The following is a 72,089-nucleotide window of genomic DNA, read 5'->3' on the forward strand; positions in this document are numbered from 1 at the left end:
TGACATGGAATACAGCCAATCATGATCGGCTACGTTATAGCCTCAGCTCACAAAGTCATCATTCACCCTGGCTAATATACTGTACTAACCCTGCACACCAAAATAAAAAAGTGATTGCTTGCCATGAATTACTAATCTAGTTCAAATTTTTCCATGGTTTGTAAATAAGCCCCTGGAGGTCCTTCTCAACCCAAGGACACTTGCAAGATTGCCCTTATTTTAATCCACTAATTTAATTGATACAACAACATTGAGCAGAAATTACAGTAACACACATCCCTTTCTGATCTGTATCTGAATATTTTATGGGCTCATAATAATTTTGTATCTTTTGAGGAAACGGGGAGTCAAATTACAGTTTGAAAATTAGAGCCAACTCGCTCAGTTGCTTGTTCAAGTCACAATACTTGCTTTCCATATTCTCTAGGGAGACTCTTTGTGCTAAAATATCCGCTTATGCGGCACCAGCCATTGCTAAATTGTTTCTCCTATGGTGGACAGTGGACTCCTGTAAGAGATGCATGCCAAGGAGATAGGATGCTGCCCACCTAGGAGAATGGAAGACACCTTCTGGAAAAAAAGAAGCAGTCCCATGAAAGTTAACTTCCACTAAACACCAATGTTCTTATTTAAAGGGGTTGTTTCCTTTAAATTAAATGTTACTATGATGTAGAGAGTGATATTCTCAGACAATTTGCAATTGGTGTTTATTTGTATTTGAGGCATTTAGCTTTTTGTACAGCAGCTCTCCAGTTTGTTATTTCAGCAATCTGGTTGCTGGGGTTCAAAATACCCTAGCAACAATGATCCCTTGAAGGTGTGCACTCATGCACATGCACACAACATTTGAGGCCAGTACACATAACATGCTTTATCTTCCCACCATTTATTGCTCTAAGGACACAGCACTAAATAAAGGTGAGGCAAAGAAGAAAGCCAAACAAACAGAAAGTAACCCTTCCACTTTAAGTGCAGGATGTATATTATGTGAGCAGTCACTTCCTACTTGATGTTTCTAATAACGATCACAAGCTTGTGGGTGTGTGGAACTGGAAGTAGCAGCCCGGGAATCAGCTGAGCCTGATCTAGACACAGACTGCAGGCCGACCTTGGGCACAGACACCAGGCTGGGGTAAGGTGCAACTGCTGCAAGTGATTGTTGGGGCCAGTGGGACTGTCTGGGGAAAACAGAAGATACAAATCAGTTATCCAGACAGATAAACAGCATTGTGTGCAAACCAGGAAGTGCACAGTCTTTATCTCTGAGGGGAGCTGCAAAGTTGTGAGGAAGCCAGTGTGTACACTACTGTATGTTTTAAGTTACTATCTCCTCAGGCCACACACTCATTTCCACTTTGTTACAACTGAAATGTGGCAATGGGGTTAACGAAAATTAAACAAAAACAAGTGGCATACGTTGTTTTGCAAATGCCCCACCCTTTTTCTGTTAGTGATTCTCTGACACAGCCTAGGGACCTATAGCCAGCAGCTACGCGACAGACTTGCACCCCAGCTGGATAAGCTATAATAGTGTGCCTTGGAGTACAGATACTCATTGGACCGTGATATATATCAGGCAAAATATCTGTGTGGTGTCCATTCTGCACTAAAGTATACACAGCATGATTTTCAGTTTACTTACAGGTGCAAATTGCCACATGTACAATTATAACTCCTAGTGAATAACCAGTCATGTCCTTTCAGTATACAAGCTGCACCAGACTGATGAAAGGCACTTGCTAATTTTGAACTTGCTATGGATTTATGCGCTGGTGACAATTTACCCAGCAGTCCGTAAATAAACCTGTTGTTTTCATAATATTTTGTATTGGGTTAAGGGCCCTCCAGTCATTGAAGGATCATATATGTGCCTACTGATATGAACCTTAAGTGCTCGTGTTTTGTGTAAAGGAAGTGTCTTGCTTAATAATATGGTTCATAACAGACAAGAACAAACGCTGATGAGACAGCAAATTACCTGTGGTCTTAACTAGGCATTGGTGAAGGGAATGCTTTCATTGATTTATGAGTTAAACAGCCGCCTTGGCTGATGAAACAAAAATAGATTTGCTTTTTTTTGTGCTTAGTGGTTTGGGAATTTCTTTGCTTGGTTAGTATAATAAAGACCTTGTAACGCTTCGGTGTTGTTGTACCACAACTTCCAGGAGAGTCTGGCTGCTAGCAGGTGCTGGGAAGCTCATTAAAGAAAAACTATACCCCCAAAATGAATACTTGAGCAACAGATAGTTTATATCAAATGAAGTGGCATATTAAAGAATCTTGTCATACCGAAGTAAATATTGCCCTTTTACATCTCTTGCCTTGAACCACCATTTCGTGACTCTATCTGTGCTGCCTCAGAGATCACCTGACCAGAAATACTACAACACTAACTGTAACAGGAAGAAATGTGGAAGCAAAAGACAGAACTCTGTCTGTTAATGTGACCTAACATGTATGGTTTGTTTGGTATGTTTGTGTGCACAGTGAATCATACGATCCCAGGGGGTGGTCCTAATTTTTTAAAATGGCAATTTTCTATTTATGATTACTCAATGGCACTTACTACTAAAAAATTATATTATTATATAAATGGTTTATTTACATGAAGCAGGGTTTTACACATGACCTGTTTTAAGCAATATATCTTTATAGAGACCTGCATTGTTTGAGTTTTCCTTTAATAGCTGGGAGGTTATTCATCGTGTATAATGCCATACATGCAGCTTGGTTTTATTATATGTTGTACAGGTATGAGGGCCTGTTATCCAGAATGTTCGGTGCCTGTGGTTTTCCAGATGGCAGGTCTTTCTGTAATTTGGATTTTTATACCTTACATCTCCTAGAAAATAATGAAAACATTAAATAAATCCAATAGGCTGGTTTTGCTTCCAATAAGGATTAATTATATCTTAGTTTGGATCAAGTACAAGATACTGTTTTATTATTACAGAGAAAAAGGATATCATTTGGATTATTTGGATAAAATGGAGTCCATGGGAGATGGCCTTTCCGTAATTCGTAGCTTTCTGGATTTGATTTGGTTTAGGGATCTGTGGAATGTAAATGTGCACATCCATGTAATTCTGCAATGTACTCTGCATCTACTGCTTTACCCCCTTCAGTTAAGGAGGACACAATATGCCACAGATTTCTTCAACCATAATGAAGTCCAATTGTAAATTGCACCATTGTCTACATCACTACATTATAATTCATTTACAGGAGAGCTAATTTTTTCAATTTCAGGCAGATCTGCTCAATGTCATGGGATCACAAGGATTCTGGGAACTACGGGTTGCCATGCACCAGTATCTGCTCTGTTGGGATACAAACTGTAATTATTCAGCGCAGACACATGATTTCAGCACCTGTGCATTCCTGAAATCAGTGGAAAAAGAAAATGGCATCCTTGCACATGACATGAATTACACCAATAATGATGGTTATTGAGCACACTGAGATGTGAATGGAGCCTCAGACACAGAGCATAATGCTATATTGTATACAGAAGCCAGTAATAAAAGAGTAATAACTGTTTTTTAAAGGCTTCACCTAATAACCAGGCATGTCAACACACCTATTTTTATTAGAAGTCACCCTGATTTAAGCCCCTGCAATAAAAGGTCTGTCACTCACTGTGAGTAATTTGTTCCCAAAACCTTATTAACCCACTATGTTAAAATGCACAGAATTGTCACCCAAACAGGAAGCATGGCAAGGGGCAGGGGTGGAATGGGGGTAGGACTGAGATGGGGGTAGGACTGAGATGGGGGTAGGACTGAGATGGAATAAGTGGGGCTAGGGCATGACAGGCCTGGCTAAGATGCACATGGATCCCTTAAAAACCTGGTTGCCATCTCTGTACTGTGAAAAAATTCTGAGGCCCAGGAGGAGTTACGGTGACAATCACAGCTTTCATGCCACTCTTAATCTGCAGGTGTGGGCCCTTATAGGTGTGGAGTCAGGGTGCCAGTGGTTCTTAACAATCAACAATATTAGGATCAGTACAGTACATACACTGAATGATGAGCCAATACTTTCAATTACCGTTGTTAGGTCTTTGTGTTGTATATGTTGGGAGGCTATGCAGCACTTGTCTCAAATCTCAGTTACCATTTAATATATTATATAAATTGATAGTTTTGATGCCTAGTTATATATGCCAACAGATGTTAGAATAGGGAAGATCCTAAGTGAGCAAGCACTAGGTGCACGAGTTAGTGAGGGTGTGTAGCAAGGGCAGTTGTGGCCCAGACGAGGAGGAAGAGGAATTTGTTTCCAATGGAAACTCTGTTAGTTAGGGAACCAGTGGAAGTGTAAGGCTAGGTAGGAAAGACACCAGGGCGTCAGGCCAGGATTTGGTTAAAAAGGCCTAACCTGGCGTGGAGGGGTATCACCCTGAAGGTATCAGACCACTATTGGAGAGTGAGGATATGGGTGTAGCATATATTGGTCGTTAGGTGGGAGCCAAATTCCTAAAGAACAGGGAAGAAGTGTGCCTACAAGGAAAAACTGGTTTTATGGAAGTGTTGTACATTTGCTGTTTTTGAAGAAAATAATGTGAGGATTGTGTGCCTAAATGGAAAGACTTTGGTGTGTTTGAGAAATGAAGCCGCTGTTAAAACTTGTTACAGTTCCTGTGTGGCATATACAACTGTGTGGTCCTCTGCTGGTATTGAAGAGGTCGTTGCCGATGAACACTATTCCCTTTAAAAATGCTAGGCCCTCATTCAAGCTTACAACTTTCTACCTTACCAGAGAATGGTAAGGAAAAGAGTTGCTCAAATCCATTGGTCAGGGATCCAAATACAATGCATTGGTTTTCCACTGAATAGTCTGGCCTCTTTAATACTTGTAGGATAATACAAAATATCCAGTTTAAGAAGTCAGGTTATAAAAACAAACTCATTTACATACACAAGGGGAATGGACATAAAGCAAAAACAGACAAAAATTGTTATTCTATATATATACCTATATACCTATATACCTACAAATCAGTGTTTTCCCCTGCTTGAATTGCAGGGTATTTGCAGACACACACTAAGTAGGGTGCAATGCAACTTAAATGCAATTTATCAAGATGGATACAGATTAGAATTTGCTTTGGTAAATCATATGGTACCAGTTGAATTACTTAATTTCCATTTTTGGTAATGGTTATGCCAATGGAAATGGTGATGCAAGGCAATTGCAATCAAGGCATCAGATAAAGCCAGGGTATTTTGCATCATAAGCCTTGTTCAGCAAAGTAGAAACAATCACTCTTTTGGTATAAGTATAGAGGTATGCATATAAAAGAACCTTTGTGAATCACATTTGGATGAATGCAAATTTGTGCTAAATTTTTTGCGTTATTATATAAGTTTTTAAATTGTAGAACACCCGCTTCTCTGTTATTTGTTTATATGATGGATTGTAATGTCACAGCAAGAACATCCTCATAAACATGATTGATCACATTCTAATTTGGATGCTAATTGAAATCCATTTTGGTAAGTTGAGTTTATATTTGGTTTTTCATCTGGGAATAGAGATATAAATTTCTGTTGCACCAAAAAGGGCATTATATATTTGTGCTTGCATTTGCAAATGAACACTAGGTAGCAACATATAAAGATATATTTACAATTTACTAGTAGTTCATTTGTAGTTGTATTCATAGCTCCATTTACCTTTCCAGATATATAATATGGCGTCTGGTCAAGCAGAAGAGTTCCGACCCGTGGAACTGGGAGGGCAGGAGCTCCCTAAATCAGATGACTCGAAGAACACTGCAAGCCAGAAGGAGCAAGCGCCGGCACCTCCTAATAATACTGAGCCACATCAATTGAATGACTACCTTATGAGAAAGTATTTTGTGGCCAGGGTAAAAATAATATTTGTTATAAAACAATACCTAATATTGTGTAAAGTAGTAATTAGGAGTTCTCAACCCTCTGTGTAGGTTTCAGGTGCTAGACTGGAATACCCTTGCCTGCTCTTTGGGTCTGCTACATCCAGAGAAAGAAATCCAGTAGCACTCTGATAATGATGCAACATCTTCAGTGATTTTATTAGCCCATATACAAACAAACAAACAAAGGGCAAAGTTTCGGGCCCCACTGGACCCTTTATAAAGATCTGTCGTGAAATAGTTCTTCTACAATTTGATTTTATATCATGTTAGCAAGTATCTGATGAGATATGAGCTCAGAGATGCCAATCTCTACATTGACCACTGCTACTTTTTAACTATTGCCCACCAATGCCATGTATAAACTTGTCAAGTTAGTCTAAGTCTAATGGCCAAGTTGCTAGAACTTATCTGTCAATGTGATCCAGAAACTCTGTCACCATGAAGTAGCCTACTATATTATGACAGGGTACCCAATAATGGAAACCTCATTGCTTTACAAACAAAACACTTGTACTTAAAAGAAAAAATAGCTACCTATTCTGCTTTGCATAAGGAACTGTGATCAAATAATGCCCATAGATACAAGGTGTATATTAATTGCTTCCAGAAGATGTTGAACGATAATCTTCAGCAGCCCCCCCCCCCAAAAAACCCTATACTGCTTGTAGTTATGCCCTTGTTAAATCAGTAAAAGCAATTCCTTAACACAAATGTATGTTTTCCTCTCAGCCAGGAGCATTTGAGCAGGCCAACGAAGACTTGACAAATCAGATTTTTACAAAGGAAAATGAAACTGTGAACAGTGCCTGGCTTTTGGCAGAGTAAGTATGGCTTTCTGAATTCTTCTTTTATTTATGTATCTACAGGTTAAATGGATGGAAGTCTGCCGGTATAGAAATTAGCTATAGACCTCTGTTAGCTTCTGCTTTGATATCTATGGACTCAGGCCCGGATTTGTGGCAAGGCCACATAGGCCCGGGCCTAGGGCGTCACATTTTTGGGGGCGGCATGCCGCATGCTCTGTGTGGAGCCTGTGCTCCCCAGTGCTCCGACGCTGGCGCTCGCCCAGCGAATACGGCGCTGTATGGACTCATGTTACATGGTGAAGTTACCGATTACATTTTCAACAGTGTATCTGCTGTAACTGTTTCGGCTCAATGATTGTCAGTGCCAGCACTCTGTTGGCACTCAAAATTGTTTTCTATTTGTTTCTAGTCAACCATATCCCCAGTAGATAGCTCTTAAAGGAATACAAATAAAAACACCATAGATGACACTTTCTGTAAAGATACATTTTGTAAAACCCCCGGATAGATGTGACTCATATAGGCCTATATCCCTCCTTAATTGTGACATAAAGATATTTGCTAAGATCATAGCTAATAGACTCAAACTGGTCGCACCTGCACTCATACATCCGGACCAGACAGGCTTTATGCCCTCAAAAGCCACTGATATCAATGTGAGACGCCTTTTCACTAACCTGGCGGTCCACCATGATAATGTGGGTAATAGAATTGTAGTGTCCCTCGACACGGCAAAGGCCTTTGACACGGTGCAGTGGCAGTACTTGTGGGAGGTATTGGCACGTTATAAGTTAGGCCCGGATCTCCGGAAATGGATTCAGACATTATATGCGCACCCAAGAGCTAAGATTCTGGTCAATGGGCAACTATCGGAAAATATATCTTTGGGAAGGGGCACTCGACAGGGATGCCCTCTCTCGCCATTGCTTTTTGCCCTAGCCATAGAACCCCTGGCCATCAAAATACGGGCTAATGAAGGAATACAGGGCTTACATATAGGAAACCTGTGTGAAAAAATATCACTTTATGCGGATGATATGCTGCTATATTTGGCTAACTCTGGTGCAGCCCTACAGAATCTCCTGACGACTGTCTCTGAGTTTGGCCAATTCTCAGGTCTGAAAATCAATCTCGATAAGTCGGTGGTGTTTCCTATAGATCCCCTTCCTCACGACTCTCCGAACCCCTTACTCCAGCTCAGGGTAGCAGACTCGTTTAAATACTTGGGTATAGTGATCCATAAAGATCTTAATAGATTTGAGCAACTCAACCTGGATCCAGTAGTACAGGCTCTGACTAGCAAAGTCTCTGTGTGGCAAGACCTTCCTCTCTCTCTACCAGGCAAAATTAATATGTTCAAAATGGTTTTCCTACCTAAATTTCTATATGTTTTCCATAATTCTCCCATAAACCCTCGAGCCCAATGGTTCGCCAGAATAGACAAAATAATTAGAAGCTTTCTTTGGGCAGGAGAACACCCTCGATTGAGCTTTAGGGTGCTACAGGTACCAGTTACTGGAGGAGGCCTAGCACTGCCTAATCTCAAACTTTATTTCCTTGCGGCCCAATTGGTATATGCCCACTGGTGGTTTGTCCCTGATTTGAGCAACTCGGCAGTGGTCCTAGAAGCCGCAGTAATTGGTTCCCTTGAGGCCCTTGCCAAACTCCCTTACAGGGGTGTCTTCCCCCTATCACGTTACCACTACTTCTATGCGCACGGTGGTACAGGTATTTCAGAAGTCTCAAACACTAGCCAGGGGAACCTCTACAGCCTGGTCTCCCTATACAGTGTTTTCCCTATACACCATTGTGGGGTAATACCCACCTACCTAATTTTCACTCACTCCCTGACATTGCACGATGGGCACAGCTGGGGATAAAAACGCTTGGTGATATAACCTCTGGGGGTGAATGTAAAACATATGCTTCACTACAACGGGAAGTACACCCTCACCCAGATATGCTGTTTCGCTATTTGCAATTAAGACATGCTTTTAATGTACAATTTCCAGTGAGACCTGTAAGTTTAGAGATGACAACCTTAAAGACATATTTGCATAGAGTGGACCTAACAAAACCCCTATCCTGGTTGTATACTATCCTATCTACCGCTGGTCCCTCCCCCCTTGAGAGGATTAAGGGCAAATGGCAAAGTGATATTCCTGACTTAGATGACGAAAAATGGAAGGACGCTCTCAAGTTAGTCACTGAGCTATCTATATCTATGAGGGACAGGTTTATACAAATAAAATTCCTGAATAGAGTCTATTTAACTCCCTACCGATTGGCTAAAATTTATGAAAATGTTTCAGACCTATGTCCCAAGTGCAGAGAGGAACCGGGTACCTTGTTTCATGTATTCTGGACCTGTACGGTAATCAAGGGATTTTGGAGTGTTGTACTTCAATTCTTGAATGAAAAACTCGCATTACCAAGTATTCGTTCACCGGAAAATTGTTTATTGGGGATAACGGGTGACCTCCAGTTACGCTCCTACTCTAGACTTTGTTACCTACAGCTCTTATATTTTGCCAAGAAAGCCATATTAATGCATTGGAAGTCACTTAACCCTCCTACACTGCAATATTGGCAAAAGTTGATAAATGATTCTCTCTCAAATCAGAAACTGACCTATCTGTCAAGGGGCTGCCCTGAAAAATTTGATGCTGTCTGGGGTACCTGGTTGAAAGTACAAACAGGTTAACTACAAGTATTCTAATATAATGTATATGCCAGTCTGTACCTTACCTCCCCTCCCCCTTCCTTCACAACTTTCTTTTCTAATATCTATTTCTTCTCTCTCTACCTCTACTATTCATATTGTGTATGTTGAATGTTTGAAAATTTTAAAATAAAAACTTTTAAAAAAAAAGATACATTTTGTAAAAAAATGGAGCAGGTGGCACAGAACAGTTTGTCGAGGGATTCACAATATAACTAGAATGGTTTCTCTTTCTTCTCTTATGAAGACCCCAGCTAGATTTTATTCCATGCAAAATACCAGTCATTTGGTGACCACTGTAAGACAAGAGCACACCCAAACTTTACTGTATATTAAAATGGTCAGTTCTAGAATCTTTCATTTCAGCAGGTAAATTTAGTTATGAGAGAATTTATTGTTTTGCACACAAGCAGTAGTGCAGGGGCTTGTGTTTACTATTGACATGTACATGCAAACAGTTAATCAGGTCTTTATTCATGGTTTTGTCCAAGGGTTCCTACTGGTACAACTGCAATGCCATTCAGTTGATTGTTTTTTCCACTTGTCTGGAACAAAGGAGTTAACTGATGCCCCTCTCTGGGTACAATACCCATGGCAGTATAATAAAACACTGAACATAGATGAAATGCAACATCCAGGTATTGCAGTCGTTAACGCCTGTGTGTAAGAGCCCTTAAACGAACAGTTCAGTGTAAAAATAAAAACTGTATAAATAGGCTGTGCAAAATAAATAATGTTTCTAATATAGTTAGTTAGCCAAAAATGTAATGTATAAAGGCTGGAGTGCCTGAATGTAAACAGAACACAACTTCTTGCTTTGCAGCTCTCTAACTCTGAGTAAGTCAGCGACTTGAAGGGTGCCACATGGGATGTAACTGTTCAGTGAGTTTACATCCTAAGCCTGGAGCTCAGATTCAAAAGCAACAGTTATGTAGGCCCTCCCTCAAGTCACTGATTAGTTACTGGCTGGTAACCAATCAGTGGAAAGCAAGAGAGGAAGTAGTGTTCTGGCTATTTTGTTAGACATCCATTCACTCCAGCCTTTATACGTTACAGTTCTGGCTAACTAACTATATTAGAAATATTTTTTATTTTGCACAGCCTATCTATATACCCAGTTTTTATTTTTATACTAAACAATTCCTTTATTAAATATATATTGTACATGATTATACTGTAGCTACTGAAGTTCCATATTTGGTGCAAGGTATTTTACACCTTAGGTCGTATCCCCATGTGCATGCTGGAAGCAGTATTTTCTGAATCCTTACTCCAGTGTACAATGAATTACTTAAATGAAAGTACAGTGTGCATTATTTACGCCTTTACAGAGTACATTTATGCATCCAGCCCCCTCAGTTAAATGAGTTTGAGAACTGAATACTGTGTAAGAATCTCTGCAGAAGGCAGAAGGTACTCACCCTTGTGTTTTTAAAATTTTTGCCAAGTGATGAGTCCTATGCATTCTACTTTGTCTTTAATTGATCTTACGTGATATAGTGCAAAGCTGGATGTAGAAAAGAAAAACAGGCCTTGATCTGTTTTTAGCATTCAACTTAACCTTAATTTTTTTTCCCAGGAGGCATGAAATCAACAAATGCAATGCTGTTTAGTACAATACATGTAGCAGCACAAATGTATTATAAAGTGCTTGTGGATACATACCCTGAATAGCAAGCTTGCTCTGATAGGAACTGGAGATGTGCGGGCAAGCTGCCCATTATAATTGCTGTTAAAGCTCATATTGGCATTAGATCTTTCAAGCATATGATAAAGGAATGCAGAGTTGTCCAGTGAGATCTCTTCCAAAGGTTCATTGCATTAATCATCCAGAAAATAGAAAAGAGACTTTGTTTGCCAACTGGGATGGTGAGTTAGCAATACAACAAGAAAAGGAACTGCTACAGTTTTTTTCCATTGCATTTTAACAACAATTTGGTGTTGCATCTTCATATTTTACAAAGTTTGTTTTTTAGTGCTACAAAAATAGTTTTCTTGCAATAAATAGAGGTCTTAAATATACACATCTTAAATATGGCTTGAGCATTATGCTGGATTACAGACTGGGTTCTTTGATTCAGCAGTATCTTTGTCTTCAGACAGGTTGTGTGAGATGCCTCCTGGAAACTGTTTGTGCAAACATTTTCTCTACCAGGTGTGATGCTTTAACAAGAATAGCACTGAGAAAGTGATATTGCAATCTCCTTGGGCGTAAAAGTAACCAGAACTATGTTTGGATCTCAGAATTCCGAAGTCTCTAAATTCAACCCACAGAGCAAAAAATCAAATATTTTTACTCTTGTAAATCTGTTGCCCTCTGCTGGCCAACTTTTCTTCTTTTTAGGTTTAATTATTGGAAATCATTCATTTATATAGGCTACAAGTCAGTGAAATACAGCAAACCCTCAATTTTGCATACCCTGATTATACGTTTTTCTGCATATACACTGTTTTTTGTGGTCCCACTAATTATAATGCATTTCAATGGCTTTGATTTTATATTATGATTTCCTGATGCTACCAAAAATTACTGCTCTCTGTATGTTATTATTAGTGAAATTTAAGAAGTTTAAAATACTAACCAGATGCTGAATTGCCATGGTTCTGTCTGTAAATCAACAATTTTAATTAGTCTGCCCATCATACAGTCATGCATAAATAACTTATTACTCTAGGTTGTGCATGCGACTATCAGAGAGGTCTTGCATATGCCCCCCATACTGTAACATTAATGCTAAAATGCGTAACCCTTGTCATTAACACAGTGAATATAGTATTTCAAAGTAAAGCAGACTCTTTTGCTCATATCCTTGTATCCAAGTACATGAAGAAGAAGTTGCTTTAACACATTTCCCTGAGTTTTCACACTTATTTTTTTCCTGGTTCCCGAGAAAAGAAAATGCGACTTTTACTATATATGTGTTAGATGGCTGAAAAGCATGGTTGAAATATGAGTTTTTGAGTTCAGTATATCTCCAGCAAGGGCTGGCTTTGGGTTGTTTTGACATGTGCAGTCACAGAGGGTGCCATAGGGAAGGTATGTCCTTCCTATACTGGTACTATCCTGAAAAATACTTGAAAGATAAACTAGACTAACAATTTCACAGTTTTTGCACTCTGATTTGGTCACTAGTGTGAAGGGTCCGTGATCTTTCATTAGTGAACCTACAATTAGTATCACACAAAGGGCCACCATCAGAGGGCCCCATACTAGTAGACCCTCTCCCTTAAGGGGACCTCAATTAGTATTTCACTGGTCATCTGTCCCCCCCCGGGTGGTGTGCCTAACAAGTAAAATGGGGCCCCCAATAAAATATACAACACCACTAATCCACCCAGGTCAAACTCGGGCCACTGTCATAAGCCCACCACTGTTGTGTCCTGTGAATCACTCATTTCCATCTCTTGAGTCCAGTACCCCCCTAATGGAAGCCATGATCTGCAAATAATACTGCTTTATACTTAAATGTAGGTGCATATGAGGAGAGTACAACCAGAAAGTGAGCCTTGCAAATTGCTATTGCCTCAAGGAAACCCTGACCCAGCACTTTATGCTGCATCTTAACTAGGATTACATCCTGGTAGGCTATAGCCACTTTAAAAACAAGACACGGAAAACACACAATTTACAAAGAAGAGTTTGTGGACGTGTTGAAGTAAACGATCATTTGGTTATTACAAAGCTGTCTATTTTCCAGGAATGCTATTTTGACCTCTTGTATGATGACCAAACAATATTCACATATATCATGTGAACGTCCATCTTTCATTCTGTTAAACAAAAAAAAAGTCACCCTTTATCTGCTGAGTACACATTACCTACCCCTTGATAAATATTAGCTTGTTTGCTTGCCCCATTTGATGAATGAAATCTGAAAAAGTAAATATTTTTATAGCAAAGGCAGCAGAAAATACTATATAAAAATATTATAAAGGATGGGAAGTTATAAAAGTTTATGAAGCAGGGGTCCATAATGTCCATATCTAAAACTTCATCATCTGTAAAGTGGGTTACATCTAGTATTGTGTTGTATCTTATGTTAACTCTTTGACTACCTATTGAAACCTCAGAACAACCAAAACAACTGAAAGGTCCAAAGTACACAACCTGCAGCTGTGCCAAAAACAGATAAGTGAACCCAAAGTATACAGGTTTCCCAATCATGTTGCTGTTTACATGGAGCAAAGTATATGAGCTCTGTGTATATTTATGTTATTTATTGCCTGACTTGTCCTTATCCTTTTATTTATATTGTAATTTTATGCATTGTACAACGCAGCGGCTCCTTAACAGCACTTTACAAAAAGTTATATATATATTGTTGGTCTTGATTAATGGTCTTGAAAAAGGTCCTAGAGTCGGACCGAAACGTCGGCCTGTTTTTTAATTATTTAAATAAAATTATGCTTTTAAACTAAACTACCGATAGGTTCCCAGTGTGCACTCATTTACTTTGGAAGATATATATATATATATATATATATATATATATATATATATATATATATATATATATATATATATATATATATATATATATATATATATATACACATACAATAGTGTCAACTAGTTCTATAAGCAGTATGAAGGCAATCAAGGCTTGAGTGCATCATTGTTGTTTTAGCACCACTACGGTTGATCCATTTAAACAATGTAATGTGCATTTGGGGGCTTCCTGGCTATGATGTAGACAGCCTTAGTCCATTTATAATAATTGTTAAAAGTAGACCTGTTATTGTGTGCTGAAGGGAGATGAGTTCTACTTCATCTATCTAGCTTATTTTGCTATCTATCTAGCTATTTAGCTATGTATATCTGTATTTTTAATCTGTCTCTTTAATATTTACTTGGTGTCCTTTTTGCATCCAGAGTTATTCAGCTGAGATTTATACAGAATTCAGCCCTTCTGGTTTCTTTTTGCCCCCACTAGGATTTTATAATAGAACAATTAATCCAAATGTATTTATTGGAGCACACAAGAAATTAGTTGCTGCCCCTATAGTTTGCTGTTATCCAACATGTTAGATTTATTCATGTGCAAGCATGTGTGACCATGCATATGCATGCAGGAAGAAATGCACTTCTGGAACAAGTGCACAGCATGGTGGGACTTAAGTTGTGAAGATCTGAATTATGGAAATATGCAGGTCCTAAGCATTCTGGATAACAGGACGCTTACCTGTATAAAAGGGTTTAAGCCACTGGGTTGTTTGTGCCTTCATATACCCGAGACTCTGAGATAAATACAATTGAATACTTTACTGATCTTACGTGGCATAAAAAAGCCTAAATAAGTTGCTTGTAGACAGACAGGATTCTCTGCTCATTTTGTAGTCTTTTATTTTTAGTTCTTCAATTCAGTAAATTTCTATGCTTACTTATTCATACTTATTTTCATGTTCTATTTGGTTGTCAGAATGTTTTAGAGATGGAGGCAGCACATTCACAGAAACCTGTGAGGATTTACAGTTTTGCTCATAATCCAGATGGGATATATTTTTTAACAAGATTTCAGAATGTATAATCACGTAATGTCGAATTAAAAGACCGGTGTCATATTATGTGCTCTCAGTTTGGTATTGTGCTGCCATCTTCAGAGCAACTTAGAAAGCACAAGAAGAAGTTTTTGTTGGCGAGTGAAGATATGAAATTATGTCGTCAGTTGAAAGACGCTATTCCAACAACATTTCCTGTTCTTTATTTTGGAACCATAAAGGGCTTTATTTATGACTAATGTATGATGTATAGTATATCTAAAATAATAACTATTATTTCTAAGCATTTTCAGATCATTTCAGCGTTGCTCACTAATGTTTTCATTCTCTGCAGAGTTGATCACTGGAACAATGAGAAGGAGCGGCTTGTTCTCATCACTGATAAAAGTCTTTTCATTTGTAAATACGACTTTATCATGCTGTGCTGCCAGCAGATTCAGAAGGTTCCTCTCAATTACATTGACAAAATATGCCTTGGACCGTTCACATTCCCTCAGAGATCTCTCGACAAGTAAGTAAGGAGCTTTCAAGGTGGAACATAACTTAAACGATGACCAAGTAAGGCTACAGTAACACCCTTGCATTTGATTTTGTTTAGTGCAAAACATAATGTACAAATAACTATCTATTGAAATTCTTTGTGTGCAGAATTTCAGTGAAGAATGACTCCTACAGGTGAAAAAAGGGTGGCTCAGTACTAGGTTAGAAAAGTGGGGGTTCTAAAGAATACAGTTGTCTTTGCACATCAGTAGTCTTTTTTTTTTTTTTTTTTTTCCAAGTTTATTTCTGTTTTTTTAGACTAGTGGGAGTCTCTTGACTAGCTGATCACATTGCCCTGGCCTTGTCTCACCAATTGTTACCAAAGACCGAGACTGACAGCAGGTTGAATGAAGAGCAAATTGTGTAAGCACAATTCAGGAATTTGGCGCATCCAAATTCCTGAATTCCTGTTTGTTATACTTATTGCACTATATGAAAAGAAATTATGCATGTAAGCAATGCACTAATAATATTACCTACCTACATACACATCAGTACTATTCCAGAACATGTACATCATGCAATAAGTAGCTGGAAAGACAGAACACTGAACCCCATGCATAGATCTGTCTGACCAACAAGATCACTGGCCAATTTTAATCACAAAACTAAAAACAAATTTACACCAAAAAAAAAAATGAACTGGTGTTTTGGAGAGAACGTTATCCTGCATTCTCTGAAATGATGGTCAAAGAGTTAACTGAAACACACAAAGCTCCTTTAACAAGACCCAAAAAAAAACAATTTCAATCTTTACAGATATGTCTATATATGTGGAACCTGAGAGAAACAAATGACACTATTATTGTTTTCATGTCATTTTACTGGTGTGGAAGATAAGCAGAAGTCTGCAGTTGTAGGTTGAAGAAGATGTAAACCCCAAAATTGTGCCAAATGAAAGAACTTTCCAGTATACATCCATTAAACATGTTTATGGCTTGTAAAGTATGTTAAATGTAATTACTGTTGAAATAAGTCTTTCTTGTGATTCTCTGCACTGATTCTGATTGACACATTGTAGCAGAAATCAACCCATAGCATTCACAGCGTTAAGAGAACTGAAGAGCTGCCTTCTGATATATTGTTTCAAGAATCAAAGGGACAGGCAAACACATTTTATTAATAGGAGTTTTAGTTTTTTTTCATTAAGCAAAAATCTATTTGTGGGTTTATATCACCTTCCAAGGGCTAATTAGAGTCGTTTGTTTCTATATTTTTTTTTACAGTTCACAAGAATTATTCAGTAGTAAAAACAGTGAAGAGCTATTTGAATACAATCAGGCTTAATTTGAGGCAGCCCTGTAAAATATAATTTTCAGCTATTTAAACAGCAAAAGTCAGAATGGCAAAAGTGTGATTTTTGAAGGCACCACATTTCAATAACATTATCCCTGGAGGTATTCCCAAATGACCTGTGTGGACAGTTATACAGACATTTTGTCTTCAGTTCAAGCAAACAATGATCAAAGCCATACCAGAATGTTGCTCGTTGTTGTGCGGAAATCTCTCCATATTTAAGGTGAAAAAATAATTAATGAACTCAAAAACAATCTCAGAACAAAATCCAGAGAACTGCAGTTATTTCTTAATTCGGATAAAGTCATTCTTCCACGATTCAGCAATATGTTTTCCATGCAATAAATTAGATATGTAGGAAAGTGGCATAGTGGGAGCCATTGCTCAGTAAAATGCTGGATGGTTGTCTAAAGGTTGCCTAAAGGGACGAGAAGTCTCTCAAGACTTAAGAAAATGTCTCTTGGGCTGAAAAATACTAATATACTCATGGGACCTATTATCCAGAATGCTCAGGACTTGGGGTTTTCCACATAAGGGGTCTTTCCATAATTTAACCTTAAGTCTATTAAAAATTATTTAAACATTAAATTAACTCAATAGGTGTTGTTTTACTTCCAATAAGGAATAATTACTAAATATTTTAGTTGGGATAAAGTACAAGAAATTTAGAAATTTATATTTGATTAAACTGGAGTCTGTCAGTGGCCTTCCTGTAATTCAGAACTTTCTGTATGAGGTTTCTGGATAACAGACTCCCATACCTGTAATAATTCAAAATACTGATTCTTCCCTATTGCTGGGAACAGCCCTTAGATTACTTGGGATTTGGGAGTCAATGGAAATCTGAATTTAGCCCACAGAAAGTAAGTTATTCAGCCCTAAAAACTGACATCACCAACTTGTATATAAAAAGTTTCCTGAGGTGATCCCCCAAACATATTTAATTTAGCAATAATCCATAATATGAAGACATATTGCAGTTAATAGGTCCTTTACTGGAATTTATATTATATATTTTAGCTCATAATTCTTTTAGTATACTAAATCCCTGCAATGTACTTTTCTCTAGACTAGAAAATTGAGTGACAGCTTGTTCCAAGACCCTTCTGCATACTAAACATCATCTGTGCCTGGGATTTTACAGTTTCTGGTTTCATATTTGCAGGCTTACTTGAGAAATAGTCCTTCTCTGTTAATTCAGGGCACTTTTTATTCTACCGTGATGCCCATATTATTCAGGTGCCTTGTAAGTATGTATACTGCAGGTACATGATCTATTATCCAGAATGCTTGGGACCAAAGGATTTCATGAAGCTTAGTTAGGATCAAGTACAAGGTAATGTTTTATTATTACAGTGAAAAGGGAATAATTGTTACAAATGAGAAATATTTGCTTATAATGGACTCTATGAGAAATGGCCTTCCCATAAATACCACATTTCTTTGATATCATTGAAAATTTCTAAAGGTTTTTTTTTTTTTTTTATAGCTTTTGAAGAAAATGGGAGTGTTACACAAAATAATATGTATAGAAAAGTTCATCTTGCAGCACCTGCACTGTATATAGCCATTAATAAGGGTTTGTTTCAGTTATTGGAAAAGAGTAGAAACTGGAGAACTACTTTGAAATTGAGGCTAAATGAAACAATTATAGAAATAGCAAAGAAATGAAGGATGGAATTAACATAGGATAGATGAAGATAAATAATAACACATGATAGTGGATGTTCCCGGAAGCAACACCGGAAAAAATAACTCCAACAAAGTCTAGTTGAATCATTCTGTTCCTACATCTCCTAACAGTGGTGTAGCTAGACTTTGCCAGGCCCTCCCCTGCCAAAAAAAACCTTTTGGAGGGGTCTGGGGAAGACCCTGTGGTTTGAGCCCCCCTGGGGCCTCTGCGACCATTGGGTCTGCTGCTTCTATAGCTACAAGCCTTGTTCCTAGCTCATTATTATCCAAAGAACTGGAGCCCATGCTGCTCTTTGGGCCCCAGGGATCTATAAAGAGCAAAAATGTTATTTTCATCCTTAGGGTCAGTGCTGTTTTTATGCCAGACAGTACTTTTTTATTTTTTTTGCAGGTTGATGGACATATTGATATACTGTATAAAGTAAAAAACTTAATTTCTTCTGAATTATGGAGAACCATATCATGCTTCCAATTAGCGCTCAAGTTGAAGGCTGATTCTGTTAATGCCTTTAAAGGAATTGTTCAGGGTAAAAATAAAAACTGGGTAAATAGATAGTATGTGCAAAATAAAAAATGTTTCTAATATAGTTGGTTAACCAAAAATGTAATGTATAAAGGCTGGAGTAACTGGATCTCTCACATAATAGCGCAGAACACTACTTTTCGGCTCTCTTAGTTTCCACGGGTTGGTTACCAGGCAGTAACCAATAAGTGACTTGATGGGGGGGCACATTGATCATAACTGTTGCTTTTGAATCTGAGCTGAATGTTGAGGATCAATTGCAAACTCACTGAACAGTTATGTCCCACGTGGCCCCCCCTTCAAGTCATTGACTAACTCAGAGAGAGAGCTGAAAAGCAGGAAGTAGTGTTCTGGCTATTATATTAGACTTCCAGTCAATCCAGCCTTTATACATTACATTTTTGGCTAACTAACTATATTTGACACATTTTATATTTTGCACATACAATCTATTTACCCAGTTTTTACACTGAACTGTTCCTTTAAGAGAGGCTTGGATGATTTCTTGGATAGACATGCTATTGTGATCGTAAATTCTATAGTTAGTATAGCTATGTTTATATATAATTTATGTGAGGGTATAGAGGGGTGTGTGTATGGATGCTGGGTTTCACTTGGAGGGGTTGAACTTGATAGACTTTGTCTAGTGCATATCCTCACATTTACCAGTGTAATTTGCTCCTCTGTTCTCCAATTTATAAAATTCTCAGAGTGGAGAACTCTTGCATGGAGCTAGTTCTTCACAATTTAGTATCAGCAATAACTACTTACAGTTCAAGAGCAAACAAGCTTTTGTTGCCAACAAAATCCTGTTGTCTTGGCATAGATGCCCATCCTCCCTGGGTTGTAGAAAAAGGACTAAAAGAAATCATAGGTAAAGTAAATGTTCCTTCTTAATTTAAAAGCGTGACACTCCATCCAGGTTGTTTTGTATGAAAAATAGAGAATGGAACACTTCGGTATCCTTAAAACTGGATTTTTTTTTTCTTTTGCCAGCAGAGGTCTCTGCAGCATCAATAATATGACATTTCTCACACAAAGATTTCTGTGCTAGAGAATAGGAATAGCTTGAATGTGCCAGTACAGTGCTTTTTATAAGATCTAATATTATAAATCTACATTTAATTCCAGACTTACTGAACCTAAATTTATTATGGGCTTCTCATTGTTAAAGTAAGCTATTACTTGTCTTTGTTATGATGCAGATTTATATACTTTCCAAATGACTCACCTGGAGGTCTTAGTAATACTGAACATTTCTAAAGGAATTCTTTGTACTTTTATGAGAATCAAGGACAGTTTAGAGAATAACACCAGTGGTGTCTGTAGTACTTATGCCTCTGTAAAGATGGCCACACAGAACTATTTGATGAAGATTTTTGTTTGCTACTGTTCTTTATGTAAGGCAGCTTCATGCTATACATAGGTATATCATTTGCCATAACCTGAACTATATTCCGATTTATTCTTATTCAGTAAGCATGCAGTTTATCCCCCAGGGGTTCTTTGTCTCTGTACTCCCACTGCAGTAATAAGACTGCTTATGGACACATTGGATAGGCAATATCTACCTAGTTCTACCCCCTGCTTACTCTCGAAGGCTGTGCAAACCAAGAATTCCTCTTTTTAGCTATAGGGCCACAGGCTGCCCATCTGTGATGTGAACCTTAATATATTTGACCAATAATCCATTATTGTGCCATGTAAAAATGTACAAATATTACATGAGACCAGTTGTAAATGAAGATAATCCTAATATTTTACTTACAGATTGGGATTCTTTGTTACAAACAATGCACAAACAGTGAGGCTTACCTAAAGAACAGTAAATCAAGGTAGCGTCAATGTGTAGCATACCCTGTCTTATGTTCTTTGAATGAGACAAAATGGTCTCCCTTCCCAACAATCCAGTCTGATTGGGTTTGTTCAAAAACTAATTGGGCAGGGAGGAGAGTTAAGTTGGCCAAAGACTGCATTGGTCTATGTATGTGGTCTGCATCTAATGGCATTTCACTGACCCCCCTGTTTGCAGTTCAAGTAATTTTGTGAGTGGAAGAACTAGGTAAAGAATGTATTGCCAGCTTTAATTATTCTGCTCCAAGAAGATAAATAGAATGATAATTCATGTAATAATGGGCCTATTGAACCTATTTGTTACTTTCTGTCACACCCTCTCTAATTCATATTCCATTATGTCAGACAGCTATAAAACAAAACAATAATTCAGAAACCCTAAAAAAATTAGACCAGATGCACAGTCTACTTAATACTAAACATGATATTGTTGTCCCAACACTACACATGAACTGCAGTTGCATGTTACAGGGCAGGGAACATTTAGTCTCTTATGGTGGCCTGGGAGCTGCCAGTTTTAAAGTCAGCAAATTAAATGCTTTTATCCCTGAGCTAGGGCGGGAGAAAATGATTCAGTGTGGGGAAGCAGTAATTTCAAATTGAATATGCATTTGGTTTTTCATTTTCAAGCCAATAACTCCAGGCTACTAGTCACTTGGGTTCCCCCCCATTATATTTTGTTTTTGTTATCTTTTTACTTTGCAGTTGGCATTGTGGTTATCTAGTAATTATCTCTTGTTGTTATACTATGCAATTGGCTTTGTGCAAAAACTCCTCCCTGAGGAACATAATTATGATGAAACAAGTGAATGGGTACACACGTGTACATCAGTTACAGACACCCTAACATGCCACTGCACGTTCCACATTCCTTTAACTGAGAAAAACTCACTTTGCTGTACAAATCTAGGACAAGGCAAGGAAGTGACACCACAACCATGAAGCAATTACACTGATGGGATGAAGAATTCAATGTATTACTTCTTCTTTAAAGAAGGAATGTTCACCCTCAATATTAACTATCTAATGGGGGCAGACTGGATATTCCTACATTAAAATAAAAACATTTTAGGATGGTCTGTACAGAGAGAGATGGTGTGTGTGCCTTGGTTTCATGGTTAGTGGCCTTAACATGTTCAGTGCTTCTTTTCCAGTGGAAGGCAATGAACATGATCAGCCAAGTTAGTGAATTCAATTAAATAAAACAGCAGTTAATTGCTCTAGAGTAAGCAGAGATAAAACATTTCTGGGGGATGATGTCACTTTGCATTCTCTGTTACCCTAAAAAGGGAGACTAAAACCACGCTGCAATTTACATTGTGGCAAATATTATTTTTCTAGAATGGGGATCACCATTCTTATCAATTCAGTAAGAAGGACTGATATTTTGACCTGCTACTATGCTGATGGAACCAGAATAATAAGTAAACACCCACGGACCAGGGTGCAAAATTTGCAACTGCCATGTGGTTGCCACCTTTTGGTTGACATGGCATTAGGCACTGCCATCAGGGGGCCAACCAGATGATGCTGAGGGATGGGGAAACAACATCAAGGGGTGAAGTGATGGTGTTTAGGGGCAGACCTATTTTGTAAGGCGGCAGGGCAATGACATATGGGATTGAAGCATTTCAGGGTTCTTATTGTCTCTTTGCTTTGTCTCTTTGACAGAGAGTTTTGAACTAAACAGACAATGTGAACAAACAAACTGTCTGGTTCACGTAGCAACTCTAAACTGCTAACCTCTTACTGATATTGCACTCTGCAGTTGCTGGGCCCCGTGGGGGGCTCTGATGTCGCCATATCCCCTGCTTCACAGTAGGTATACCTCTTGGTAGAACTGGTATTCTAAACCCAGAACAAAGATCATTTATGCAATTTGTTCCAGGAAGATATGGAATATAATCCCTACTGAACAGTTGGGGAAGCTGTTACATACATTCCGCAAAGGACTATTATTCCTGTAAAAGTTGGCTCTACAAGTAACATAGTAAGTTAGATTGAGAAAAGACACACATCCCTCATGGTCAAACTGTTACACTTATATATAATCCTAACTGCAAGTATACCCAAAGTAAGGCAAAAAAAACCTTCTGAAGCCTCTCCTTATTGCCTCAGAGGGGAAAACATTCCTTCATGACTCCAAGATGGAAATCAGACCAGTCCCTGTATTCCATAACCCTGTATTCCTTCACTTGCTGCATTCCACAACTTCACGGTTCTCACTGTATGAAACCTTTTCCAAATATTTTCATGGAACCTCCTTTCTTCTAATCAGAATGGGTTCCCCGTGTCAAGCTGGAAGGACCTACTGGTAAATAAAGCATGAGAGAGATTATTATATGATCCCCTTATGTATTTTTATACATAGTTATCATATCACCCCTTAAAGTGATACTGACACTAAAAAACTACTTTTTAAAATATGAATGTACATTAAAAGTTACCTATAGATCACATTGATCATTTTTTGCTGAGAGGTTTGTTTTTGAAAGCAAATGTTAGTTGACGTTTCTTAACCTGATTGTTTTGCCAAACTGACTATCCTCTCTCAGCCTGTCCGTTAAAGTTTCTAATGCTAACAGACTCCTGCTGCACAAATATGGCAGCCCCCTGATACAGGAACATAGGACATCAGACAGGTAATGTAAAAGCATTGAGCAAATACTTAATGGTAAAGTTATAAGTAGCTTTCAAAGGCAATATTAAGATAGATGTAAAAAAAAAAGAGTTTAATTTCTGGTGCCAGTATCTCCTTAAGTGCCTCTTCTCCAGCATAAACAAGCTGAACTTGCTCAGTGTTTCCTCATATCTGAGACTTTCAATACCCTTAACCATCTTAGTTGCCCTTCTCTGGACCATTTACAACCACCCTCTGTACCCAATCCTGTAGCTAGTTTCCAATATATATGCAACTGACTTAATTAAGGCCAACAACCCTTAGTTTAGAAACAGTAATTTTTTTTCACCAATGTATTATGCAGTTAACTGATAAAAGAATAGGATAATGATAAATATTGTGATGAGTGTCACAAAATTGTTTTATATGTATTCTGTATTATACCCTTACTAAAACTGGGCTGATGTGCAGTAAACCATGGTAAATATGTGCTGTACAATGGAGGAAGCCTGACAGACTGGATAAGACCTGGGTTGGGAGCATATTTTCATAGGGCTGCTGTACCCAAGAAGCGGCTAAAGCATTATACTAATACTAAGGCAACAGTTCCTGGGGTAGTGGTTAAACTTTTTATGCTTAGACCCACTTATGGTTCAACCCTGGTCAAAAAGACCCCTTTACCATATTTACAAGTTTACAGATATAGCAAATAGTATTGAAAAAGTCAGTCATTTGATCAGTCACTGCAATCTCAGTGACAGAATATTCACTTCAGAAGTTTGATTGGTCATCTAGCTGTGCAGTAAGGATTATCTAGGTCAACAAAGGTTTTAATTTGCCTCATATGTCACCTTAACTAGTTTTTAGGCTGGGACCCCATCTCATGCACTGGGTCAGCCTCACAGTTTGGAAACCTTAGTCTAGAACAGGGGTCCCAACTTTTTTTACCCATGAGCCACATTCAAATGTAAAAAGAGTTGGGAAGCAACACAAGCATGAAAAAAGTCCCTGGGGGTGCCAAATAAGAGCTGTGCTTGGCGATTTGTTGCCTCTATGTGGACAGACAGTGCACAAGAGGCTATATTTGGAAGTACACCTGTTTTTTATGCAACCAAAACTTACTTCCAAGCCACTAATTAAAAAATAAGCACTTGCTGTGAGGCCACTGGGAGCAACATGTTGCCCACTGGCTGGGGATCACTGGTCTAGAGCATAAGGCTTTGTGTGCAAAAGTGTTAAGATTGTGTTACATAACCATGTCTTAAGAGCTACAACTTAGCGGTACCTGTTGGATTTCACCATGACCCATCTTGGTTCCTTGGTTGACATTTTGAGAATAACTAATTTATACAGGGCATATAGGAGCTACCTGAATGACATTCTGTCTACTTTGACAAACCTGTCTGGAACAACAATGGGGCCATTCATTTTTAGTTTATAAATAAATGACCTATTAGGGTTGTGCTCATAGAAATGCCTTAGGAAAGTTGGAGGGAAAACTAAAGTGTTCCAAAAAAATAAACAAGCAAACAAAAAAACAAAACACGCCACAAGGTGGTAAATAGTCATAAAATAATACCTTTGTGCTTGTGGTGTGAAAAGCATTGTTATAATCATAATAATATCATTACTAAGAACAAGGACCTTCTCAAGTGTATGATTATTAAGCTTTAATTAGAAGTGAAATCTAGGCAAGTAGCTGCCTGTTTAATTGATTTAACTATGATCAATACTAGAAGCTTTGTAATAGAGAGAAAATATATTTCCTAAGTGCGAGTAGGCAGTACTAAGTGTTACTGAGATCTGACTTCACAAACAGTAGGATGTCAACAAAGAGACAAATGCAGCACTGTCAGGTGTTGCTATGCTGCCACATACAATGTCCTTTAAGCCCTCCCTAAATCTATAATATGTAAAAGTGCTTAATACTGGGTAATATTTGGGATGGATTTGTAGTATCTCTCTCAACAAAGAAGTAAAGGGTAAATTGTCCCACTGTGAAAAGTGCCAACTATAGCTCAGTTTGCTATACTGCACCCCACAGTACATAAAGATTGCTGGACCATGCTCCCTTACTGGCTTTGGAAGTGACAAGGAAGCTTGTGGCCAGTAACCCAGAAAGAAACAACTGACTAGACAAGGATATGAATGCACGTTTATCCCAAAATACCTTCTTAGAAGCTAGGGGAAATAAAGTAAAATAAAAATAAAACACCCAGTTGTTCAAATATCCATTTGAACAATGTATTCAAAAAAATATTTAGTTTTACTTTGGTGTCATGATGGATCCCATACAGTTTGATACTGTATTCTTTGAACGCTAATAAACCTATCATGATTACCACTATATTGCTGCATGGATTTCACTTATTGGTCACTGAAGTAGCATCTGGTTTTAACCTTGATTAGTACTGAGAACCTGGGAGCACCAATGTATTATGGAAGCTCAAATTGCCATCAGTTTAAAAAGTTCAGCACACATAGAATAAATGCAAAAATATATGTACTGTACGGTAACTTGTTTTTACATTGTTGTTGTCCAAGTGTGGTACCACAATACCATTAGCACATAATATTGATTTTTTGCACTTTGTCTTTATCTTCTTTGAATGATAATGCCTAGAATGCAGCCTCTTACACCTCACTTTGTATGCAGTGCATGCAGAAGTAGCGAATGGGCATGCCGATCATTAAATACATGCGCACTAGGAAGCGCAATGGATGCAAGGTTCTGAATAGCCCTGCACTTTGTCCCTGTGAATGACAAGTGGGAAGTACAGGAATCTTTTGTGCTCAACAGCCCTAATCTCTGAGCATTACCCTGCAAAATATTTTGCCAGCACATTTAAAGAAAAACTATAACCCCAGAAGTAAAATGGCAATTTTCTATTTATGATTACCCAATGGTACATACTACTAAAAACAAATATCATTATGAAAATGGTTTATTTAGATGAAGCAGGGTTTTACATATGAGCTGTTTTATGTGGTATATTTTTATAGAGACCAACATTGTTTGTGGGTATAGTTTATTTTTAATGGGGCAGCCGTTTCACATTATTGTTACTAATATCGTTTAGTGCTTACTCTACAGCAGTGGTCCCCAACCTTTTTTTTTACTGGTGAGCCACATTCAAATGTAAAAAGAGTAGGAGAGCAATACAATAATGAAAACAGTCCTTGGGGTGTCAAATAAGGGTCCTGATTGGCTATTTGGCAGCCCCTATGTGAACGGGCAGCATACAGAATGCTCTATTTGGCGGTACACATGTTTTTTATGCAGTAAAAACTTGCCTCCAAACCAGGAATTCAAAAATAAGCACCTGCTTTGAGGCCACTGGGAGCAACATCCAAAGGGTTGGAGAGCAACATGTTGCTTGTGAGCTACTGGTTGGGAATCACTGCTCTACAGTATGCAGCTAGCTCCTAACAAGTGTTAACCATTTAGATAGGGCCACGTTGGGTGATCTTACCACGCATAGAAGCAAGTGGAACATTACGGTAAGTGTGGTGCTGCCACTTTTAATTTGCTAGACTGTTTGTTTTTTAAGGGACAAATAGTAATGCCCTAATCTGCTAGTATTATGGGAAGCTTTAATAGAATGGTATTGTTAGCAAGCCATAAATTTGGTGACAATCATGTCAACTTGATTGTGACACGAGCAAATATTGAAATTACCTCAACTATTTTTGCAGTATTCTCATTGTATCTAGATGAAACTGCTGCCTTTGCCTATGTCTGGGTGGAAACTGTTTTCCTTGCTTATTTTCCTTTTTTGCAACCTGATGTCTTTTCATCTTACATTAATGTTTGTTTGATGTTTGTATTTGTAGCATTAAGATCATATTATTATGAAGCCAATGTTTTCTTTTTGCAATTCACAATTTATTCTTGTGGAACAGCCACGCTTGCTTTGCTAGGATTTATTTTTCATGGTCTGGGTGAATTTAATATGAATACAATGGTGGTTTTGTATGGGCAGAGCATCTAACATGTCTTCATATTACAAATATTATTTTGTGGTCTGATGCTTTTATTTAGGTTCTCCTCTACACCTCATTAGAGAGGTAGTTTTGCAACTATAATATCATCCAACATTAGTGTGCTAACCTTGTTTGGGGTCATAGGCAGAAGGATAAATTGGTGAATATGAGCTTTATTACAAAATAAATTAAAATCTTAAATCAAATCAAAAGCCTTACCCTTTTTGTAAAGGCTATTAGCCCACACATTGGATAGCAAACAGTGTACATCAAATTATATATATTCATTATACAGAATCCCCTGTTTCTGGATACATGTGATTACATACAGTGCATGAAATACTTAAATTAATCTAATTTAATTGGGAGTAGAGTGCACAAAGTCAATTTCACATTTGCCATTTCTTTGATCCCCAACACAACACATCTTTAGTACATGATGGATGGTAGGAAGTCAAGTGAGGGGAAATTGATAATTAATTTCACTATAATAGTAATGCCTTTAAAGTTATATACAGGAGCTCTCCATCCTGGATATTGCCATTGTTTGAGTGTCAGTGATATTGCACATGCTCAGTATGGTCTGACTTCTATTGAGAAGCTAATATTTCCAACAAAGGGGTTGTCACAAATAAAGTATTAGCAGTTACTTTTGTCCTTGAACTGATATAGAAGATTTTTGTAGCCTAATTCTTTAGTGGACTCCATTTTTCTGTTAAAAAATAAAGGTAACAAGGAATTTTTAAAACCCATCTCCAAATTTGCTATAAATTATATGAATTTGTTATACTCATATTTAGAAGCTGATGTAGACTTGCCTTGGAAGGGTTAATAGGCACGTGTAGTGCACATGTTTTCTATGACCAACAGTTGATACAAGATAATTAAAAGGATTAGGCAGGTTATGTTATCCATAGAATCCTATATGCTGGATATGTTCACTTTACCAGTTTTTTTTTTTTTCCAAATTTTTAAAACTGTACCATGTCAAAAGCAGAAGAAAAGTCTGTGTGGCAGATTGAAAAAAATCAACTTATTTTTATTTATAAGAAAATTTCCTTTAACTGACAAATTAGTATCTGTTGCAAGACAAGCGTAAAACATGAACACATCTGTATAGTTCAATTCTTTGGTCAGTAAACCAAGCCCAGAAATGCTGTTTGTGTATTACACGGTAGCTAAGAGGGTTGTGAATATGAGCACCAGCCTTCCACATGATATCATATTCCAAATGCCACTATTGGGATTTTAAGCAACAGATTCTTTAGAGTTCCTAATAACCAGGCCTTTGTGGCTTACTTCCAAGAATGTCCCATGTTTCATTAGGGTGCGGTAGTACCACTAATGCCCTGTGTGGTCTGATGACAGGATTCATCTAGTACTGGATTGCTGAGTATTTATTTGCATTCCTCGCAGAGCAGCAGAAAAAAACATAACATTTCAGCCTATCACAATCCAATTGTCAGTGTTAATTTGGTACATATACTTTTAAATACAGCAGTTATGTGATCTGTTAATATACTACATAAACTCTAATACTACATGTCCCAATGGTATGCAGATCTTAATACATAGCTATGCTGCAACTTGTAACGGTCAACATAAATTTTTTTTTTTTTTTTAAATGGGGTGTGAAATCACTTGCCAGCATTACCAGTTCTAATTCTTTAGTATTAAATAATATAGACACTTTAAAATGTCCGCATATATTGTGTAAAGAATATGTGGCATCTTCAGTGCAGAAATTCACTGCATTCTTCCCTTGTTTACACCATAACTGCAAAGTCAGGCTGCATTACTCTATCAGCTAGGCTAATAATGCTTGTAGTGGTTTGGCAGAGGATAAGATGAAATAGCAGAGGTCTGGAAATGTGTGTTGTTTGCTTCAGATTGCATCTGAAGTGAGGCTGCTTGCTGCAAGCATGGCAGGTATTCTAGGTATGTGGATACCTGAGTGAGTGAAGCAGCTATTCCTGGATGCTGAATCACCATTTTTTTAATGAAACAGGATATGTACAATATATAAAGATAAAATCATACAAGATATCATTGAGCTCTAAAAACATTACAAAAAAGATGTCTGTGATAACAGAGCCCCAATTTAGCAGTGTAAAAATATATAACTTACTAAAGTGTAAATATCCATAAAATTGTAAGGGGCAGACTTATAAAAGGTCGAAGTAAAAATTCGAATTTAAAAAAATTCAAAAATTTCAAGCTAAATTTTGTGTACTTAGACTAGGGAATAGTCTAAATTCGATACGAATTTGAAAAAAATAAAAAATTTGAATATTGAAATTTATCATGTACTGTCTGTGGTGTTCATGCAAATGGCCTGTAGATGTCACTGTGCTCATACTGTGCATATTTCCTGATAGCTTAAAAGTGAAAGCTTACTGTTGTATAATGGCTGCATGACTCTGCTAATAAAAGCACTGTTATACTCTACTCATCCTCGGCTACCAAAACATAACAAATGGCAACTAGGATGGCTCTTCTACCTCTGTGGCAGCCTGCACCTTTTCTTCCAAACCCTGGTGAGCCTACAATACCTTTTACTGCTTGGATTCGTATGTTTGAAAATAACATTATTGCTGCTGACCAAGGGGAGATTTCTTCTGCTAGAAAGCGTGCTTTACCTATTTTTTTTTCATGTGGGGTCCTAGCCACCAATATTTTTTAATGGGGGGCCCTGGCCACAAATGTTTTTTTATGGGGGGCCCTGACCATCAATATCTTTTTATTTTTTATTAACATGTGGGAACCCTAGCCACCAATATTATTTTTGTTTTTTTACTGTGTGGTGGGGGGCGGACCTGTGGGGTGGGGAGGACAGACCTGTAGGTGGGGCTTGTGGTGGGTGCAGCCCAGGGGGCCTAGGAAATTTTGTCGTATGGGGCCCTGCGATTTCTGATGGCGGTCCTGACAGCGTATATTCTATACATTACCATTACCTGATGATACTTATGAAACTGCTCTTACTGCTATAAAGAACTTTTTCATGCCAAGAGTAAATGTGGTTGCTGAAGGATATAAATTCCGCCAACGTGGACAACGCAATCGCGAATCCACAGAACAATTTCTAGCAGTTTTGAGAGAGCTGGTTGTTACCTGAGAGTTTGGGAATCTAACAGATGAAATGCTAAGAGATCAAATAGTGGAAAAAACAAACTCACCTCGCATTAGAGAGAGACTGCTCCTAGAGCAGGATTTATCCCTTGCAAAGGCTATTACAGTTTCTAGCAGTAGCAGAGGCTAAGACTCTCAGTCAGGGAACTGCTGGGAATGTACAGATAGTGAATTCAACACTGTGGCCTAATAATGCACAGTCACAGGCAAAATACAGTACTATGGAATGGGATTCACCTACACTGCAAAACTGTGCAGCAAATACAAATAGAAAATATTGCTTTCGCTGTGGTTCAACACAACACACTGCAAATCATGTTACATGTCTTGCAAAGGCTAAACGGTGCTGCAAATGCACAAAAGTAGGACATTTTGCTAAGATCTGCCGTAGTTCTGCTAAAGATGTTCATGAAGTCACTACTACAAATGTCACAGTATTAAGTGTGGATAAAGCTGGTACATTTATTCCAGACAAGTTTATATGCACTGTGTCAGTACTGTGTTTGCTGACAAGGGACACTCCATTAACCTCATGCTTGAGGTCAGCTGTTTCTATACTACCAAAGGATATTTTCTTGAAATACTTTGCAAAAGATCCGCTTGCTGTACCTGCCCTGAAACTGTTCAGTTACTTAAAGGATCCAATTCCTGTGCTATGTTGCTTGCCAATGACTGTACAATTTGAATCAAATACTGCAAAGTGTGACTTTTACATTGTGAATAAGGGTACTGCTATACTTGGAAGGGATCTCTTTGCAGCATTAAACCTAGAATTAGTCGATGGTCTCATTACTACAGCACCAGTGCCTGCCACACAGCCAGTGTCTAAAATTTCATTACAAAGCAACACTTCACTGGGTTGTGCAAAGAACTTTGTACACAAAGTTTAAGTTAAGACCAGATGTAAAACCAGTATGCCAGAAATTATAAGGGAGACTGTCTCACAGGAACTAAAGAAACTGGTAGAGCAAGATGTGATTGAAAAATCTGAATTCTCTGAATGGGTTTCATCAATTGTTGTAACAATGAAGAAAACTGGAGGTATTTGATTGTGTGTTGATCTTCGTGAACCTAATAAAGCAGTTGTTATATCATCCCTTGCCACATAGAGGAAATATTTTCAGAACTCTGAAGAGCAAAATTCTTTTTTCTCTGCATCTTCAGATTGCCTATCATCAAGTATTACTGCATGAGGAAAGCAGAGACCTCACTGCATTTATCACCCATGATAGTTTGTTTGGGTTCAAGCGTGTACCTTATGGACTATCTTCAGCACAGAGTTGTTTTCAAAGATTGATGTCTTCTATACTCCATGGCATACCTGTTGTAGAATGCTACTTGGATGATATAATTGTCTACGCTCCAACTATGGATCTTCATGACAAGTACCTGGAAAGGTTCTGAAATGCAGAACTGGAACTGAACCTTTCCAAATGCCACTTCAGACAAACTCAGCTGTCATTTCTGGGTCATATAATTTCACAAGATGGATTACTGCCTGACCCTGACCATGTCAACGCTGTTACACAAGCACCTACTCCATCTGATTTCCAGACCTTACAAGCTTTCTTAGGTCTTACTTCATGGTATTCTAAGTTTATTCCCAACTTTGCTTCAGTTGTGGAGCCACTTAGAGCACTACTACAGTACGTGGAACTTTAAGTCTGGTGTGGTCAGAGTCTGCTCAACAAAGCTTTGAAATAGTGAAACCGCTAATTGTTAACAGTCCAGTGCTAGCTTTATTTGATCCTGCACTACGACTATGGCGTTGGTGCAGTTCTCACACAGATCCATGCTGATCATACAGAGAAAACTGTTGCATTTGCATCCAGAATACTTACAGAGACTGAGCGTAAGTATTCAACTGTTGAAAAAGAAGCTCTAGCATGTGTTTGGGCAACAGAAAAATGGAGAACCTACTTATGGGATAGAGAATTTACCTTATGCACTGTTCATAGCCCTTTAAGTACACTGCTTAGAACAAAGGGACTAGGAAGAGCTGGAATGCGTATAGCTACGTGGTCAGCAAGGCTACTGAATTTCAACTACAAAATGCAATACAAACCAGGTTTGAAAAATGTTACTGCTGATTGTTTGTCATGTTTACCTTTACCTGCAGCTTCTGATACACTGGATGAGGACATAAAAGTTGTAGCACTGACTGATTTACTATCGTCTACATTTACAGCTGCTGATTTTTAGCAAGCTTGCCTCACATGTCCAATTCAAGTAAAACTACGGGACATCTTACAAAGCAAATGACCAAATGCTGAGAAGAAACTCGGTCCTGATCTTCAAATTTATACAGGATTAGACATGAACTGTCCTTAGTAGATGGCTATGTTGTTCGTGGAGCTCACTGCTTACTAGTACCAGAGACCTTGCGAGAAAAGCTCATACAACTTGCACATGAGCGTCATCAAGGAATTGTACGTACAAAACAAAGACTACAAGAACTATACTGGTGGCCAGCAATGGATGCTGATGTGGTAACTGCCATTCATTCTTGTGTTACTTGTCAGAATCATGACAAAACAGCTATCACACATACACCACCACTTCAATCAGTACCATTTCCTGATTCAGCATGGGAAAAACTTGCTATTGATATTGTCGGTCCTGCTGAATTATTACATGGCATGACAGATGCGCACTAAGTTACATTTTGCAGACATCAAACTTTCACAAAATACTGTGCCAAAAAAATCATATACTGCTGACATTGTGAAACGTTGTCAAGCCAAATGCAAAGCTTATACTGACAGAAAACGTGGTGCCAGAGAAGTACACTTTCAGCCTGGATCTTTAGTCAGGATTAAGAAGCCAGGAATACTGAAACAATGACAATCTAAATTTACTACACCACTTGAAGTGAGACACCAGCAAGGACCATACACATATGAAATGTCTGATGGACGCATATGGAATGCAAGTCATCCTGCTTCTGTTAGATATAACTTTGGATAAGCTCCATTTGATGAAGAACATTTTCCTACTCCTGATGTCAACTGCAATAGGCCTGAAGAAAGTGAACCTATAAGGCGTACTGAGAGAATCTGAAAACTACCTGCATGGACGAAGGACTTTGTGATGTGAAGAATGTATAATATTGTTTTAAAATGCATACTGTTTAATTGTTGCTCTTATTATAATTGTCCAAATGCTTTACTACCATAGGGGGAATATGTGGTCATGCAAATGGCCTGTAGATGTCACTGTGCTCATACTTATACTGTGCATACTTCCTGGTAGCTTAAAAGTGGAAGTGAAAGCTTACTGTTGTATAATGGCTGCATGACTCTGCTAATAAAAGCACTGTAATACTCTACTCATCCTTGGCTACCAAAACATAACACTGTCTCTTTAAAAATTCGACCATTCACCATCTAAAACCTGCCGAATTACTGTTTTAGCCTATGGGGGACCTCCTAGAAGTTATTTGGAGTCAATTGGTGGACTTTGAAAATCAGTTTTTTTTTTTTTTAAAAAAGCTTTTAATCGAATTCGATCGAATGCGCTATTACTTCAAATTTGATTGAAAACAGACCTATTTGGACAAAAAAAACCTTACATTTTTTAAAATAAATTTCGGTTCATATTTTTGAATTCGAATTTCAAAGTTTTTCAAATTTGAAATTCGACCCTTGATAAATCTGCCCCTAAGTGTGTAGTGGCAGTTAAATTTAATATTTCAGTGTGCTGTTTCAGTTACTAATGGAGTTATAAAGCCAAACTGGTCAAGCTAAAAAAACCAAAGAAAAAGAGTGCACTTCTGATGGTATAATATAGAAATGCTCATTAGCAGCAAATTTATGAATACATGTAAAATAATACACCAGAAGCCTGAATGAATAGCACACGTGGACAGAGTAGCCATAGTCATATAATAGACATTCACAACCACTTGGAGGAGGTTCATCTACTTCATAAAGGTATTTTGTCCATGCAGGACTTGGTTGCTGACTGGTGAACTGTTGAAGATGGGGTACCTAAGGAAGTTACTAAGGCTACTCTGTGATAGTCCTGCGCAGGTCCATTTTTTGTAACCCGTACCCAACCCATATCCGCAACCTGCAATCCGCAACCCGCATTCTTACCCACTTGGTCCCGCTACCCGACCCTACCGCAAGTACCTTATCCGCAACAGGGACTCGCGACCAGCTGACCATCAAGAATCAGGAAGTGCTGTCATTGTAAACTGAAAGTGACATCATCTGAAGTATGCGTGATCAGAAAAAAGGAGTAAAAATCGATATTGAGAAGACCAGTGGTCCGACCCACAAGCCCGCAGAACTGGCGACCAGCGTCTATACCCACACCTGGAACTTCTACCCGCAACTCGCAGGGTACCACAGGTTTTTGCGGGTATCCGACCTGCTGCAGGACTCTTAATGTGATATTCATTATTGTGTGTTGGGTTGAATCTTGACAATGTGCAGGGACTTAACTACAGAGAAAGCCCTGTGGTTTTGGTAATAAGTCAATTTACCAGTGTTTTGGGGCCCTAAATTGAATTTGCTGTGGGGCTCAGTAACATATGGTAACTCCACTGGCAATGCAGGTGCATATTATTTATTAAACTAATAAACTAATATTAAAGGTATGGGACCTGTTATCCAGAATCCTGGGGTTTTCCAGATAACTAATCTTTCCGTAATTTGGATCTTCATCTTCTATTAGAAACTCATGTAAATATTAAATAAACCCAATAGGCTGATTTTGTTTTGAATCAGGATTAGCTATAACTCACGTTTACTGTTTTATTATTACAGAAAAAAGTAAATAATTGTAAAAAATGTGGATTATTTGGATAAAATAGTCTATGGGAGATGGCCTTTCCGTAATTCTGAGTTTTCTGGATAACACGTTTCCATATAACGGATCCTATACCTGTTCTACAACATGATACATGCCTCTTTCTATTTCAGAATATATTCTCCAGTGGTACCTGAGACACCTCTACAGTGACTGCAATAATAATGCACACCAGTTGCAAAAAGGTTTGCAATGCTGTGTCCATATTCTAGTATAGTGGGGCATGCTGTGATTTGCAAGGGTACAGTGTCACAAATTCTGTATTGTGGAAGAAAGACATGGCAAATGCAACCACTTTGCATGTAGCCTAGGTTCTCTTAGTAATAACATTAGAATTTATGCAAAATTGTAATATATGTTTGATTTTTGCAATCAATTTGTAATCCTTTCCCCCCATTGTATTCAACTTTTCTTGAAATGTAATGATGTAATTTAAGGCTACTCTAAGAGAATCACCAGGAGATCAAGCTGGCTTCAGGCCAGGAAACAAAGATATTATTACCAATACATGATAGATTAGGGCAACCTTTTTTTTACCCGTGAGCCACATTCAAATGTAAAAGGATTTGGGTAGCAACACAAGCATGAAAAAGTCCCTGGTGGTGCCAAATAAGGGCTGTGATTGGCCATGTGGTAGCCCCTATGTAGACTGGCAGCCTACAGTAGACTCTTCTTGGCAGCATACTTAGTTTTTATGCAATTTTTACTTGCTTCCAAGCCCGGAATTCAAAAACAAGAACCTGCTTTGAGGCCACTGAGAGCAACATACAAGGGGTTGGTGAGTAACATGTTGCTCACGAGCTACTGGTTGGGGATCTCTGGATTAGGGAATACTAGAAGAAAGTTATCATGAGCTTCAAAGTTGTCTAATTCTGAACATTTGTCCAGAGACAATTCATGGAGAAAAACTTTGAGCCTAATTTAATTCCAGATATTCCCACAGTTTTTAATGGGGGTTTCATGAGGCAATTGACAAATTTTTCTCACTGAACAGAATCTGCCCCATTATGAGAAATGGAATTTTCTGGGAAATGTCCCTACATAGCTTCACCAGAGAAGGCAGCCACAGAAGTCATTGTAGCATTCAAAAGTTAATTTTGAATGGGGAAAGTCTTATCATAGTGTCATATTTTATATTTTAAATGATTACTCCCCACAATGTTTACAGATCAATATTAATACAATTCATTTGCTTTTTTATTATTATTATTATTATTATTATTATGCATATCTTACATAAACACAGCAACTGATATGACTTGTTAATGTGCCAAGTGCCTGGTCTTTTCTCTGATGATTATCCCTGTGGAAGTATTTTAAACACGACTATATAAAGCTCTAGGCCAAGTAGCTAGAGTTTCACTGGCCACATGGTGCGAGAAACAGATTCCTCCTAAGTGATTAATGCTTTTTTCCTTTTAAATGGCTTTTTACACATTTTCTGGAGAATTATTATTATTAGGTATATTATTTTTATTAGTAATTCTAGTAGGTTATAATACTTTTGATAGAGCGCCTACATATTTACAGTGCTTTAAAGAGGTTTGCATACAGTGCCTTATAATTGTTCTTGCACCACAGGAGCTTACAATCAAATGTTCACACACACAAATTCTTACTCTTTCTTATACATTCCCTATAAGTTTATAACATTTTCATTCAATCTTTGCTCTTTCATATAACAAATATATTTAAAGGGGTGGTTCACCTTTACATTAACTTTTAGTTTCTTATAGAATGGCTCATCCTAAGCAATTTTTTGAAATGGCCTTCATTTTTTCCTTTTTATAGTTATTGAATAATTTACCTTCTTCTGATTCTTTCAAGCTTTCAAGCTTTCAAATGGGGATGACTGACCCCATCTAAAAACAAATGCTCTGTAAGGATGTATTGTTATTGTTACTTTTTATTACTCGTCTTTCTGTTCAGGCCTCTCCTATTCATATTCCAGACTCATATTCAAATCAATGCAGGGTTACTAAAGTAATTTGGACCCTAGCAACCAAATTGGAAACTGGAGAGATGCTGAATAAAGAGCTATATAACTCAAGAACCACAAATAATAAGAATGAAAAACAATTTCAAAAATGTCTTTAAATATATTTTTATTATATATGCCCATATTATTATTATTATTATTAACATGTATTTATATAGCGCCAACATATTGCGTAGCACATATCAGTACTAACTATAGATTTTAGTATCACAATAGCCTAAGATATTATGCTTGTCCAATAAATCATCCAAGCCCCTCTTAAAAGCATTAACAGAAGCAGCCATCACAACATCACCCGGCAGGGCATTTCACAACCTCACTGCCCTCACTCTGAAGAACCACCAATGCTGCTTCTACCCTCATAATTTAAGTTTTCCATCCTTCTAACCAGTTTTATTGTACGTCACTGCACTCTTTCCAGCTCATATATATCCCTCTTAAAGGAGAGGTAAACCCTGTAGAAAAAAACTGTACCCTCCACCCAATGTAGACCCCCCCTCCCTCCTTCCCCCAGGCTAACTGCACCCCCTCCCCAGGGAAATGCCCCATACTTATACCTACCCCTCGTTGCAGATTAACTTAATTTGTGCATATTCAGGTTTCATGTGGCCCTCCATAATAATGAAGGGACTGAAATTAAATGAGAACTGGATTTTAACAGAACATTGACATTACTGTAAACAGGGTTGTTCACTTTTAAATGAAGTATGATGTACTAATTTAATGTCTTTTTATGAGAACGTGAGCAGGGACTTTTATTCTGGGTTGGCAGTGGATGTGATCTACTTAGACTTAGCTAAAGCATTTCATACAGTACAGCGGACTTTACGGCATCCATCTTCACCGACTCCTCTGTAAGCTGACTGGGAGATCGGTATGTTGGCGCATGCGCAGTTGGAGCAATTTGCCGGTTTTCAACAACTGTGCATGCGCCAAAATTGACGGAGATTGCCGATCTCCCAGTCAGCTTACCAAGGACCCGGAAGATGGATGCCGTGTAGTCCGCTGCCAGAATCTGCGACGAGGGGTAAGTTGGCCAGTTCTCTATCCAGGTGCAAATACTATGTTTCAGGCCAAAATTCCTCAATTTGACCAGTAACCTTCTGTGTGGCCCTGTATGAAATGCTTTAGCTAAGTCTAATAGATCACATCCACTGCCACATGAAACCTGAATAGACACAAATTAAGTTAATTCATATTTAGGGCTCCATACAATTATTAGAGAAGATATACAAGTTACTGTGAGCACAAGAAGGGTCCAAAACACATGACTAAATAGTTTTCAGTACAATTTAGGTGTTGTTAAAATACATTATAACTTATGTTTTGGGTAGCCGAGGATGAGTAGAGTATAACTGTGCTTTATTAGCAAAGACTCATGCAGCCATTACACAACAGTAAATTTCACTTTCACTTTTAAGCTGTCCAGGAAGTAAGCACAGTATGTCTGAGCACAGTGACTACAGGCCATTTGTATAAACACCACACAACTTCCAGCATCCTTCTCACAGCTTCTGGATGGAAGTTTGAAGTTCAGAAATGCAGCTATGATGGCCATGATTTCAGCAGTTCTGGATAACGCTTTGTTCCTTTTTCTCCAACTCCTGACTTGTAGATATCCCTTTATTTCGGCCCCCCCCCATACAAGGCAATTGCCAGATTAAAAGTCAGCAATAGTGTTTTAGCGTGTTTTCTTTTAAAGTATTTGGTGTCTAGCAGCCAAGTTGCTCTCCTTTAGAGCACTGTGTAACATGTCAAGACTCGTCTATGGAATGACAGCAGTCCTGAGGAATTTTGTGAGTTTTTATTATATAGCTAACCTGAAAAAATAATAGAATCTGCAGTATTTGCACAGCCAAGTTAAATCAAATACCATTCCTTTTGCTTGTACTTTAAAGTACAGTGATTTAATATTTGTCCTACAGATGAAGCCACTTGGATTTGTGAGTTAAATGCGTCATGACTCAGAGTTAATTGAAGAAACTGTGTTATCTAAAGTTATCTTAACTCATTTAATGCATTTAACCTTTTCATTAGCATACCAAAGCACCATTGTTCACAATGGTGAATGCTTTAATTAGATGGGATGTTGTGACACAGTTTTCTGTGTTAAATGAGATAAATGGGATATCTGTGTTTAGTTATTCTGTGTCAAACAGACAAACCAAAGTGGCTGCATCTGTAGATCAAGTAAATACTGTTTAACCATATTCTTCTGTTTGCTTATACTTAAATATAACAGTTCCCCTACATTATTCCCTAATATATACTATACAGTATACATACAGTTCCTTGCAAAAATGTTTGTCAAATTCACTCGTTTTACTAAATAACAGATTCCATAATGACATGCTGTTCTTTTTTTTTTTTTTTTCTTTACAATTTTACAAGAGCTGAAACATTTTTTTTAAACACTTTGTTTTTATTAAAGGTTTTATACAAAGTCAAAATATGTTGTACATGTTGGGCGGCATGGCCACCATCGGATTACTACAAAAAAATGTGAGGAAAGAACAATTGTGTTAGATAGGGGAGGAGGAAAGAAAAAGAAGACCTGGATTAATAGTTGCAGGTCCGTCAAGCCAGCATTTCACAATAAAATACAATACATTTATGCAACAGATTTATTAATTATACTTTATTTTAAAGCACATCTGCATTACTGAAATTATGCAGCATCATCCCCTTACCCATAAATTGCTTAAATATGAACAAAATTTGCATTTTGCAGTATAATGTTCCACATTATTCATATTTGACATTGGCAATTTTACTGGCATTTTAGTGCCGGAATGCAGGTAATACATTTTTCACAAAGGAGTTATTTTACATACACTATGCACTATGTAGTCTTTTTTCCCCCATAGATGAATGGGATGCTAAATAATATTGAGGGATTGAGTAAACGAATACTCTCAATGAATGTACCGTGGTGTTGCCTAAGCCTCCAATCCATCCAAACCCTTCCCTTACTGCTGGAAGCCCCACGTCTCTGCAGTCATCTGTGCCTCCTTATATCACTGGGCCTAGAGTTGCTACCTGGCCGGTATAAATGATTCTTGATGCCAATGTTATTAATAGGAAATAAAGGCAGTAGTTGGCCCCTGACAAGATTCTGATGCCGACCATGTTCAAACTATGCACGTGCATTAGGCGTTAATTTCATAAGCCAATTAACATATCTGTATTGAGATATCGTAAACTGAAGTAGCCAAATACAGTTGAACCCCCATTTTACATTTTACAGAGGAGCAGGAAGAAATGTAAAATTCAGGAAAATGTAAAATCAGGGGAAATGTATTATGCAGAAAAAAAGGAGGGAAAACTGAAACTCAGGGGATCACTGCAAAACCCACATAAACTCAAGAGAGAACATTCAAACTCCCTGCAGATAGAGCTTTGCTTATACCTTTAGGCCTTGACACCTTTAAAATCCATTTTAGATGTTATGGACTCTCTGTATATATGTGAATGCAACATACGGCACATAGCTGTTTCTTCTCCTATGAATAAACAAACATATAAATTCAAGTGAATGGTAACCTACTTACAAAGGAAACTTAGTTACTTTATAGCATGAGCTGGATGAATTTAAATATTGATTTAATTTTGGTGGGATGTAGCACAGCACTGCAAATAACTACCAATGTCTGTATTAATTTTACAGCTTTGGAACATATGAAATGTCAATTAAGAATGGCAAATGGCAAGTTTTCATTCGCTTGAGCAGCTCTGCCGGGTATTTGTTTAGGTAGAAATATTAGACAAAATAATACCTGCCCCATAAAGCCTATATTTGTTTTGAATCCCTGCAATAACCCTGACATTATGTTTCTGTTATTATATTCCAGTACTGACCATGCACAATTGAAACATAGGTCAGTTAGCCCATAATAATGTGTTGAAGGAAGAATTTAACATTTTCCAACAGAAATAGTCATCTGCGAACATATCATATCGATGTGGAGTTTCTTTGGACCACAATAATGTACAGGCTGGGTTTACAATCAAAATAAAAATATGAGATAACAGCACTGAAGCCTGATTTATAGGATTAGCACAGCAAGGCATTATGAGCCAGTGGTATCTTCTATCCTTCATCTCAACAATGACAGCCTATCAAGAGTGCTCTTTGAGCACATGCCAGCATAACATTGTTTTTATATAAGGCACACTATTGAACCCAACAAATTAACAATATATCCTTGTTTACTCTATTCCACTTTGTATGAAAATTAATGTTTCTGCTTTATTCTGAAGTTTGCTGCCTAATTCAGCATAACAAACATAACCAATGGGCTAAGAAATAAGACAGGATTTCCACCCGTTTCCCAAAAAGTCATGTTGCTACAAAACAGGTAGTGTCATAAAGAACAAACCTGAGAGCTAGACTACTTTAATGCTAATCCATTGGTATACCTAATGAGCTTAAGGGTAGGACTACACAGACGTTTCCAGCGCGATCCGACGTGCTGCGACAAACTGCCGGCGACAAAACGCATGCGATGGAAATAAGGTAAGTAATGGAAATGACGGATGACGCAACATGACTGTCGGATGCAGATGCAGCGTGCAGTGTCTGCATCCGACAGTCGTGTCGCGTCAGATGAACTCTGCGACTTCATCCGTGTAGGCGACCCCATGTCTAGGAGCTCGATCAGGAGGGTCTGAAGCTCCAGATTTTCCAAACTGAATGGATTTTACAATTCTGCCTGGGGAGAGTAGAGAAAAGAGAGAGGATCCAGCGGGGTTTCTATTGTGTCACAGGCTGTTTGTGTGCCTGCCACGTGGGAGCCAGTACCTTGTCCATCGGGAAAGGTACTTGGGAAAATAGCGCTACTGGGACCATTTGTGCTCTTGTTGGGAAAATTGACAGAGACTCTTTTTCACTAAAGGAGTAGTGTGGGACTTTGCCTGGTAAGGAATTACCAGGATAGGACTGGCACAGGGTCACCTGCCAGAGAAGAGTTTTCCCAGTACCCTTTCACCTAGCAAAGGGGACTCAGGACCTGTAATTCGTAAGAAATTGTATGATGTATAACTTGGCACAGGGTGGTGGCAAAAAGGGATTACATAGCCATTGCCCTAAAACAATTATTAGGTGTCCTCTGTTCTCTATGTAAGGACTTGTTACTTATTATTTGCATATACAGTATAATTGTGTTTTGGAGCTGCACAACTGGTCAGTCACTAATAATCTCCCCTGTTCTTAAAGTTTCTTAAATTAACTTTTAGTATGTAACAGAATGGCTTATTCTAAGCAACTTTTTAATGGTTCTTCATTATTTATTTATTTTTTATAGTTTTTAAATGATTTGCCTTCATCTTCTTACTCTTTCCAGCTTTCAAATGGTGGACCCCATCTAATAAACATATGTTCTGTAAAGCTACACATATTTATTGTTATTGCTACTTTTTATTACTCGTCTTTCTATTCAGGCACTCTCCTATACATATTCCAGTCTCTTATTCAAATCAGTGCATGGTTTCTAAGGTAATTTGGACCCTAGTAACCAGATTGATAAAATTGCAAACTGAAGAGCTGCTGAATAAAAAGCTAAATAACTCAAAAACAATAGAAAATGAAAACCAATTGTCTCAGAATATCACTCCCTACATCATACTAACAGTTTATTGAAAGATGAACAACCCCTTTAAGTATGCGGCTACTGTATATATGCCATTGCGGTTTAATGCAAACAATTCTGGTTTTGTGGTAGTACTGATAATGTCTAGTCTACTACTAAAATAGCTTCTTCAGACTGATACAAAGCTACCTTTCTGATCACACAGGTGTATTGGCCAGCTAATAGTTTGTGATCCCTGCAGAAGGAATTGTAAATGACAGTTCATAAAGCAATTTTTCACGTTGTCCGTTCTCTGAGCACCTTTTTTATTTGCAATATTTTTTTTTATCACCAACACTTTTTGCTCTTCCAAGTAATCTTTTTCTCAGATGCATTAGTAATTAGGTTACTGGTAAAGAGTAAGTGCTAAACTTTGAACCCTAGGGCATTCAGTAGTACTTTTCTCTGCCTGCCAAAGGTAACAAACGGTTAATGGGAAGGAGTTAAGGGCTCAGGTTCAAGCTGGTTAGGAGCCAGGTGAGCAAAGAGCAGATAAAGGAGCACCTGCCTAAAGTTTGTAAGAGCCTTGGGGCATGGATAGACTCGAGACACTCTGCAATCTTTTTGTCTGACACAGTGCCAGCGTGCCTTTCTTTTGTCATTTAAAATATTTCATTAAAGGTCATTCAGTCAGCACAACAGCATTTAATACCCTCTGTGATGCCAGCTCCTTTACTTCCTTTGTGCTCACAAAATAAACATGGGGTTACATTTCCTTGAGAAAGGTGGGGTGGAGCCTTTATTCTAACAGTAATGTCTCTTTTCAGAAGGTTGCCAAGTCGTTTTTTGCTTATTCTATCTCCTTGCATACTTTCCAATACACACACCCAACATGTACAGCATAATCTTCCTCGTAAATCTTTCTTTTCTTTATTCCCCCTAAGGGCTAGACTTTTATTTCGGTTAAGAGACTCACCCAGTTAGAGGTGGAACTATAATCAGATAATAAATGTAGATTTATGTATATTTTGTGGATGTATTTGTAGCAGCATTTTTCCTGCCTTAGATTCCTTCATAAGTAGGCTTTGGTGCTAACCTGCTCCAAGTTTACCAGGCCAAGCTGACCATACATTGGCTGGTAAAAGCTGATGCCTTGGCCCCTCCAGATCTATATGATCAGATTGTCTTACACGATAAGCTTTACTGAGTTTTTCCAGATGGTTCGCAAAAATGCTTTGTCTTGTAGTATAATAGAGGGCAAATTTACATAAAAAGGCCAACGTGGAAAGTGCACTTTTCTGCCAGAAATTGCTTCATGGTTTTTTAACCACATTGCAGTTTTTTTCCTGGATTTCCAGCTGCAAAATGCAACAATACAGACACTAGTTAGTGTCCACTTTGATGTTGCAATGCAGTGAAAAGTTTACTGAGTGAAAATGAGTATGAACAGTGTTTTGTCCATTTCATCTGTAGCAAACTGCTAAGGGAACTACGGAATCCCATTATTTTTATGGCTTTGCACTAGCATTTCTAAATGAGCTCTTAGATTTGCACCTCAAATTATGGGCCAGATTCAAATCAAAGAGAGTTTTTTTTTTAAACCTGAAAATTTATGGGCAAGATTAAACTTGAGGATAAAAAATTTCTCCTCATTTAGTTCTGATTTTTTTTTTTCCAAAGACTTCAATCTAGCACTATATACATAATCTGTGCTGTATAGCAATGCAGGACTACCGTTATGTGCCAGAAAATAAATAAACAAGATCTGACATGTTTTAAAGCCTTTTTTTTATAAAACCAAACTGCTATTAAAGGGTGTATTCACTATTGCCAATGTATTTGAAATAATATTTTGGGCTTGTGTGTATGAGAAAAATGTGCTGTCATTTGATGAATATGCCCCTGTGTGAATGCTATTCCTGTATTCCTTAATTTTAATTGATGATGGGGCCAACCAGAAATTGTGTTGTGATGGTGGTGCTGTGTTAGATTACTCTTCTATATGAGTTTGAGCTTGTATGTGGACACTAAAATAACATTTCTTCCCTGGAGCGAACCGGATAGGGTTCTTAAGTGCTGATAGATGTGGGGGTCAGTTTCATATCCCAGGGTGCTCTCTTTACTTTATTTGCTCCTATACTTCCTGCCATTCTGGAACCTCATCATAAATCAGGATACCTAGCTGTTTCTGCCATGATAGCTTAATACTTCAACTTTTAATAATTTTAGTAAACCCTTTGGTTTTTCTGACCTCATACTGTAATGTAAATGTTTTGTAAATGCCTGTCATTAACTTTTCTGATACCTGTAATTGAATATTAACTTCTATAGTATAGTCAATATAAAAATGACAGCATTCCAAATCACTTAGCTGTCAACTGACAGGGAATGGATTTATTTCACTAAATTCTTTAACTGTCATTTTAACCTCTGGGCAGGGGAAGGGAAGCATAAAACACAGGGTTTATACAATAGAAAAATGTTGTTTGTGGCAAAAATTTAAGCAGTTTTCTACAGATTTCTTCTAGATGGATATAGCCTCTAAAAGCAGGAGCAAAGGCTCTTCAAGGGACTGATTCAATTAAACTATGGAAACAACACTGATTTAAAAAACAACAAAAAAAACCCTTTATTGGGTGTCCCTTGGGGCATGTAAAATACACATATATTAACTCTAGGTCTGTGAAAGAATGAGTGATACTCTGAGTACATGTGATCTAATAAACGATTCAGACAAAAGTAAGTACAGTATGTAAAATAAAGAACAGACCTAATTCTGCTATCTTACACGTTTACTTAGGTTTCATTGCTTGTTTAAGGAAATGTGAAACATTGTTTTTCCACATAAAAACATTACAAAATGGCATACTTTTTAATATGGTGGATCCACTTTAAAAACATAATAACACCTGGAAATAAACTGATAGTTTGAGCCTGACACTATCTATTTAATATATATTTTAATAGTACATCTCAAATCCTTTCAATGAATCATCTGTTAACTGGCAACCACTATCTGTCTCCCTGTAAATGATGTTTAGGACAAGGATAATCCATTGCCCATTATAAATAATCAGAAGTCTTTTCTCTCACACCCCATTCCTCTACTGCCCTATAGGAAAGCTCTAATAAATTTGACACATTTATGGCAAGCATAGTTAAAATAGTCACAGCTCCTTCCATACTATTCATTACTTAATCCACTTGAAGGGCCACCATCAATAATTGCTGGACCAAGTACTATCAAGTTAGCAGAGTCAATTATTAGCCCACTACAGTGAATGTGGGCCCTGCCAAACAGCAGAATGCACCACTGAAACAAATAACTTGCACAAGCATGGTCACATCACAAATACACCGTGGCCATGCCCCATTATGCCCAAATCCTACCCATTATGAAACCAAACCATGTCCACTTTCCCAGATGCCCCAACTTCTTAAAATACCTGAATCACACCTCTGCATTTTTACTCCCACCCTCAGCCATGAAGCACCTGATTAGATTCACCCATCCACACAGACCCCAATCCTGATCCAAGACTAACATATTGAGCAATAGGTTCTCAATGCTTAATTACTACTGGGGCCAGGGAAAACACAAATTGGTGCATTGCCATCTTACATGATGATAAAAAACAGACACCCCCTTAGTATACTGAAAGGCTAGCATATTTGCTCATCACAGTGAATCAGGCTTTCCTAGACTTTAACATGTGCCTATATTAGGTTCATACTTTAGAGCTGTGATCCTCAACTAGTGGCTGATGAGCAGCATGTTGCTCTCCAACCCCTTAGCCTACAAGCAGGTGCATATTTTTGAAAATCTGGCTTGAAGGCAAGCTTAGTAGTATAAAATCCAGGTGTTCTGCCAAACCATGTCTCCTGTAGGCTGCCAGTTCACATGGGGCTACCAATAGTAAATCCTAGCTCGTATTTGGCACCATTTGGAACTTTTCGAATGCTTATGTTGCTTTCCAGCTTTCTAGCCTGATATATGCTACTTTTCCAATAGACGTTTTACCATAGAGGATATTTGTCAACCCATAGGTTTTTGCTACAAAGTTTTTATCTCCTGATCAGAAGGAAGCAAGTTACAAGTAAAAGTATAATGTCCTGTCATTAACTTAATTCATTTAGTTTTGTTTTCAGTTCTGAGAGAAAGCAAATCATTCTGTGACAGATGGGCAAACACAGAGTAGCTTAGACATAAGTAATAAGTAAATTCGATAAAAGGGCTTTTACATAAAAAAATGCTAATGTTCAACCGTACTTAAAGCTTTGGTGGACTTATGCCAAGAGGTTCAATTAACCACACATACCAGGCTTTGCTAAGCAAGGGGTTTGTAGAAGTATGCAAAGAAAACATTCTAATAATGGCTTAAAACCATTCGTTTAGAGAGAATGAAGGGCATGTTCTCCAATTTAAATTTATATTTTTCTACAGAAAGATACCTAATCTTGTAAAGAGGATTACATGCAAAAATTATTAGGTTTCCTCTTTCAAATTTGAATGCAAAATTTTTTTAATAGTACAGTACAATAGCCAGTTGATGCCAAATATCTTAATATACAGTATAATGTGTCAGAATAGGTGAGGTCAGTGTAGAATCTGATATTTTTTCCCCATTGAAAAAACCTAGAAGAATGCATTGTGGCAAAATTCAAGTCTGACAATTAATACCCTTCTATAATAACAAATGATTATTAATATCCTGTTAAATAATTGGAATCTTCAGGTAGTTAGATTTTCAATACTTTGCTCATATCCTTTTACCAATGGTATTATTTAAAAACCTATAGGCTCTGGGGCAACAGTTGAAGCATGAAGCCTACCAGTGCACCTGACACCACTCGCTCCCATTCTGTCGGCTTGCATCTATCAGCCCTGTGGGGCTTGCTGGGCTTAAATCAACTCTGACTGTGGTGATGCAGATCTCCTGGAGGGCTACACTGGGACAGTTGCACCACATGGTAGTTACACTATGTCTCTTGTAAATTCTTCCAGTTTCTTTCTACTGGTGGCCAAGAGTTTACCAATTGGGATAGTAGCTCCAATTGCCTGCATCCAGCAAGAATCTGACTGATGCTTTCACTATCAACTAAATTTACATATAACCTGAAATATTTTAATTAATGTATATTGCAAAGTTACTAAGAATTATATTTCCTTTTATGATGCAAAAAAAAAAAAGTTTTAGGTGGAGATAAAAAAATGTTTCAAAATATTCTCTCTAAGGCCAGAGAGAGAAAGGGTTGAGAAACTCCGAAGAACACACTGAAAAAAAATTATATGAACTGTAATTCAGCATAAACTCAGTATACATCATTGAATTTGCTTATCTGACATTTAACAGTGTGCCATCAAATGTATTAATGTACCCATTTATTCTTTTCAGGAGAGAAGGCGAGGGTCTTCGAGTTCATTGGGATAAACTGCGTGAAGCCTCTTTTGCCAATCGCTGGAATCCATTTTCAGAGGCTTTACCTTACACTACTTTTATTGATCACCCCTTGAAAAACTGCTCAGAAAAGTTTTCTGTTATCTGCCAGGTACTGTGTATGAATAACTATAAAACTCACCTTGTTCTGAGTTTTACACTTATTTTAACCTCTAAAAGATCTGGGATTTCAGCCTGTACAACCTATTCTCTTGTTTGTTGATTCTGGATGTATCCTGCTCTTATGCATTGCCTGGAGGTTATGCTCCACTATGACAAGGAAGAGGATAGTTTTGATCTGGTGGGCCGCTACCCCCCCTTGTGTGCCCCACACACGAAAGTCTGCCTGCTGTGACTCATTACCTTGTGTGTAATTGCCTGCCCTATGCTCCCTGTTTGTGCCATACTCTGCCTGACATATTCTCATTTTGTGTGCCATACTCTGCCTGCCCTATGATCCCTTATGTGCTTCACACTCCATACTCTGCCTGCCCTATTCTCCTTGTGTGTGCCATACACTGCCTGCCCTATGCTCCCTTTGTGTGCCATAATCTGCCTGTCCTATGCTCCCTGTATGTGCCATACTTAGCCTGGCCTATGCTCCCTGTGTGCCATAGTCTGCCTGCCCAATTTTCATTGTGTGTGTGCCATACTTAACCTGCCCTATAATCCCTGTGTGTGCCATACTCCACCTGTCCTATGCTCCCTGTGTGTGCCATACTCTGCCTGCTCTATTCTCCTTGTGCATGCCATACTCTGCTTGCCTTGCTCCCTGTCTGTGTCATACTCTGCCTGCTCTATTCTCCTTGTGTGCCATACTCTGCCTGCCCTATTCTCATTGTGTGTGCCATACTCTGCCTGCCCTATTTTCCTTGTGTGTGCACCATACTCTGCCTGCCCTATGCTCCATGACCCCGTCGTCACCTACCATAGGTGTATAGTTTTTTTGGTCCTTCTACAAAATGGAGTGGGAGGTGGCAACCTCAGTCACTTCCTTGTAAACCTAACCTACATCACCCTGACCCACTCCTTCAGCTGCCCAATCCCATATTTTCAACTCGGAGGGGCTTCTGCACCTCCGGCTCTGTCATGTCCCTGCTTCCCTAGTCTGTGCCCCATGTCATCAGGTTACTGTCTTAACATTTTTATTTTCAAACACAAAGAGAAAACAGCAAATTAAGTTATAATAAACTAATCCATGCTGTATGGAGACATCTGCATTCAAAATTCATAAGTTTCCTTTATAAAGGCAGGTGCTTGTAGCTTTCTCTTTCCTACTGAAAGTTAGTAAGGACCACCTTAGCATACACATAAATAGCATTTTAGATAATATACAATGGAGTCTAAAGGAATCCCATACTTTTATTCTGAGAATCTGGATTGAGGAAATATGGCTTAGTATTTGCTTAATTTCATTGAGGATAAATGTCTCATAAATCAAATCTAGACACAATAAATCACATCTGGCTGTAGTTCAGAATGACTGTCGCAGCAGATCTGTTTTTTTTTCTTATTACAATAATTAAAAACTGCCATTGTGAAACCAAATCATCAACTTCAGTTCTGTTTGGGGAACTCTAAATCAGTATTTTTTTCTCTTTGCAGATTTCTGGTTTTAGTGATAGCCTGGTAAAAGCTGCACAAGAAGCTCATAAGGAGAATCCAGTGCCAGGCAGAGCCAATGGAGCCATATTCCTCAAACAGCCAATTGTGGTAGAAACTTATGTGGGATTAATGTCGTTTATTGGGAATCGCAACAAACTTGGCTATTCACTTGCCAGAGGAAGTGTTGGTTTTTGAAATGGATTAATTTGTTGAATTTGGCGAATGTTTATCTTTGCTACAATTCTACATGATCATATATGCTACTTCATGTCATTGTTTTGGCTTCAATGGCTTGGTAGGTGTAGGTACAGTATAGTTTGTTAGCATTTCAATAACAGAATAATACATATATGGTTATATATTACAATCCAAGATCCAAATCTTCATTTTACCTAGGCCAGTTATGTACATTTATACAAACAGCTATGTACAATGCAAGGCATACATCTTGTGCAAAAATTCTATATGCAAATGCACTTGGTTAATACACTGTTTTAAATGTTATCCTATGGTAAATTAGGCTTTCTATAAAATGTACCATACATTTTTGTACTATTAAAATTGGTTATTATTTAACAGTAAGTAAATAGTTTGTTTTTTTGAAGAAAAGATATGAAATATAAATTTTTATATATCATACATAGTGATAGATTCTCTATTTATTTTTGATTAGTTGTGGCTATTAATTAAATAACAGGCCCAAGCGATTTGCATTAAGAAGTGTCTAATATATTGGGGACGCAACCCCCAGGGAATTATCCTTTACTTTCACGATTTAGTGTTTATGCTAACAAAACAGTCACACCAAAAAGGGAATTGTGGGGTTTTTATACTAGTAATCTAATTATCTGACTCACAAGGACCAACATTAGGTCACCTGTTTGGGAAATATGTTATCCCCACGCACATACTCATATAGATAAAAGACCCAGCACCATCATCGAGGTTTTAAAACTCACACCAGTCGAATTGATCGAGTCTGAAAAAACAACAAGTTTTAAATAGTGTATTTTCAGATTCTAGCTATTTCCATGGTCAGGGTATTATAAATAATAAAAAGAAAAATGAAAAAACTTGAATTATCGTGGAAAACACAACTTGAACATTAATAAATAACCCCCTAAGTAGCTTCAGCTTCCTGGTTTGACCAGTTAAGTTAAAAAATAAAGATTTTAAGTTTTTTGTGAATAAAACAATAAGTAAAAAGTATGTTCCGCATTTATTAAACTCATGTTAAACATGTTAAACATGGGGGTATATTGCCACTATAAAATAACTGGAAGGCTGCCACATTGATTAACTTTACATTATTATCCTTTATTTATGTAGTTGACAGCAGCACTTTGCAGAAATGTATACATGATTTACATAAGCCCCTGTCCCAGTGGAGCTCACAATCACCAAATCACATTCACACACACTATGGACAATTTCATCAGGAACCAGTTAACTTTCCTGTATGTTTTGGAGCGTGGGAGGAAACTCACATAGACACGGGGAGATCATACAGACTGGATATAATCAAACTTCAGTCCAAAGTGCTGCATGGTAGAAGGGCTATTCTAATAAATGGGCAAAATAAATTGGACCATATATTAGCCAGTATTACATCATTTTATATAGGACTATTGGATAAAGAAGCATCCGATGACGTATAGTAATATATAGCTTTCACTAGCTGTTCTTCATCACACTTCCTGAATGGAGAAATTTCTGACTAATGCTGATTCTTCATGATGATAGTGATTAATGGTAGCTGATGCAATCCTTTCTTTGTTACTGTGATTTCGCAGGAAAAGATCCAGTCACAACCCTAGCCTGGAGAGGTGGTGGGGCCATCATTATATTTAAAGATCCATGGCATTTGGCTTGGTTTGCTGCATGATCCTTGCATGAATCACAAAGCGTTATGAAACTAGTTGTGTAGATCAGCAGCTGCAGATTTCAAAGTTATTATACAGGTATCCAAAACATAGTTGGGACTATTCAACAGTCAAGCAAATAAAGAATGGTATTTTGCAATGGAATATTTGACAAAAAAGCAACTTTCTACCTCATTATTGTTCCTATGTGATGGTCTAGTTGTTGTACTGTCTTGAATACAAGCAAAAGTGAAAACTCAAACTATAGCAAATCATTATGAGCTGGGGATTTATAGTATAATGATCAGTAAGGGGCAGATTTAACAAGGGTTGAATTTCGAATTCATGAGAGTTTTTTTAAAACTCCATGAATTCGAAATTATTAAATTAAAAACTCATCATCCAGAAATTTTCAAATTAAAAGAAAATCATGTCCCACAGAGTCCATTTAAGCAAATAATTCTAATTTTTAGAAATAATTCCTTCTTTTATTTAATAATTAAATACTACATAGGACTTGATGGTAACTAAGCTGCATTCAACTTGTTGGCAAAACAATCATAATGGGTTTATTTAATGTTTACATTTTTTTTAGCAGACTTAAGCTACTGTATGGTAATCCATATCATGGAATGATCTCTTATCCAGAAAACCACAGGCCCCAAGCATTCAAGATAATACATCCATTACCTACAGTATATTCCCTATTGTCACATCTTCACTGGGGAGACACCATGAAGTACCAGGAAGTTGGGAGCCGAAAGACTGGGTAACCAGGGGATGTAACCATATACAACAGTTGCGAGGTCCAATGTCAACAGTGAAAGAGAACTAAGAAGTGATACATTTAACAGTGTTTACAAAGAATACACAAACTTAAATAGCAGAAATTGACAGGCAGAGACACAATCCAGGACCAGGCCAAAAAAAATCAAAGTTTGTGTCAGACAAGCAAAGTCGAGGGACAGGCCAGGAGTCAGAAGCGTGTATCCAAAAGCTGGGCTAGGAGGGACACAGAGGTACAGGTACAAGGCAGGAAACTAGAACAGGACTAGGAATCAGGAACAAGGAACCGGAAGGGGTCAGGAGAACTCAGATACCAGACCACAAGATCACAAGAACCAGGAGCAAGTTCACAGTAACAGCTTATGACCAAGGCCTGAGCAAAGGTCAGGGGCAGGCTTATAAAGGGTCAGGATTGAATAATGAAATACAGATGGGGATAACGAGATGGGCGGAGAGATGGAGCAGAAGGTAGGAGTAAAATAGCTACAACAAGAATTCAGAGCAAAACAACACTAAGAACTTCTAGTAGACCTTTAGTGGCACAACAGGTAAATGCATGAGTAGTTCTGCACAGAGTCTAGAGTTTGAAACCCAGTAAATCCTAACACCTATCATGCAGGCTGACATCTAAGGCAGTGAGTACAAGGAGTGCTTTAACATGGCTGTGATATGGAGGTTTCCAGTTTATTGGAATTGTGTTGAGTATTATTTGATTGCTGATTCACTCCACACAAGAGCCTTTACTTTACTTTAGTATGTATCATTTTTGCTGGTCTATTGTTTGTATAACACTTGACAAAAATAATTTTCTGTTCTAACCCCATGCTAGGCCAACATGACACTAATATTTTGATACTCATGCTCAGTCATTTCATTTGATAAAGCCTAAGAGGACTTGGCTACTATATTGTGATATGCTCAGATTTAATGATTCATACCAGCTGTGTTCTAGGCATTCAAACAATGAGTACATTCTAAAATAGAAGCTCCTAGCAGGGAAAAGGCAAAGTCTTCATATGCCAGTTATAAAATGCTGAGAATGTAAGTGAGGATTGCAAGCCTTTCACGCCTCATGCCAGTTAAACACTGTATCCAAATCTTGAGCTCCAGTTCCTTGCTGCCCCTTGGAGGAATTTTATACATAACACTGTTCTTTGCTGAAATGTAAAGTGAATAATAACAACATAGGCAGTACTGCAATAAAGCAAAATAAATGGCATAGTCTGCTGCATGATTAACCCTGAAACACATGAGACCTGATACTATCTCATTCACAAGCACAGTATTTTGCACTGTAAATAATATTTACTGACAAGTATTTCTAAAGTGCCACATTATTCTAAATGTACATAAACATTTATGTTCTGCATGTAACATATAACACCATAATTACAGAGGACAGTAGTAAACTTTAGTGTTGCATTGGGCCTCCTAGTGCCCACCAGAGATCCTGGCATGTAAATTCAAGTGTAGATTCATAGTGCAAAATATTACAGGTAATATCTATGCCTATGATGGGAATAACAAAGGGTTGTTGACAATTGTCCTTGGCTGGGGCTCACTAGGAAGATGCCCTGATACTCTGGCAGGCCAGTCCAAGCCTGCTAAAACTGGCCACCATTGCACTGGTTTCCCATTGACTTTTCGACTATTTTCATCAGAATGTCTCATTCAACTACAGTACAACATATATCTTTAGATATGTTGTGTGTGTAAACTGTATATATATGTATGTATATATATATATATATATATATATATATATATATATAGTATATATACATTTCAGTCATGACCTTTCTCCAGAGGCGAGCCAGGTCTCTGCACTCTGGCGAACCACTTGCTCATATTTGTGATCAGATCTTTAGGCCCTAGTGCCCACAATCAGATGAGACCAATATCACCCACCTCAAGGTGGGCATATCGGGGAGAGATTTCTGCATGTATGGTGGAACTTTCATGATATAATATCTGGTTGATCTGATCACTTGGCCCTCAGGCCAATAATTGGATCATTATTGCCAATATGTCGGCAATCAAATGGAGGACTGCATAAACCTGCAGAAGTGGTCCTTGGTCTGACAGGAAAATCAAACCTACCCATAGACGGGCAGATAAGATGCCAAATTGGTATGAAGGGGCTGAATCAACATCTTAAATCTGCACATGCATGGCCACCTTCTGTGAGACCAATGTTCTTGTTGTGGAAAGCTCTTCTTTATAAAAGCTAACCGTGGGAAAGATCAGCCTGTGAGACCAATGACTTGGTCAGGACACTTTTCCTAAGAAATGCAACCATGCAGGGAGGTGCCAGTCTATAAACAATATGAGCAGAGGTAAATAGTTAGGACCATCATGTTGGGTTTAACTAGTAGTAAAGTGGCTTGACAATTTTATAATCATAACTTTGCACAGATATCTAACCGGAACAGGGAATTTGCATTGATCAATCCCCAATCTTTTGTAGGTTGTAGTCAATTTGGCCAGATCAGGTATAAAAGCAAATAAAGTTGCATATTGAATGTGTTTAATATGGCTATACAATGAAACTATGAATATGCTTCTAGGCTTTGTCTCACTGCATAATCCTTAAAATTGCTTGACACTTTTTTATAAGTTGGCACCATGAGCAGTGCATCCTATAATTATGCCCATAGCTTTAAACAAAAGAACTGATGCCATGATGAAACACAATAAAGCAATCCTTGAGGCAACATGCAGTTTCTCATATACAACATCTTAAGATGACATTAACAAATGAGACATGGCTACTGGAATAGGGGTTATGAAGAATAAAGATGAGGCATGTGCAATGCTGGGAAAAAAGGTTGTTGACGTACTAAGTACAGGTATGGAACCTGTTATCAAGAATGCTCAGGGCCTGGGGCTTTCTGAATAATAGATATTTCCGTAATTTGGATTTTCTTACCTTATGTCTACCAGAAAAGCGTGTAAATATTAAATAAACCCAATTGGCTGGTTTTGCTTCCAATAGGGATTAATTATATATTAGTTTGGATAGTACAAAGTACTATTTTATTATTACAGAGAAAAAGGAAATACTTTTTTAAAATTTGGATTATTTGGATAAAATGGAGTCCACGGGAGACAGCCTTTCCGTAATTTGGAGCTCTGGATAATGGGTTTCCGGATAACAAATCCTATATCTGTATTGAAACCTGATAACTCTTTATTTTAATAAAACACATTAGCATAGTCAATGACTAGCATACCTGCAACAATTAGTTACTAAAATATCCACCTGGTAGACTTTGCTGAATGAACTATTGTTTCAGCTCATTGTGTGCATTACCCTCTATTTGATGGATATTTCAGATAGATTTATTATATGTGATCTTTATCACAAAGACCAATTACATTGAGGTTGCCTTTGATGTCATTAGTGATGTATATTTTCACATTCCTCACTATCAACCCACTCTTATAAATCACTGAAATTCTTCCAGACCCTTGTGGGCTATTCCTTGGAGAAGCAGGCGTACATGCCATACTGGTGAATTTGTGGTTGCAAGTAAAACATGGCTGTTGTCTAAGCTACTCAAGCAACCACTGACAGTCACTTTAGGACATACAGTTGCATGTTTTAGGGAAGTTGCACCTACATTATATTGTCATTCCTTTAAAACACTTTGATTTTTTTGGTGTTACTGTTCTTTAAAGTAATCCCTACTGAGAACTAGTCTTTGCTTCTTATTATATACCAGCTTTGTGAAATGTCAAGGCAGAGCTACTCAGAGTAGCAGGATTAGCTACCCTTAAAAGGACTGACAGTTTTATGTCTGGCTAAAAAGATGAGGATGAGAGCACTTCTATATATGCCCAATGAAGTTGTATTTTAATAAAAACCAATGATGGCAAAATCTGGGTAAATCCCAAAGGGATGTAGAAGATATATACTCCTTCAATAACTGTCCTGGTCTCTACCAAATGACAGTTTTTTGTCTTAACTAGTTAGCTCTTGAACAAGCCATGCATTAATAGTATAAGCAAAGCTATGCTGGCACCCATCATGCCAACTCTCGTCGCCTGTTCAGCATCGCCTGTTCATGAAAGTGGCATTCTCCTCCATAGAAAGCTCCAATGAGCACTGTTTATAAATGAAAACAATTTCATTTGTTAATATGTTATATATATATATACTGTATATATGTTATAATATTACAGATTTACTTCAAGCATGGTGCTTAGTGTTACTTGCTGTGCTGGGTCCTAGGTTCAGTTCCAGCAAGAGCATTATTTGTAAGGAGTTTCTATGGTCTTCCTATGTTTGTGTGGGTTTCCTCGTGGTACTCCAGGTTCCCCCCCACACTCCAAACACATACAAGCAGGTCAGTTGGTTGCTGATAACATTGACCATAGCATGTGAGAATGTAATAACGACTTTAGATTGTAAGCACCACTGAGGCAGGGACTGTTGTGATATATAATATCTGTATCGGGCTGTGGAATATGTCAGCACTATATAATAATAATAATAATAATAATAATAATGGATACGAAGCTCCCTGTGTCAGGCTCCTGTTTTTAAAGAGGAAGAATGTGGAATCATGTAAACCATACCAGCCCGTAAACATAGGACAAAATGCAAACATCAGCAGTAGCCATTGCCAGCAGACAAGCAGTAAAGAAGGGAAGAAGGAATGCAAACAAAGTTTGGTATGGATTGCCTCTATGTGCTGAAAATGTTAATGTTAATCTCCTGCAACAGGTTATTACAATCCCCATGCTTGTAAACATGACATTCTTAGTTCAGCAAGCACAGCGCGAGAGAAAAATATTCTGGGGAAATGTTTATATTTTGTTACACTGACCAGTCTTATACTGCTGCAGTCACAATGGCAGTTCCAAATATATACTGTATATAATAACATCATCACAAAAAGGAAAACATTATGTTATCATTAATAATATTATCTGAACAACCTAAAAGGTTTGCACCAGCAGTAACTCAGAAATTAATCAGGTATTTGCCAAGTGATATCATATCTTATATTACAGTATATACCGGTAAATAGACAGGTAGCTAACTATATACCTGCATATATATATATTTGACTTTCTATCAAGTGGTGGGAGACATATGTTCGATCGCAATTCTTTTTGCCGTACCTATGATTTTTAGCTTGGAGGGCAGGGTGATAAATGCTTGCAAGTGCTCCTCCATATTTTTATGCTAAATGCTTGGGCGATAACTGTAAAATCATGGGTCATGCCATAAATACCCAAAAAGATGGGATTGAACATCTCTGGATGCTAAGATCCTGTAATCATGTAAATCTATTGAGAGCAGCAATTGAGATAATTTAGATGATAGAGGAAATCGCAAATGTGAAAAAAGCTCACTATAATATGTGTGAAAGTGCCCCAAAAGTTTATGCTTTGATTTGTAATAAGTTATCTGTCTGCTGATCGATTACATGTAGGAAGAAAGTCAATAGTAAGTACCCAAATGCAGCAATGATTTTGCTCGGACTTGATATACTGTAACTGCAGGATTATAAATATCAGTCTTTACACTTAGGGGCCCATTCATTAAGTTCGAGTGAAGGAATAGAAGAAAAAAAACTTTGAAATTCTAAGTGTTTTTTTGGCTACTTCGACCATCGAATGGGCTACTTCGACCTTCGACTACGACTTTCGACTTTGAATCGAATGGTTCGAACTAAAAATTGTTTGACTATTCGACCATTCGATAGTTGAAGTACTGTCTTTTTAAGAATAAACTTCGACCCCCTAGTTCGCCACCTAAAAGCTACCGAGCTCAATGTTAGCCTATGGGGAAGGTCCCCATAGGCTTGCCTAACTTTTTTTGGTCGAAGGATAATCCTTCGATCGTTGGATTAAAATCCTTCGAATCGTTCGATTCGAAGGATTTAATCGCTCGATCGAACGATTATTCCTTCGATTGTTCGATAGAAGTATTTGCGCAAAATCCTTCACATTCCCCAGTCGAATATCGAGGGTTAATTAACCCTCGATATTCGACCCTTGATGAATTTGCCCCATAGCATTCAGACTAGATACCAGTTCATAGCCTTCTAACTGTATAACTAAACAAAAAAGATATTGTACGGGTGCAACTAGCAACCAATCATATATTTTGCAACTTTTAGTTTTCAAAGCTAATTACTGATTGGTTTCTACTCCCCAAGTTTGCTAGTCATATCAGCAATGTTGCAGTACACCAACAATCGGACCTGTGCAACTGCAGTAAAGAAAGCCAGTACAATTATTTTTATCACCAGTGGTGTAACTAGATGATACTGGGCCCCAGAGCAAATTAATATTAGGGCCCCTAACATATCCAGAAGTTTATCTGTTTTACCAATACTGTATGTTGAAATTGCTCATTAATTAGGGCCTCATGGGGCCCCCTATACCCCCTGGGTCCCCCTGCAGCTGCAGGGTCTACTTCCTCTACAGTTACACCCCTGTGTGTAACTTGTCCTGAAGTCAGATAGCACAAGGGCCACAGCTGTACATCCTTGCACTGAGAAGCATAACACACACTATGTAGACCCTTTCTTTTGAGCTTTTGCATTAAGTTGGATTTGTGGTGCTTCTTTTTATATATAAAAAATATTATGGAGTTCAGTTTCCTGTTTATACTAATAACACACCAGTGTGAAGTGAACTGACTGGCATCAGTTACTGGACAATTAACACTGTTTCATTGTGACATACATGATAGCATAGAGATTCACACATAACAGAATATTTATTGCTACACTTGCTCTTTTGCTACAGCCAAAAGACAACACACGGGAGGGAGGGAGGGTTTTTGCGCCGACTGGGTTTCCTTCTCCTTTAAGGGTGGGGGTTTCATTAACAAGGATTGGGAAGCTAGTCGTGATAGAAGAAAAAATAAACAATGCATATAAATTCCTTCTGTCAGTGTGTGACCTCCCCCCCCAGAGCTGCTTCAGAAAGACATAAAGTCTTTATTTCTGGAAAACAGCTGAACTGAAAAAAAGTGAACAATCCTTTAAGTGCACCCACCATTTATTCCATCTATATTCTAATGACATATCCCATTCATGTAGTCCTGCTACATTGGTGCTCACTACAAGCCTCCAAAGTAATAATGCGGGCAACTATTAGTATTAATCAACTGGTCCTATGATATCTGTATATAGGAACCACTAAAAATGTAATTCAGGGAAAGTGTGATTTAAGAACATGGTTAAAAAGGTGATTTCAAGGCATCCTATAATACTCCCTGTAGGGATGTGATTTATTTCACACCCCAGGCCATTCCTTAATCTTTTTATTTTCCTGTATAGTACATCTTTTTACAATCACATGTGATAACTTTGCCATATTTTAGCTACATATGTGTTTCGAAAATATCTCTAATTCCCATATCGCTGGACTTCTTTACATTTATTAAATTCTACCTATAAAGTGTCTGCTTCAGCTAAAACTACTGCATGATAAAACATGTCTATCTATAGCACTCTCCTCTGTTGCAAGAATGTCATAACAGTAATAAAAATGCCATAAAAAAGAACAAATATTTGCATTTTGCTGTGTAACATTCTTAATTAGGCAGTTATTACATTGCAAATGTTATCTGAGCATAGCACATTTTTCATAACTGCTTGGAGGTAGTGTATTTTTTTTGGAACTTGAATTGGTGCTGCAAAGCAGGCAGCCAACCAGACAGAGTGGAAGAAGGAAGCTGGGGAGGCAGGCAGAGCAGGGCACCCAGGAAGTAATATCATGGAAGAAGGTCCTGCCTCTTCCTTAGCAACATTGAGACCAGCAGCATTCTGCCCACCCTTTTGTTGCATTTGGTTGTTTTAGTTTTCTGATTCTTTGTTTAGGCAGCTCCTTCTTGTCAAAACTTCCAGGAGAAATGCTTGCAAAGGTGCAAGCCAGTGTTGACTGTTTAAGTTGAACTCTCTGGGTGGATCCTGGGAAAAGTGTCTGCAAACACATGCCCATTGGCAGGTTCCGGGAGGGTTGCTGTTGTGTTGCAGTGTGCAGGGGCCCTTTGACCGAGGCAGGGGGCCCCTAAGTTGGAAGCCCCGGTGGGCGTCAGGCCCCCTGTCTGACGCTGCCCATCGAAAGCGACTGCTGAAGGTTGGTGGGACTGCAGGTACTTCATTGGGTGTGATATTGTGATAAGCATTCTGTTTAGTTCATGTTGAAATGTACTGTATTATGTCAAGTTATTTAATTTTCAATTGGTTAATTTTGTATTATTTCAGTGACCTAAAGTTGTGGCATTTCCATTTCAAAAATCTTGAGTGATTATCTAAATGGGACTGATAAAAAGGAAGGGGTGAGTATGATTAAGACAATGGAGTGTTCAGGGGGCTGTGGGCTTGATGTTGCATTGTGCCAGTGACTTTTCCAGTTTGGCACTTTTGCATTTCTTGCTCTGGTACAAAAGTCAATAAATAATTTTTGCTTGTTTACAAAACCTATACAAAGGGGCAAATTTACTAACATTCACATTTCTGTTTATTTCACAAGTTGTATTTTTTATCTAAAAATTTGTAACATTTTAAAACGTTTCAATGAAACCCTAAAAATTCAAGATGTATATGTGTAAAAACCACGAATAATTTGAATACAAAACTTCAACAAGTAAAAGTAGTCTAGGTCAAAGGGAGCTTTGCTGATCATTTTGGACCTTTTTTAACTATTGAGACTTTTAGAGGTAATTGTCCAAAAAAACCAAAATTTTTTAAAAGGTTTTCAGATTTTTAAGTGCGGCATTTAGCTTTTTTTTCATCTGTGCTTTTCATTTTCGGATCTTTTAATAAATGACATGGCACTGGTAGTTTTAAATTCGATTATTGGTGGTTTCAAAAACCGCTAAAACTACTAAAACCACTAAAATGAGAATGTTGACAAATAGGTTCTAAATAATTGAAAAGTTAAAATGTTAGCCTTGCCAACATTTTGTACTTTTAAGACTTTTAACACATTTCCCAATGTTAAATGAATAAAACATGTTCTGTGAAATACAGTGCTGATCTCTAGGGCAGCTCTCATGGCCATGTGTTGGAAATGCTTTATTTCAATAGTACTCTCCATTAATCCCCTTATCAACTGCAGATGGAGAATGGAATGGGTTGGACTACAACAAAAACTTGTCAGCAGAGCAATGATGGTTATTGAATGATAATGCCCTTTTACTCACAAGAGCACAATTGGCAGACCAATTTGAAGCAAATGATAGATGCTGCAGGAACACAGTGTATTTAGAGATAATGCCAAGGGCAAAAACAAAACATAGTTACATATTGAAAAATTGCAGTATAGGAGAACAGAAAACATTGGTTTGATATTACAGTCAGGGTTCACAGCTTACAATTTAAGCAGAACCTTAAGCCTGGTGTCAGCCTGGGTCACAAGCAACTTGACCAGACTAACCCTCTCCCTGCACGATTGTCCTCCTTATTTCAGGGTAAACATTTCACACCTGTCCCAGATATATACGCCACTCTCTGGAAGTTTCCACCATTGCTTGCATTTGCAGAAATTCCTTGCTCTCTCTTGTGCTGCCCGGCATCTGTTCCTGTCACAGCTGTGCCCGTCCTGTTCTGTCTGTCTGCATGTCCTTCTCCCAAGATCAAAATACTGGCCTTTTATTGGTCTGCTTGCCAGCTGTCAGTGTTGTGTCTGGGTCACAGCAGCAAAGAAGTGCAGAGAAATACTTTCTGCCATTCAGTTCTCGGTTCATCCACTAATCACCAAGTAACCCGTTTTCTAGCAGTCATTTGGAGCATATTGTGGAACTATAACATTAAGACTCAGGTGTTATAAACAAAACCCATGACTGGTTTTAGTTACTGCACCCCCATCCAAAAAAACAACTTTAGCTAGATGGCCTGCTTTTGCCAACAAATGTTGAAACTATAAATAAACCAGAACTTCACTGGCCATTCAGCAATAACAGCCACAAGGTCTTCTTCCTTTATTGTTACAACCCTGGTCACTGTGGTGGTACTAGACTTCCATGGATCCAAGTTTCCAGCCACAGTAAATTTGCCCCATATTGGCATGTCATACTTTTGTATAAAACATTTGACTTTCCTGCTTTACTGATGAGTGGATGGGGGGGGTGAAGGCTGCACTGCCATAAATCTGACATTGGAGGTAACAATACAGCAATGATTAGCACTTCCATGGTCTTCACTTCATGTATGACCTGGGAACTATCTGGAAGTTGTTCTTAGCGTGGTTTTTCTCCCACAAGCCAAAGTGAATTGGCTTCTGATTAAATTAACCCTAATGAATTTAATAGGGACATTCTCAGAAAACGAATGTTTCACCACTCATCCAACCGGATGAAATGAAGAAATCACTGATGACTGATGTACAGTAGTGTTTCCATGATTACTCAGAAAATGTAGTTGCTTTAGGCTAGTTGCTACTATATCTTGTGTTATTGTCCTCAGCTGAACTGATGGCTTTGCGCCCTTCTGTCCTCACCACTATCTTACAGAGGCAAGTAATAGGTTTTGCCTTTAAATGTACTAAAGCTTACATATTCCACTCTGTGTCCTGGGTTCTGCCAATTTCTCCTGGCTGCTCTGTATTAATTAACCGGTGCATCTCATTCCCAGGGACCTCCCAGGAGAGACCCTTGCCAATTTGTTGGCCTTCCTCCTTGTATCTGATCTCTATTAAATATGTTGCCCTGTTTCATACTGTCTCTCAACTTTACCTGCCCTAACTCATCACCTAGATCAGTTTTCAGCTCTTTAACATTTTGTCTATCTTGTGTCTTGACTAGTTAACTCTGCCTGTTCTTTATTAAAGTGTTCCTGTTTGCCAATAATCTGTTCTGTGTGTTTCTTCATTGGTCCCTACTCTAAATACTGTAAACAGTGACCCCTGTAATTCAATAACGGCACCCTGGACATGCCAGTACAAATTGGACAGTACGAGTTGTGATGAGCGAATCTGCTGAAAAATTTGCGAAACTGCAAAAAATCTGCAAAATGCATTGAAGGCAATAGGTGACTTTTTTCTCCCCAACACAACATGACCCTACACGCTGTGCACTAAAACTCAACTTTTTCTCATTTTTATTTTATTGAAACCAAGTTGGCCTAACTCCCATCCACAAATTTAACTCATTTATCAAAAACTGACCTTGAAAAAGTTGGTGCAAAAAACATTGCGACAAAATTGTGTGTCAATTCGTGCAACTTTTTTTAATTGACTCTCCAAAAACCTTACCTTTATTGAATTGTTGGTGCGACAACTTGAATTTATCGGATAATCAGATGAAAACCAACACGAATCACGAGATCAAGAAACATCTTTAGAGACATCTGCCATGGACATGACCTTGACAGGTTTGAACTGGAGTATTTTCAAATTTGGGATTTTTAGCAGCTTTGGGGTATAATAAATCTCTAAAAATTCGATTTTTTTCCCTCTAAAAATTTGAGTTTTCCACTCAACCAGAAAAATTCAAGGTTTAATAAGTAGGCCCCTAAAAGTCAAATCCTATGCAATAGTTAACCCTAGTTGGGTCAAGCAATAGCTCCTTACATTGCCTTAGTTAAAAAAAAATAATAGCAACATATGCAACAGGTTGTTTAAATAATGGGGCATATTTACTAAGCAGTAAATTTCTCCTCATCTAACATCCAAAGTTCACCTCAATTAGCGGTGCTGTGGCAACTTTTAATTTTTGGTAAACATGATCCAAATCTTAATTGTCACTTTTTAGTAAATATGCCCCATAATATGATCCCTGTTCCTGCAGCATATTGCTAAAGTAGTGAGATGTAGTCCTTTACTACACGGTTTCTCTCTGTCTTTCTCTCTCTGTAGTCATGGGAAATGATCTCATATATCATAACAATTAGAGATGAGTAAAGAAAATTTGTGTTCTGGAATCAGCATTGTACATACACACCCAGTATTATGTCTGTCCAGACACCAGACACATCACCACCATGCTGATTAGGTGATACAATCACTCTCAGTCTGAATTATTGTGCCTGTGTTTGTAGACAAGTACTCATCCCATATAAACCAAATATACACATCATGAATGACTGTGCAGCTGTACCGGTGCTACTGCACACAAACGTGAACTGCACACAAAACCATTGTCATACTTGACTTGAAGTAAAACAGTTTGTGATTAAGTTTAGTGGAATTCTCCTAAATGACTATTAACATTTTGTTTAGAACTGTAAAGAAAGGTTTTTCCTTCACAGCCAGGTACTAATGTCTCCAATTTAAAGGATAATTAAGCTGGGTTCATGGGTAGTTTTCATAAGGGTGTGAGAAATGAAATTACATAAAAGTGTAAATAATTACTCTCTCTATTCTCTTTCCATTTCTCTAACTGGCATTGTTAAAGAAACTGTCTTACATTCTTGGAAATATTTGTAACTGTTAATGAGTTACGGTCTGATGTCTGATGTCCCCATTACTACACTTCTTAACACTTTTGTATAAGAATGGCAGTACATCATCAGGTGCTGACATAACACAAACTGGCTTGGGATGGGTACATTTAACTGCAAAAACACTTAAAACAATGTGAAGGAAACAATATATATATAATAAAATCATGTGCTTCCACCTTGCTGCCACAAAGCATGCCAGGCACAGGCTGATTTAATATAATGTACCAGTCCAAAGCTAAAGTCTCTGGGTATATGGGGCCCAGAGTCTCTCATTCTGCCCTTTACCAGGCAGGTATATTAAGAAAGTCAGGTGGCATTTAGGAAGTCTAACCTGTGTAGACTTCCTCCATTGTGGTGCAACCATTGACTAAAGTGCATTCTTCTTGAGGCAAAACAGGTCATATTGAATCTAGAGTCCACAGCATTTTAAGGGCCATTTCCAACTGCAACTGCAATGTGTAATGGGAAATTTGCATTGTGAATGGATGCAATTTGCAGTGTGCATACTGGGAGATACCGCAAGGTTGAAGAGGTGTCAGCTAGTTCACTTGTGCCTTGATTCAGCCATGTGATGGCACTTTGTGCAACTGCAAGAAGTGACTTTGCATGCAAGTACCTTTAGTAAATGGTGCCAATTCTAGCAACATCCATATGTCTGCAAATATAGTTGAGGTCCTAAATGAGTCCTTTTGTGTCCTCAAACCAGTCCAGAAGTTTATGAGGGTGACAGCTTGTTTATTCTTCCAGTATAAATGTTTCTCAGTTGGATGTTTCCTGCAGAGAGTTATCATTAAATCTTTATACATTTTTCCTTTGTGCAAATTTATCACAGCTTTTGAGAACCCAGAAACCATTTATTTTATTCAAAAAGAGCACACTGCCTTAAAGCATACCAGGAAAGGCATAGAGGCCCATTTATTAAAAGTCAAATTTTAGTGGTATTAGTGCTTTTTAAAACCACAATTAAACTCTATTTCTCTAAAATCACAAATGCCATAAAAGTTATTTAAAGATCCAAATTAAATAGATCAAAATTACCATTGAAAAAAATTGTAAACCACAAATTTTTATGAAACATTTCGAAAACAATAAACATTTTGATCTCTGAAAAACTTCTAAAACCATGAAGGAAAGGCTGATATTTGTAAGAAAAGAAAGGGAACTTCCATTGACTTCTACATGACCTCGACAGCTTTTTACTTGCCATATTTCAGAGATTTTATGGTTTTTACACTTGATAAATGACAAAAAAAACCCTGTGAATTAAATAACTATACAAAAAAAACCACTTTGTTCTAAAAAGTATGATTCGGGGGAAACAAATGCTCTTTGAACTTTCATAAAGCGGCCCCACAGAGGCCCATTTACTAAAGGGTAAAGTGACATTCAAGCTTTTTTAAGCCACAACTAAACTCTTATGTTTCTCTAAAACCACGAATGCTGTGAAAGTTATTAAAAGATCCAAATAAAAAATACAAACGGAAAAAAAGCTGAACGATCCGGAAAAAAATAAGAATATCTCTAAAACCCTTTAAAAATGTCAGTTGTTCGGACAATTACTAGTGAAAAAATATCCGAAAACCTCTAAAAGTCTGAATGATTAAAAAAAAAGGTCCAATAGAATTGGCGTAGCTCCCATTGACTTCTGTGGGACCTCAACTACTTTTAATTGCCACAGTTTTAATAAATCTTATAATAATAATAAAATATAAAATGATAAAAATAATCTATAATTGATCTCAAATTGTTAGAGTTAGAAAATAAAAAAGACCCACAGATTTTTGAGAAAATATGATTTGTGAAAAAAAGGAAATCCACATTTTAGTAACTTGCCCCCTTAGACTCATGTACTGTAACCTTTCCAGAGCAATAACGCTAGGAGTGCAAACTGTTGTATGTACACACAATACATTGTATATGGGGCTGGGGAACAATGATAGTACAGAAACAGTTAAAACAATCCCTTCCATTCATGTGTTCTGTCTAGTACCAGCTCTTTACCAAGTGTGGATTTTAAAGCTTTTTAATTTAGGTGAAACACTAATGGGCACATTTATTTAGCTCGAGTGAAGGATTAGAAGGAAAAAAAATTTGAATTTCGAATTTTTTTTTTGGCTACTTCGACCATCGAATTGGCTATTTCGACCACGACTTCGACTCGAACTTTTCGAACTAAAAATCGTTCGACTATTCGACCATTTGATAATCGAAGTACTGTCTCTTTAAAAAAAACTTCGACCATGTACTTCACCACCTAAAACCTACCAAGCACCATGGGGAAGGTTCCCATAGGCTTTCTAGGCAATTTGTGATCGATCGAACGATATTTCCTTCGATCATTCGATCGAACCAATTGCGGTAAATCCTTCGACCTTGATATTTGAAGTCGAAGGATTTAACTTCGATGGTCGAATATCGAGGGTTAATTAACCCTCGATATTCAACCCATAGTAAATGTGCCCCTTACTGTACTTATGGAATATATTCAGTATTTAAAGGGGATTTTCTTTCCCATATCCCTTGAAAGTAGAAATCAACTGCTTTATTATTATTATTTATTTGTTAAAGTAAAACAAATCATAGGATATAGTTTAATATTTAAGTTTATAGGTTTATATTTGTACATTTTTAGTGGTCCCTGACACATGTGCCACAAAGACAATTGAGCAATTCATGAAGAATGTGTCCTAGAGAGAAAGGAAATATTTACACTATGAAAACGGTTATTTATGGGCTGTGAAACACGATAATTGCAATATTCAAAGAGAAAAGATGCAAAGTGGAATTGTGCTGTGTCCAGTTTAGACACAGCAGCTGCTTGTTAGAAATCTAGCATAGGATTAGTGTAAGGATTGTGGCAGACAGATCAAAATACCTACTGCCCCCTCATCACACAGGTACCAAGAATACACAGCACCAGGCATGGAATTGCTTTCATGGAGACAGTTGGAATGCCATGCTCCTTTACAGTTTAATAACCCCGAACCTTTGAATTGTGAGGAAAAGCATGTAAGGCAAATGAATATAAAATCATACATCCTGTGTGTATTGTTGCAAGCTATGTGGTATGCTATGACATTATACAGCACACAAACTACAAAGACCAGCTGCCATCTTGCAATAGGCAGTGCCATTTGTGTGTTAACAGCATTGCAGAGCTAGTGGTAAACTGTTTCCACATTTGGTTTTCTTTCTTTAAACAAATTATTGGTTGAAACTCTAGGAAATAAGAGCCATGGTTACAGGCTTTTTTCTTAATTAGTAACCCAACCATCCTAATAGTATCTATGTTACTTGACTGAATAGACATCTCTGTCCAATTAGTGATACCGAATCACTATAAATGAAGATACCCCAGTAGCAGGACTATATTTACCAAACAGGCACTGAAGGGCATGTGCCTAGGGAGGCAGCTTTAAGTGGGCAGCCCTAGGCACATGCCCTTGGGCTTTGTGGTCAATTGGTGGACTGGTTGAAAAATCTAAGTTTTTTTTTTTTTTGGAAAAACGTTGAATCCAATTAGTTCTAATTCTCTATTACTTCGATTTGTACAATCCGAATTCGATAGAAAACTGACCCATCTGCCCGAACAAATAAATTTCGATTAGTCTTTTTTCATTCAAATTTTGAAGTTACGGGATTTCAAAAAAACTCCCATTATTTCAAAATTGGACCCTTGATAAATCCGGCCCTAAATGGGGAGATGCAATTTCAGAGGTCATTCTTTTTTCTAAGGGCTATATTTAATAAGTATTTAACTTGACCCTGCACATCATTCTTTGTTTCTCCATATAATGGAAAGTGCTCCCAACTCTACAAACTTCCATAAGATCCAGCGTCATTGTAGACAAATTGGAAGTAAGTTGCAGCTACTATTTGGGGAAATGGGGATTGTTTTATTACTAGACACACACAGGCCCATTTATCAACATTCTCATTTTAGTTGTATTAGAGCTTTTTGAAACCATGAATAAGCTAATTTTGCCATGTCATGTATTAAAAGATCTGAATATAAAAAGTTCAAATAAAAAAAAACTGAACAAACCGAATAAGCATACAAGCATTTTGTGAAAAAAATAGAAATTCAAATGTGAGTAAATGGGTCTCACAGTGTAGATAACAGCACTATTAACAGCACTATTAACCGTTTCACTTGTTGCTAGTGGGTTGCAGGAATCCTGGAATTACCATCAAGCTGAGGATAGTTATAGTTCCTGTGTGCATTTACATTATTCATTGGAACAGGCTACATGGCACCCCCACAAGTTGCTGCAAGGTGCTTGGAGTAAGTACATATTGTTAACAGTGACAATGTTCTCTTAGTTTTGCAGCCAAATTAGTGATTTGCACTTACATTAGTAAATGAGCTTTTGGTACTAGGGCAATTATCACCTAGATGGAGGTACATGCATAAGGAAGTATAGATGGAGAATAGTAATGGTCCCAGGACAGAGCCTTGAGAAACCCCAACAGAAAGAGGTAAGGGAGAAGATGCTATTCCGTTGTAGAAGACACTGAAGGAACGATTGGTGATGTAAGAGGAGAACCAGGACAGGGCTGTGTCACGAAGGCCAAGCGAATGGAGGTGGTGGAAGTCTAGGGGAGTTGAGTAGTGTAATGTCCCTTCTGATAGTGTCAATTTTGTTTTTGAAGTGCTCAGCAATATCTTGAGCAGAGACAGGTGCATGGAGGGGGTGGAGAAGGGGAAAGGAGAGTGTTAAAGGTGGAGAAAAGTTGTGCTGTTTTTTTAGAAAGGGAGTTAATGAGTCAAGTAAAGTATGTTTGTTTGGCTTGGAAGAGGCTGGTGTTATAGGAGCGCAGGGCAGATTTGTAGCTGATTCTGAACGGGATTTGCGCCAGCGACGCTCAAGTGTATGTGAGTGTCTTTGGAGCGCTTTTGTATGAGCAGTATGCCAAGGTTGAAGTGGTTTAGGTCTAGCACGTTTCATTTTTATAGGAGCAAACTCATTAAGGGCAGTGGTGAGTGTGCTGTAGTAGACTGAGGTAGCCACATTAGGACATGAGATGGCTGAGATATTAGAGTGAAGAGAGTCAAAGGAAGAAGAGAGATGTGACAGGTCTACAGCTTGCAAGTCACAGTAAGTACATGTTTGGGGAATAGCAGGGGGTGAGGAGAAAGTTAGTGAGAGTTGAAATGTGAGCATATTGTGATCAGAGAGGGGAAATAGTGAGTTAGTAAAATTGGTGGTTGAACAGAGTCTGGTAAATATGAGATACAGAGCATTACCATTGGAGTGAGAGGGGGAGTCTGAGCACAAAGATAAGATGTAATGAATCCTTATTGGAGGCAAAACAATCACATTAGGTTTAATTAATGTTTCTATGATCTTTTAATTGATTTAAGGTATAGAGATTCAAATTACGGAAAGAACCCTTATCTGGAAAAGCCCAGGTTCCAAGCATTCTGCATATCTGTTCGGTGGTGTTTTTTTGAGTGTTAGTAAGAAGACTATCTAGAGAAATAACTATAAATTGATTTTTCTCATATGTTCTCACTACTTTCCTACTAGTTGCCGCTTGGACAAATACAACTTACTGTATATGTCTAAATGCTGATCAGATGAAACTGAAGAAATGCATTGTAAGTAGTTGTTTTTGGCTAATACAAGCAGGAAGAGGGACTGAATTGCATTGTCTTATGTATGTATTTAATTACAGCCAGCAAAAGGCAGCAAAGAATTTCAGTCCATCCACTGCCCCAGGGCGACTTGCTATAATTAAGGTGAAGCAGCCAATGCTTATTGTCTTTTGCCTCTGGGTGGCAGTGTCCCTTTTTAAGTGTTTCATTATACTGGAATTCTTTCTCTTTCCATTCCCATAATGACCCGCTAAGAGGTCGTGGATGTAATGATAAGGTATCTATCTGCGTTCTAATATTATTGTCTAGTTAACATTTAAGAGGCTCCGCTGGTATATACTTCACCTTGCAACTCCCTGGAGTTTTTGACAAACTGAGAGCAGATGGATTTGAGTAGAGATAAATTTGACCCAAGGAGATGTCATTTATAAAACAGCTGAGGCTACTGTTTCAACAGATGCCAACGTTTTAACCTCTTCGAACCCAAAAGGAAACTCAATATAAATATTAACTAGTAGTAACAAATGTGTATTATTTATTGTGTATAGAATAATTGTAATTGTTTAAACAATGCCTCGCCAGGCATTTTCAGGCGACTGTTGAAAAGCGCATCGCCTCGTGTGGTTAGCACAGGCGTTTTTACATAGGCGCCCATACAAAACTGTCGCCTGCGCCGGTCGCGGCGACTGGCGCGGCGCTTTGTCGCCGCGACCGCAAACGCGTGGCTATCTCCCGGTGTGGACTAGCCCTAAAACTTTTTAAGGAAAAATGCTTGCATCCAGGGTCTGGCTGCCTTCTGCACCTAGCTCTGCCTGAATGAAGCACAAGTTAGGAGATGGGTAGGGAGCAGGTCATGGGACTTGCCTGTCCCTCATGAATACAGAATACTGAGTGCTGTATTCATAGGATGAAAGCAGGTCATTGCAGTGCATGTTGTAGTGTACAAACCTGCATCAGCACAGGGAGTAAAGTGCAAAAAACATGCAACTTTCCACCCTTTTTTTAAAACCCTGTTCTGCACTGAATATATGAACTGCAGTACATCTAAGACTTGGATGCAGACTAATTTAATCATCATCCATGCAGAGTCTTACACCCCAATACAAATTTCATACATGGAACAGAATTTAGGCAATCCTTTTTTGTGCTGAAACAAATCACTCTGGCAAGGAGGGACCCCTAGTATTACATTTTAGAAAACTTAAATCTCACCCTCTTTGGCCTTAAGATCAATTAATTTCTAACCTATTTCAGTAATAAATGAGATAAAGATTGACTATTTATAGATGTGGTTAGTGCAGTGCCCCATGTCCGCCTGAGGAAGTGCTAAGTGCGAAACATGTTGAGGCTGAAGGGGTTATAGTTTGTAAACTTTTGTTCCTGTTATCTCTTGTGAATGTGTTTTATTGGTTTACTAGATTGCATTTGAAGGTATCAC

At 37.9% G+C, this 72,089-nt stretch overlaps 1 protein-coding gene across 1 annotated transcript; it reads left to right on the forward strand.

Annotated features, from left to right (window-relative positions):
• Positions 1-924: 924 nt before the first annotated feature.
• Positions 925-50,573, forward strand: tprg1.L (tumor protein p63 regulated 1 L homeolog). Its single transcript, NM_001090242.1, is given in 6 exon segments — positions 925-1,132; positions 5,687-5,872; positions 6,632-6,723; positions 15,264-15,440; positions 48,345-48,498; positions 49,992-50,573. Coding segments are annotated over 5 exon segments (795 nt in total). The 5' UTR covers positions 925-1,132; positions 5,687-5,695; the 3' UTR covers positions 50,187-50,573.
• The last annotated feature ends 21,516 nt before the right edge of the window (positions 50,574-72,089 follow it).

This window comes from Xenopus laevis, chromosome 5L, assembly GCF_017654675.1.
Source record: "Xenopus laevis strain J_2021 chromosome 5L, Xenopus_laevis_v10.1, whole genome shotgun sequence".
Taxonomy (NCBI): domain Eukaryota; kingdom Metazoa; phylum Chordata; class Amphibia; order Anura; family Pipidae; genus Xenopus; species Xenopus laevis.